The following is a 71,129-nucleotide window of genomic DNA, read 5'->3' on the forward strand; positions in this document are numbered from 1 at the left end:
TGATGATATTATTTTTGGTTCTACTAATGAGTTATTGTGTAAAGATTTTTCATCATGTATGAGTAAAGAGTTTGAGATGAGTATGATGGGAGAGTTGAAGTACTTCCTTGGACTTTAAATCAAACAAAACGAGGAAGAAATTTTCATAAACCAAGCCAAGTACGTGAAAGATCTACTCAAAAGATTTGGCTATGATAATGGAACGGAAAAAAGCACTCCTATGAGTACTACCATCAAGCTGGACAAAGATGAGAAAGGTAAGGAAGTTGATATCAAGACTTATCGAGGTATGATCGGATCCTTACTCTATTTGACTGCTAGTAGGCCTGATATTATGTTTAGTGTATGCTTGTGTGCTAGATTTCAATCTTGTCCTAAAGAGTCTCACATGCTTGCTGTCAAACGCATTTTTCGATATCTAATTGGCACTATTAATCTTGGCCTTTGGTATCCTAGAGGAACTCATATTGATTTAACTTGTTATTCGGATGCTGATTTTGCTGGGTGTAAGGTTGATAGAAAAAGTACTAGTGGAACATGTCACTTCCTAGGTCATTCTCTTGTCTCTTGGTTTAAAGTAAGAAACAAAACTCGGTTGCGCTTTCAACCACTGAGGCAGAATATATTGCCGCAGGTAGTTGTTGTGCACAAATTCTTTGGATGAAACAAACCCTCAGAGACTATGATATTAAGCTTGATCAAATACCTATTTTATGTGACAATACTAGTGCTATTAATCTTTCCAAGAATCCCATTCAACATTCTAGGCCTAAACATATAGAAATTAGACATCATTTCCTTAGAGATCATGTTCAAAAAGGAGATGTTGTGATTAAATTTGTTTCCACTGAAAATCAACTTGCGGATATCTTTACAAAGCCTCTTAGCGAAGAGCATTTTATAAAGATAAGACATGAGCTTGGAATGATGAATGTTGAATCTTAATTCATGTTTTACTATATAGCTTGATATGTTTGTTATTATATGTATTTATGGCTCATAAATTAGATGGCTTGATATGCTTGTAATTTTATGATTTTATGACTTTATGTTGCATGCATTAAATGGCTTATTGAAAGGTTTTAAATCTCAAAATGATTTAAAATTAATCAATTTTTTTAAGGCCGGAAATAAAATGGTGTGTGTAATACAAGTATAAGAGCTAGCAAATATTCCTTTTCCATTCATCCGAAAAAACTTTTTTTTCCTTATTGATTTCTCTCGAGACAAATTTCGGATAACCGAATTTTCTAAGCTTCATTTCTGCCTCAAACCGGACTACCGGTTAGCAAAACCGGAAAGCCGGATTCGCAAGGAAGGCTTGCTGGACCAAAACCGGATTTCCGGTTATGTCAACCCGGAAATCTGAATTCGAAACTTTGGCAAACCGGCATTGCTATCTTCTGGATCCAACCGACAAGCCGATTCGTGTTATCCGAAAAACCGATTTTCGCGTGGAACCTTGCTGGTCACAACCGGAATTCCGGTTCAAGTCAAACCGGCAAGCCGGTTTCGGGTTTCAAGCTTCTGGTCACAACCGGCTATCCGGTTAGTGAAAACTGGAAATCCGGTTTCAGAAGCTATTTCATTTGTTCTTCTTCCCTCTTCAAACGGAAATCCGGTTCTCTCACTCTCTCTAAAAACTGTTTGCTTCTCTCTCTTTTTCACTCGAAAATCCTTCAGTTTCTATCTCTTTCACATCAAATTGAATCAAGAAAATCATTTCTCATCACTTCATTCACTCAAAAGCATATTTAAACTTTATTTTCAACATCCAAAACTCTAGATCCCAAATTCAACCTAGGGTTTATCCAAATTTTTCTCTCTATAGATTTCTCACTCTTAAGCCGTTTTTTATTCAAATTATTTCTCAAAATTACTTTCAATCTTCATCATTTTCATTCTCTTTATCCTTTTTAACCTCAAATCAATCAAATCCAAATGTCTAGTTCACGGCCGGTTCGAAGAAAAGGCAAAGAACCGATTCAACAAACCGACCGGCCACGGGAAGCAAGGGGCATCACCAATCAATCCAATTTCGAGTCCACACATTTTCAGAACAAGAAACATCTAGCCAAACGTTTTCATCAACAGTTCATGACTCGAGAGGTACTCCAAACCTTTTTTGTTTTACCAGATTGTTTGAATCATCTTAGTATTAGCAATAGAACTTTATTGCAATTGTTGAAAGATGTTGGTTGGTTTAATGCACTTGTTGTTGAGGAAAATGTATATCCTGACTTGGTGAAAGTATTTTACTCGAATATGGATTGTTCCGCGGAGAAAGAGAATCGAGTAATCACTACAGTTGGAGGAGTTTTGATTGAGTTTGATGATTCGGACTTGAACACCATCCTAGGATCTTCCGATGATGGCCTAGAAATTTTTTCACCTAGGAAACCTCCTAACATTGATGACTATGTTTATATTGATGCTGTTAAGAATATATGTCGTCGTGTCAACCTTTCCGATGAAGATTGTACTATCCATTTTCGCAACCTATGTCTTTGTCTTCAGTCTCGGATATTACTTCATTTTATTCAGAGTATTGTCCTTCCTAGATCAGGCCATTTGGATTAGGTCTCTCATATGGATGTCGCCTTGATTGATTGTATTCTTAGACATCGTCCAGTTGACTTAGGATATACCATTGTCCGAAACATGCTCAGTATACCTAAGTTGATTACCCGCTCTCTTCCATATGGTCATTTCATTACCCGAATCCTGAAATTTTTTGATGTACCTATTAAAGAACCATCGTGTAGGCCGTCTAAGAGTATTGGGGAAGATGTTATTATTGGGTTAGGCTTTGAGTGGAAGGATGACACTTGGGTCAAATACAGTGAAAACAAGTTTACCTTCCTTGCTCCAAGTGATGATCGGCCACTTAATGATGTGATTCCAGCCGATCAGCTACCCATTTTCTCACTCTCATTTCGGGGGCAGCGTAGACGCCGAGATCCTCCCGTGATAGCTTCAGCTCCAGATGTCTCTGCATCTGTTTCATCACCTCCACGACCTCCTACCTCTGGAGATGTTACTCTTCAGCAGCTTATGGATGAGGTACGAACACTTTCGGTGCGGCAGACTGAGTTTTAGCAGGAGCAGCAGCAATAGCGGCAGCTGCAGCAGCAGCTCATTCATGGACAACGCCTTCTCTTCGAGCACTTCGGCATTCCATATCCGTATCCACCTCTTTCGCCTACATCCTCACCACCTGAGTAGTATCTTATGCTTGTATTTGGACACACCTACATTTCCTTTACTGCATTGTGTGTTCTTTCATTTTCGACTCTATGGATGGTTATTATGATTTTCAGTTTATGGTTTTGTTGTTGGATGATATGGATTTGTTGTGACTATTTATGTTGGATGTTATGGATTTGTTTTGATTGATCATTATGGATTATATGGATTTTCTTATGCTTATGTTGCGATTTTGATGATTGATAGGGGGAGCTTTTATTCTTTTTGATGATGAAGGGGGAGAATGATTTAATATGTGTTATGAAAATAGGGATGTATCTAGGGGGAGCATGTATGCAGGGGGAGTTTTTGTTAAACAATTTTCAAATCATTTTTTTTAACTTGCATTGATTAAGGGGGAGCTTTTTCATAACAAAATTAAAGTTTTTAATGTGTTTTGTCATCATCAAAAAGGGGGAGATTGTTAGCCTATATGGCTATAAATATTGATTTTGATGATAACAAACCACATGTATTTATTAAGCAAAGATTTATGAATTGTGCTTTTATAATAAGAAAATGATGATATGAAATTAAAGTATTTTGGACTAAAATGAAAGTATTTTTAAAATCTTTGATAGTGTTTTTAAATTTCGAATTTGGACCTATTTGAAACTATTTAAATATTTTTGGGCCATACTATAATTTCACAAAGTTTGGGCGAAGTCATAATTTCAGAAAGTTGTGGGATTGACAAAGCATTATTCTAAAATTCTGAAATTGGACCTTTTTGCAAACGTTCATAACGTTTTGGGCCATGCTACAATTTTATAAAGTTTTGGGGTCAAACTGTAAATTTGGGAAAATAATCACTGTAGCAGTTACTCTAGCAAGCGGAAATCCGAATCTTGACAAACGAAAATCCGGTTGTTGGGCAGTAAGCTACTAAGCGTAAGCGGAATTCCGGATGTGACAAAGCGGCAATCCGGATGTTCAGAAATTCAAAATTGTGTTTGTAATGGTAACATTAAGCGGAATTCCGGATGTCCATAACCGGTAATCCGGTTACGACCAAAATGTGCATAACGGCTAGTTTTTGAGCTCAAATTATATAAACTCAAATCCTACTCATTTTGAAGCTCTCCAACAAGCAAAAACAAAAAGCACACGTGATATCTTGAGCCTTCAACTTGCAAAACACAAATTATTGAATCATTAATTGTTCTTCATCTTTGAATATCTACTCATTTAGTGAGTTTCATTGTAACTTTCATTTCTTCAATTCATTTGTAAGAGTTTGAGTGTGTGAGACACTTGAGTGAAGAGATTGGGAGATAATCTCTTTGTTGTAAAGGTTTATTGACACCTCGAAGTCAATTGTAATCGTTGAAGCCTTGGAAAGGCTTGGATAGTGAAATCCTCGAGCTTGGATCGCTTGGAGGCGTGGACGTAGGCGGGGATTGCCGAACCACGTAAAAATTCGTGTGTTTGTTTCTCTTCTCCCTTACTCTTTAATTATTGTGCTATTATTGAACTTATTGTTTTCAATTATTGTTAAGATATTAGATTGCTTGTTGTGTGGATTTGTTAGGATAAATTTTAAAATTCCAATTCACCCCCCTTTTGGGTTGCACACTTATATTTCAGTAACACCCATTAAATTATGAAACCCAAATAAGCATTTCATCCCAAATTCAGAATCTAACACAACCTTGACTTTACTGTCTGGGTTCATAACAGTCAATAAGATTTTACCAACTGTATTTAACCCATGTACAGTAGTTATCTTCAATGCCTCAGTCATTATTCTATCTACAGTCCAATCTTCAGGTTTAATCGTACCGACATGATGTTTTTCTCCTTTGAAAGAAATCACTAGCTTCATTGTTGACATGTCTACTGTAATCCCAAAAATAACACAATGTACTTAAATATGGATCCTTTAAGCTTTTCAAACACAGCGTAGGAAATAAATATCATACAATACTCAACAATTCGCAAGTTGAAAAAATGCCCAATTAGTTTTAACGAAATACATGTAACAGCAAACAGACCTTCAATATGCAAAAACCAGAACCGATATCATTTACCATCTAAATGCACTTCTATAAACCTAAAACATTGATTACATAAGAATATAAATAACCCAAAAAATAACCACGGCTTATTTCTTCGTTTTCTACATACTAGGGTTTGTAAAAAAAATTAAATTCTCATAAATTCGGATAATTTCAAATCATTTCTTACATTTATTGACTAAATAAGAGATAAGAGATATATTGCATGAAAAAAAAAATTGTATATGAACATATCAAACAACTCGATGCTTCGCTCGCTAGATTCGATCGAAATTAGCTTACTCTTCTGTCAAGGTCCAAATCAATCTCCACAGCTATCACTTAAACTTGTTTGATGGTCAAATATTGAGGGTTTTTAGTAAAAAGATGGCAGGCATGCGTACAGTCTTGCACCGGTTGTTCATATGCATGCAAACTTCTCTCGATGTGAATAAAGAATGGGGAGGATGGACCACTTCTGTCTTTTTGTCTTTGAGTTACAGTGAAACGATGTCGTTTCTTTGTAACTTTTTTTTAACCAAAATAAAAAAAAACGAGTCGGATTTTTTTTCTTTTCAGTTACAGTGAAACGGCAGCATTTTCGGGGTATTAAATCGACGTCGTTTTGTCCAACAAACACGACGTCGTCTTTCTTTGCAGCGTCTTCTTTATTAAAAGACTATAGTACCCCTATGACGTCAGCATGTCTTAACGGTAGTAAACGGAAAGGTGGACGCCAGAACTCTTTTGTCAACTTAAGGTATACGAGTGATATAAGCGAAAAGTGTTGTAGCACGTTTGATACCGGTGATATTTAAGGGTATACTGGTGATAATTTCCCTATTTTATATATAGTTTTTAAACCATAATGTAATCATATTGATACCAACTGAAAAATAATATAATTGATCGATAGATTTAAAATCAGAACATCATCATGAATACTACTCACTGACCGCAGCCATTTCATTCAAATTCCAAAGAAATTACGCAGGCCGACTATGGGGCCTAGGCAAAATTTGCTTGTGAGACATCCTTTCATTTAGTGGCTTCAATACTGAAAAAAAAATATAAAAAGAGTACAAAATTTAAGTAACTTTTATTATATCTTGAATATAAACAATAAAAAAGTTATTAAAAATGTTTAAAAAGAAAAATAATTAAGAAGATGTTCTTTTTAATTGCTCTAGAACTATTATTTCAAGAAATTATTTTATTTTTTTACTTCAAAAGTGGGCAAATAAATGTAATAATTTTCGTTGAAATAATTATAAAGTCACAATCAACTTGTACAAATAAGTGTGTACAAACTAAGATGGCATGAGAAGGTTAGTTGTATAAAACTATCATAAGTCCACATAAATGAAAAGAATAATTGCTATCACGTTTCACGTAACCTATTCATTCTACATTAGTTTGTTCAAAACTATTTGTGGTTCAATCATTATTGTTTTCTTTATAGAGAAGGCTGCAAAAAAAATTATATTGTTAAATAATTAAGTTAATTTTTTTAAATAGATAAAAGATTTAATATTTTCATTAGAAAAACTAATAATGAATTAATAACTAAACAATACTATTAATTATAGTATTACTCTTTAATATTAAGGATATCATATATAAAATTTCTATAAAAGTTTAATTGTAGTGTAGTTATTAATTAAAAAGAGGGCTAAAAAATAGGCTTTCTTATTATGAGTAACTTAAAAAAATCTATTAATTTGAGTATATAAAAGAAATAACAAAATAAAAAAAGGACTCTTCTTACTATATGGGGGATCAAAATGAAATCTTCTTAATATACGTGGTCCTAACCGACTGTATAATTTACTTAAGTTCAAAACCACCCTTACAATTAGGGATGGCAAAATCCAGGTCCGGGTCCGGGTTTTGTCTTTCCAGTTCCGGACCCGGACGATAAATTTTAATACCGGACCCGGATGTAAACCCGGACATTTTTCATCCGGGTCTGGACCGGGTTAAACCCGGAAAAATCCGGGTTTCCGGATTCCGAGTTTATAACTCGGATGATTGCTAAAAGATGCAATTTCCCATCTCTTTCTTCAGTGAAGAATTCCTTTCTAATCTTCTATCTATTAACAATAATAATGGAAAATAATTCAAAATCAAATACTTAGAAATAAAATCCACGATAACATATTACACAAATTCAATTATCAAAGATAATCATGATGTCTCAACCATGATGATGACAAATTTGGCAATGAATGATGATGACACATTGGGCTTTGTGGGGTTAGGTCAAGAAAAGGGGAAGGATAAATGGCGGCTCATTTTTTTTTTTTCCTTCCAAAAAGCAAATGAACAAACAACTGGGAAGGTGTAAATGAAGAAACAGAGACAAACGCATTCATAAGTGCCCATCAATTTATCAACAAAGAAGTTGTCGAGGACAAAGCAAAACACCAGGGGGTAGAAGTGTTGGCGGCCAAATCGAGATCCCGATTTGTGAAGGTGGACAAACGGAAACGGCGGCCAAAACTCGTGACCTAGCTGGACAAACGACAGCTGATGATGAAGATGAAGATGAACACGACGAAACGATGATGGGCAACGATGATGATTTGTTGAAAAGAAGGGCTAAAGAGAGAGAGAGGAAATGTCTGGGTTTGGTTTGGCTGCCGTGGCTGTGGAAGGGCATTAGGGTTGATTTTTTCTAATTTTTTTTATTTTAAAATGATTTAAAAATTAATATTAAAATAATTATCCGGGTCCGGGTTCCGGATATACAGGTTTACCCAAATCCGGAACCGGACCCGGAAACATCCGGGTTGAAAATATTAAATCCGGATACCGAATTTTATTCACTCCGGTACGGGTTGAATCTGTCCCGAATTTTCCAGGTTCATCCGGGTCCAGGCCGGATCCGAGTTAAATTGCCATCCCTACTTACAATTATATGACAAACTTTTTCTTTTTTTCTTTTTTCTTTTTTTGCCTGCAATATGACATTACTGTCTCATTAAATTATTTCAAAACCAATTTTACAAAAAGTAAATAATCGATAGAGCATAAATTTGTATTCACATCGCTAGACATTATATTAACTGAATGTTCGGTTTTAAGTGTTGTCATAATTATTGTATTGAGATTGACGACTTTGTAATAACGTCCACTATGACATGCTCAAAATGTAATTTGACAAATTTGAAAACGCATCTGATCCGGTGCGTGACAACACACGACGGGTTCTGATTAGAGAGAACTAATCTATGACTATTAGAGGTGGCAAAAATACCCGCCCGGTCCGGACCCGGACCGTACTCGGGTGTTGCGGGCCGGGTAATACCCGGCTCGGGTATGAAGTCGGGTCGGTCTTGGGCATCACTTGATAAACCCGGAACCCGGATTTTATTAAAAAAAATTATAAAATATATATTATTTTAAATATTTTATATTTATTTGACTTATTTATTATACATATATAAAGTTTTAAACACTTAAAGTTTATATTTTCATGTCAAATTTTATTGAAATAAATTTAAAACTTATAAAATTATCAAAAAATAAAAAATATATACACATAAAATATTAAAAAATATAAAATCCGGGTACCCGGATTAAAACCCGGCCCGGACCCGAACCCGAACCGGTTACATCCGGGCAGGGTCCGGTCATGGCAATACCCGGACCCGGCCCGGGGTTTTGCCATCTCTAATGACTATGAGACCTAGAGCCCACCGATGAAAATATACCATATTACCATGTGCATGATGGGGCACCCTAGATCAATTCTCATTTAAAAAAAATGAAAAGCCAATATTTAAATCCCTAACCGGCTGTCCTGGTAGGGAAGGAAACCCATGCCAACACTTTGTTGGTTGAATAGTCACGTTTAAAAAAAACAAAAATTGAATAGTCACGCTACTTTCTAGTTTTAAAGTATCCTGCCTTATCAAGTGTCCCTTTTTCTGGCAATGAATAATAAGTTGGGTAGTGCTTCGTGAAGTGATAGTACAAGCTCCATCATTAAAAAATATATAGTTTTTAGCTTTTAATTATAAAATTAATACAAAATATATTTAAAAATAAAATATTTATTTTATTATATTTATAAATTAATAATAATTATTAATATTCTCAATTATGTAAATCATAATTTTTTATTAATTTTAATTTTAATTATGTAAATTAAAAATTATTGATAATAACAACACAAATAAATCATTATTATTAATAATATAGTATAAAATTAATATTTTCTTAAAATAAACCATTTAATTATTATTGATTATTAATATTAAATAAATATAATACTATTATTTAAAAAAATAATAATATTATATTTTCAAATAAAGATAGTATATAATAATATTAATAATTCTCTATAAATATAAAATATTATTTTTAAGTAAATTTAAATTAGAATCAATACAAATTATTATTTTTAACTAAATATAATAATATTATATTTAAATAAGTTTACTATTATAATTTTTAATAAATGTAATTTATAAAATAAAATAATATTATTATTTAAATAAATATGATATTATTTATTTTACTTTATTAAATATGATTATATTAAATTTAATTAAATAAGAGTATAAAAGGAAGAAGTGATTGTGGATTCTCACTCTCATTTCCCCTCATGGGAGTGGGAATCTCATTCCCCACTTCAAAAATAAGTGAGGCAAACGGAGTGGAATTCATACTCCTCCCTTATTATGTAAATAAACAATGGAGTATGAGGAATCTACACTCATCATTCCCACTCTAACAAGTAAACATAGTATACAAAGGTGGATGTAGTGTAGGACCAGTAGGGGCTTAAGCCCCCAGTGAAAAAAAAATTACCCCTTTTTGTTTAAAAGAAAAATTAATAAATTTTTAAATAATCCTTGTCAAATTATTAAATAGTCCCGTTCTTCCAGTTTCTACAACTACAGTAGAGAGATTATTTTCAGTAATGAAATTTGTGAAGAATGAACTTCGGAATCGGATGAGAGATGAATGAATGAATAATAATTTGATTGTTTATGTTGAAAAATATGTATTTAATAGTGTTGATAATGAGTTTATTGCACAATATTTTTAGAATATGAAATTACATAGAGAACAATTGTAAATGTATTATCAAAAATTTTATATATTCAAGTTTTAGTTTTTACATTTTGTTGTTATTTAATTTAGCTCTCATTAAATTATTTTTCTAGATTCGCCACTGATGGTATAAATAAACATAACATTATTTTAGTAGTCAAAGGTTGACTAAAGCGTTATTAAACATCCAGAAATTTTCACGATGAAAAAAGATAATGAAAAAAGACCAAAAAGAAATGCAACACATAATAAATTAATACATCATCGAAATGTTTTGGAATCTTTTAAAACATAAATTCATCTATTGATATGTGAAAATAAGAAGTTTGTGTGGTTGGAATTCCTCTCATATTAATGGAGAAATTTTTGAATTTCTATTTGATTATGCTTAAAAAAAAAAAAAAACTAATCGCCCAAAAGATATTTATTTAAGAATATTTTTGAGACAAAATGATTACAACACCTTTAATTTATTACAAGTAATTTCTTTTATATAAATACATTATTTCTCAGGATAGTGGGTGCAAATGAAATAACAACAAAAGATCAACTAATGGTTAGGTTGTTTTAACTTAAAGTTTTGCTTAAATTTGTTTAATTTATCTCATCAAACCTGGTAGTCGAGATTCAAAATCAACAAGTTTTCAACTCTTCCATACTCTTCATCATTGAATTTGATGAGACCGATTCATATAAATTTGTGTTACAATTTTTTTTTTTAAATAAAGTTGGGTAAAACTTAAATTTATTTTTTAGTTCGTACTTTCTGAAGATTCAAATTCACTTGCTAACTGAAAAAATAGAAACAGTTTGTCTGAGCCCGTCGACTTGTGTCAGAATTCTTTAACTCCACAATGTTCTTAGGAAATCAGTTGAGCATATAGTAACTGAGCCAGCAGCGTCTTCTTGCAGTTGCAGCTGCTTACAGTGATATTATTTCTTTTCCCTGATAAACCATTTATTACGAACAATATCCTGCAGATTTACAACTGTCAAAGATCAGAGTTTGTGGGTTAATCTGTGATTGGATTTCATTTTTCACTTCGTGTTTGCTGCAAAAAATGCTGAGTAGAAACTAATTGAGGAAACATTGATGCCTCTGTGTTGCTTACAACAACATTATTTACTTTTTCTGAAAGCAAAAACAATATTATTTACTTTTTCTGACTAAACTTTCAGTATGCATGATACCCAACAGATGTTGAACTATCGACGTCAGAGTTTGTGGAATCTGATTGAGGTTTATTTTTCGGTTTAAATTTGGTGTAATGCGACTGGATTCTTCCTCTGATGACACCAACTTTGCTCTGCTTTCCAAGTTTCTTTGCTCTCCACTCCAATTTTCTCAACCTGTGTCTTATCAATTCAACTCCAAGATACAGAAACAGAAATCCTAGAGTTCCGGCACCTGTAGCCAATAAAGAATCAGTCACCCATCCTGTACCTCGATCATCTGGTACCGTAATTCTTGTGGCTGCAATGTAAGCCGTAGCCATGAATGAAATGGACACCCACATGACCTTGTGTGTGATCACCAATAGCCTCATCAATTTTTTCCTTTCAAAGGGGATGATACTGACTAGAATAATAACAATGCTTAAAGATGTAAACAAAGCAATGTTGTTGCTTATTTCAAAAATCTTAAAAGCTTTTGTTCTCCCAACTAATGATTTTCCTTTCAGAGGCCCTTCCTGATAAACACCTCCTGGAGGACTAATACCACCCGTATATGTAACTGTAGCTATCAAAATCGCAACCAGTATGATTGTGTTCCTTGCATTTTGTAGTGCCTCTCTGTGTACCTCATTTTTCTTCTCTTGGCGACTTTTGTATCGCTGCTTCAATTCTTTCATGTGTCTGCTGCTCAGATCCTTGTATCGCTCAAGACTTTTTGGTGACTCATTTGCTTCCTCCACAGACTCTGGTTCTGATGAATTTGCTTCTTCACCTTTAGGTTTCTGCTTAGTATGATTCCCAAGTAATTCCTTCGTTAACATTGGTTCTATGTTTCGAACAGGCGAGGAACCGCATGATCTACTGAGACGCATATTCATTGAAGGATCCATGCTTGTACTTGAGTTTGTTACCTTGACCAAATCTATGGGACTTTCAAGTGTCAGCTTAACCTCTGCAGCGGATGGTGACAATTCAGGGCTTCCAATATTCCCAGCAGTCTTAAATAATTTCTTCAGACTCTTTGCATCATCATTAGTTCCTGCCTGTTCAAGGATGTCAAGTGCTGTTTGGTTTTTATGGTTCCGACAATAAATGTTCAGTACTGTTTCCTTGATTATGTACTCTACGAACTGGAAATCAAATTGAAATAGAAACCTGAATCAGAGATAAACAGGCAATGCACCATCATAGAGTTGTAATTCTTTCAGTCCACAATTACAAGATTGAATGAAAGCCTTACTTGGTAGTTTTTTCTTAAAACTGCAAGATGCAGCACTGTGTTACCAAACTGGTCTTGCCCGTGAAATAGGCAGGTATTAAAAGATTCTGCTAGGAATTTGAATGCATTATACTTGTCAAATCTCACGGCAAGATGAAAGACTGTTTCTCCATAAGTTGTGAGACGATCGAAGGAAGCGGGAGAGCTGGATAAGAATGCTACTAATATTTTCACCCGGCCATTTATTGCAGCCAGGTGCAATGGTGTGTAGCCATCTTTATTATATTGCAAAGCCAGGTCCTTGTTATGATTCAATAGCAATTTTGTCATATTCACGTTCCCTATGCTAGATGCATAATGCAATGGAGAAAATCCATTCTTGTCTGTTTTTCCAGCAAATCTTGGCCGTACTTCCAGTATCTCTCTTGCAATATCTGCATACAATCATATATAGATGCACAAGCATGTACAAGGATTATTCTTCTTATTATTATTTTTGTCTATAGCAAGTAAATAAATACCAACCATCCATATTAACAAATGACACACGTCAAAATATCTTAAGAAAGCAAGTTAGAGACATGATCAAGATGCCCGTACTAGTTAAAAAGGCTCTTTCATAAAAAATATTCCGTGCTAAAACCATACAGAATTAGCCAAAAACAGAACAGTTTTAATATATAATGCACAAAGTAAAAATGAAAACAGTAGAAAGAGGTCAACAAGATAAGGTTCCAGCATTCTTGCGATCAACAAGAGCTTCAGGGTGTAATATTCATTGATAGTTTAAATATGGAAAATCCACGCATGCTGACTAGAAATAGTTTAAATTAATTAAATTACCTGTATGTCCTCTTGATATGGCCAAATATATTGGGGTTGATTCAACAGAATCTTCTTCAAATTCCATCAACCATGACTGATTGATCAACAACTTGACAACATCGAGATGCCCTTGTCTGCAGGCAAGTGAAAATGCACTCTGGCTTTCATGATTGAGCTTTGTAGCCACAGTAGGATTTGCCTCCATTAGAAAAGCTGAAACCTCATGATTCCCTTGACAACAAGCTTCATGCAATGGAGTTTCTAGCTTCTCATTCTCAGCTGCTACCAATTCCGGGCACAATTTTGTAATCTCAGTCACCAACTCAACATGCCCAAATCTCGCAGCCAAGTGTAAGGCCGTGTTCAGTGAAGCGTCTCTTTGTAAAAGAATTCTCTTGTTACTGCAGCCAACTAAGTTGATTAAAGCTTGTTTATCATTTCTTACAATTGCCTCTGAAAGATTTTGAGCCATTCCTTGGGCCATTTAGTAGCAGGAAGTGCTGAAAGAAATGTAAAAGAATTTGTTAGGAAAGGAAAAAAATAATGATGGAGAAATTAATCTAAGAATTGGGAATTGAGATTAGGAGTCGACTCTGTGTCTTCTTAGTAGAATTCTAAGGTCTTAAAAAGATACCTACATCGACATTATTGTCAACTTCGCATTTTCAGGGAAAGTGACTGACTGCGGTCTAATACTGCATCTACCAGGAAACGCAGACAGAATTATTTTTTTTTTGATACAATGGAGCCTAGTAAAGACTAGGACAAAACAGGGCGGGGAATAGTATTCCTATACATAGCACACAGAATTAATGACTCGACTTGATCTTACCTTAATTTATTCAGTGGTCCCAATTCAAGTAAAGAAATGTGATTGGTGCGAGACCAGATGCGTGGCAACTTTTTATTGGTTGAACTGTCTTCTGGGCCCCACAAATCTTCCAATGATGGCACGCCACACATCCAGTCGTGCACCATAAAATGAGAGAAGACGTGCATTATATTATCTCTCTTACTTATAACTCTTTTTACTTTTTGTCAATGATTCTTCATTTTTATAACCAAAAAGAGACATGGCTAAGGTGCAGAAGCTGCAAGTAACAGCCTCGAACTTTCCCATTTCCATTACCTTGCAATGGGACCTCTTTCTTCCTCCTCTAGCACCCGTGGAAGTTCCCCCTTGGCTGCTGTTACTTACGGAAGCCGTAACATAGACTTCTCCACGAAAAAGATAAAGAAACATAAAGAAGATAGAAAGAAGACAAGAAAATTTCATTCAGGTCACCTAGAAAAATATCAATTTAGAAAATAAATAGTTTTTCTAAAAATTTGATAAAAGCTATGCTAAGTTCAGCAAAATGGTATTAGAACCAAGTTTTGGTTCAAAAGATTTTGAAATGTCAGTTTGCACTGTTGATGTAACAAGCCCTGTATCTAATTATTTCAAAATCAAAGACAAAAATGGATCAAATGTTCACTAATTTGATATTTGATGTAACAAGCCACGTATCTAATTATTTCAAAATCAAAGATAAAAATGGATCAAATGTTCACTAATTTGATATTTGATGCAGGATATAATTTATTTCTAGATTATGATATAATAATGAAAAATATAACAAGACATTGATAATATTATTCATTTGAACAACCTAATTTAGATATTAAATAGTTGATTGAGCTGTATTTATTAAAAGCTCGTGAATTTAGAGTTGAAGAACTCATAAAAACAAAAAGTAGAAATTTAAATATAAATCATATTCTACTAAGTAGAATATGAAGTGAGGTTTCTCAAAATAATTTCTCATGGAAACAATGGAATATCAATTCTGTTGATAATTATATTAATGATTTCATAATAGATTATAATGGATCTGTATTTGTTGATCAAAGAGATTAATATAATTCGAATAACAAAAGGATTAGAAGTAAATACTATCCTACCAAAATCATGTTGATAGGACATGAAAGATTAATCATAAGAAAAATCAGGCTTATACATAAAGGTATGGAGGAAAACAATATTCAAAGGATATAAGAAATACTATATGTCACAAATATATGAAAGAATGTAATGAGACACTATGCAGATGATATTATGAATAAATTACCTAAGCAATTAGTAATCTCACAAAATATAGAAACTAGTAGATTTTTATCTTCTAGTTACAGACATAGAAGATTTACCTATGGAAGATTTCAACCATTTGATTTCATAAATGATTCAGATATATGGGGAAATAATCAGTTAAACTAGAATTCTGAGGGATAGTGTTAGCCTAAAGGGCTACACATATTGTAATTTTGATAATAGCAAACATGTGTCTTAAGTAAATTTAATAAATATTGTATTTCACATTTTCACTAGTTTTTTAAGGATAATATTTATGCAAGTGAAATCAAGTTCAAGACACTCAACGGACATCAACGAAATCAAGAATAAAGTTTAGAGCTCAACGGACTCATTATTGCGATAATTCTTATAAAGCCGGTAAGATTTAATATATGAATGGTCTAGCATTTGAGAAGCTCAAGAAATTAATTTAAATAATTATTTTTCATAAACTAAAAGGTTTTATTTTTATAAGATAGAGTATTTTGTGGATTTGAAAATTTTGGACTTAAATGAAAATTTTTGCAATCTTTGAATTTAATAAGATTATTTTGAATTTCGGAAGTTAGACCTTTTTGCAAACATTTGAAATGTTTTGAGCCATACTATAGTTTATGAACAATTTGGACTAAAATGAAAGGTTTTGAGAACTTTAAATAATATGGGTATTATGTTAAATTTTGAAAAGTACTAATATATTTGTGGCCATATCATAATTTCAAAAAATTTTGGAATGACAACCATTATTTAGAAATTCTAAAATTGGACCTATTTGAAAAGTTTTATGACATTTTATGCCATAGTATAATTATAAAAAATTTTGGGCCAAATTATAATTTTTGTTAACAGTAGTACTGTAGCAAAATTCAAATTTAACGGGAATATCATTGTTACAAGCGGCTAGCCAGATAAATCAAGCGGCTAACCACTTGGTTGCTGGAATTTGGCTATAACGGCTAGTTTTCGGACTTTAACTATAAAAACTCAACTCCAACTTCATTTTAAGAATCAATGCAAGCATAAACAAGACCATATAACATATATTGAGCTTCCATTTCGCAAATCATCATTTATTGAATCATCATTGAGCTATAAATTTGTTTATCCACTCTTAAAGAGTTTTATTATTGTAATTTTCATTTCTTATAAATTTGTGAGTGTACAAGTGTGAGAAACACTTGGGGTGAAGAGATTGGAGAGATAATCTCTTGATTGTAAAGGTCCATTGACACCTTGGAAGTCAATTGTAAACATTTGAAGTCTTGAGAGGCTTAGATAGTGAAATTCTCAAGCCTGATGAGCTTGGAGGCTTGGACGTAGGCGGGGATTGCTAAACCACGTAAAATCCTTGTGTTTGTTTTCTCTTCCCTTACTCTTTTATTATTGTGCTATATTGAATTTATTGTTTTTCAATTCCATTAAGGCATTAGATTAAATTGTTGCATGAATTGGTTAGCATAAAATTTAAAATCATAATTCACCCCCCCTTCTTGGGTTGCGTAACTTGCATTTCAGATAGCACACTGGTTAGTAATTTCAAACTATCTTCTTATATTTTAGCAATGGAAGCATGTTGGGTCTTGTTTATCTTCTAAGATTTTATAAGATAAGAAGTGATAAAAGTAACTCAAATTTATAAAAATGAAAAGGTTAGTTAACAAATTTTTAGATGTAATTGATAATTTAGACTTTAGTCAGGAATTTCAAGTTATTTATACTATTTCTATTGTTAAAACTTGATTAATTACAAACAAACGCCTGTACGAAGAAATGAAAACGACTAACTTTAATAATGATCATAAATTATTTGATTCCTTTGAAGAGAGAATAGGATAGTATTAATGGAATCTATTTTATATAGTCTTGAAATAATTCAGGACAGATGCAAAGCTAATAATAGGATTTAAGATCGTCCTTAAACGATGAATAACAACAATGATAATATGAATTTGTTGATTCAGGTGGCTGAATCTAGATTAATTACAGTTTCTACGTGAAAACCTTTATGATATGATCCTTAGTTGGAAAAATAGATTAGATGCATATATCGACATGTTAGAAGAAAAAGTTTGGTTTGTGATCAAGAGAGATAGATAATCATAAATGCAGGATCTAGTTTAAAATTTATAGATTTATATAAATATGATAATCATTTAGAGATTTATAAAATTATAGTGAAAACTTAAAAAGATAGCTGTGAAAGAGATGGAAGAAGGAACCATCCAACTATTGAAAATCATTAAGATAAGGGCATTAAGATAAATCTAAAAAATTTTGGGTAGCCAAAAGAATTAAAGAAACATAAAATTTGTCATCATTATGTCAAGATTCTCTCCTTCTAGCATTACTCTTTTTATAAACGGTTGGCTGTCGCCGTTAGTGCTGATTCACACTGATAAAACACCACAACTTGTGTACAATAATCTGAGTCACAACTCAATGTGCCCGCAAACTAAATTGCATTAAATCCTGTGCATCATTTTAGAGTCTATAAAGCTTTGGAGCTAGCCATTTCCTTGTGCATAATATTGAGGAACATGAAATAAGATCATAAGGAAATTTGGAAACTCACTCAGTGACGAGCTGTTCGGGATGCATGATCTTAATTAGATGACTTTGTTGACTTTGTATTTTCCGGGAATGCAATTGTCTCCTTCTTTGGACTATTTAGTTGTGACCTCAACATCAGATTTTTCTTTAGTGGCCTTATTTAATCAATCTCGGTTTGATACTGTTATACATCTCGCAATTTGGAAATTAAATTCATTTTATCTCTTCATTCTCAACTTCCTCCAATATTGATTTTGAAATTTTTAACTTATGTTTGTGCCGGGGCAGGGTTTGTATTTTTTTTTCACTTTTATTATTATTATTTTTTTGTCTTAGGGTAATCTTTTTTTTTATAAATTAATTTTTTTTTGAAAAAAGATTTCAATTAATTCAACGATGAGAAAAGATACATCACTTGTAAAGGGTATGAACCCTTCCACACAACAGTCTCGCGTTTCTCTAAAGCTAACTTAGCTAAAGAGTGGGCAATAACATTACAAGATCTAGGCGTATACTTGATACTAACACACTTGAAGTTTTCCTTTAACTTCTGAATTTCTAAAACAACCCAAAAGATCTCGGATCTGCTGCCCTGCTTGTTGTTAACTAAACTGACCACACCTTGAGAATCTGATTCCACGATTACAGCTTTCACTTTAGCTTCTCTCGCCACCAACATACCCCATTCCATAGCTTCTGCCTTAGCATAAGAAACATCTCCATGAAACTTGGAAATCTTGATTGTGGCTGCTGTAACATGCCCCGAATCATCTCTAATCACAGCCCCCAGCCCTGCAAGGTTCTTTTCAGAGTTGATAGCTGCATCAATGTTGACTTTTACAAAGCCATCTTGAGGGGGATTCCATGCCTGAAGAGGTACCCTCTGCTGCTTTTCACTGCAGGCCTCAGCTGAAGAATGCACCCTCTTATAAGCTGCAATCATAGCTTCAGCTTTAGCCACCATAATCTGGGGGTTCTCCTTTTTTCCTTTGAATAACAATTGATTCCTAGCATTCCATTTTACCCAAAAAATCGTTACCAGTAGCTCCAGGTCAGCTTTGCTTCTCATCCTTTTCATGGCATGCAGCAGACTTAAAATAGCTTGACTATGAGCTGTATTAATATCATCATCAAAATAGATGAGCCTCCACACCTTCTTGGCCGATTTGCAGGCCACTAGAGCATGAAATACATTTTCCATCCCCATTTTACACACTTGGCAAGTAGGTTCCTAGATTATCTTTTCCTTCCATAAATTCTCAGCTGAAGGAAGGATGTTTTTGGCTGCCCTCCAGGCAAAACTCCTGATCTTTTGAGGCAAAATAAGAGACCAAATAATATTCCATTCATTCTTTGAAGCCACTGAGCTTGAAGGCATGGCTGGAAACTTTATTTGGAGGGCTGTCTGGTACCCACTTTTAACCGAGAACTGGCCATTCTTTCCATAATGCCAAATAAGCTCATCCTCCCGTGGTCTTCTAGGCAGAGGAATCTTAGTAATTAAATCAGCATCCATCTTGTCGAAATGCTCGTAAATCATCTTCTCATCCCAGCAGTTTGCCTCATTGATTAATTCAGAAACCATAGTATTAGATGGCAAAGTTGGCTTAACCACTAGCTTGAAAGTTAAAGGCTTTGGAATCTAATTGGCCTTGTGAATCAAATTTTCTGACCATTACCAACTCTCCACCTAGAGCCTGAGCAAATAATTTGCCTTCCCCACAGAATGCTTCTCCAAATATGTGAAGGATTTGAGCCGAGCTTCGCATCCAAAAAATTTTTGGACTGGAAATACTTGGCTTGCAGGATCCTTGCCACCAACAAGTCTAGACATTGCTGAATCCTCTAGCTTTGCTTTACTAGAAGGGCTTGGTTGAAGCTTGAAAAATCACGAAATCCCATCCCTCCATTACACTTGGCCTAACTCATCTTCTCCCACTTCACCCAATGAATATTTCTCCCCTCCCTCTTGGAACCCCACCAGAACTTTGCCACCATTCTTTGAATATCATCACAAACTCCCATCGGAATTTTAAATACGCTCATTGCGTAGGCTGGGATGGCTTGCACAACAGCTTTGATTAGGACTTATTTCCCTCCATAAGAAAAGAATTTATGCTGCCAGCTTGAAACCTTGTTGAAAATCTTCAGCTTGATGTCATTGAAGAAGCTGCTTCTCTTTCTCCCGATCATAAACGGCAAGCCTAAATATTTTTCATGTCTCGACACAATATTGAGCTGAAAGATATTCCCAATTGCAGCAGCTTGATCTTGTTGGACATTACCACTAAGAAAAAGAGAAGATTTCTCGAAATTAAAGATTTGTCCGAAAGCTGTGGAGTAGCACTCAAGGATCATCTTCAGATTTCGACAGTCGGCCATGGAAGCTCTGCTGAAGACAAAGCTGTCATCAGCAAATAAAAGGTGTGAAATCTTCAAATCTTTTCCAAATGATAGCCCGTGGATAAGCCGTTGTTGCTCAGCCTGCTGCAGCAAGGAAGAAAAAGCCTCTGCACATGTAATAAACAAATACGGAGAGAAGGGGAAACCTTGTCTTAAGCCCCTTTGAGGTTTAATTAAGCCTTTCACTGAGCCATTTATTAAAACAGAGAAGGAGACCGAACTAATACACCTAATGATCAAGCTAGTCCATTGATACGAGAAGCCTAGGGGTTTCAAAGTTTGCTCAAGGAAATTCCATTTCAATCTATCATAGGCTTTACTAACATCAAGCTTTAATGCAATTAAACCATTTCGCTTTCCTTTACAATGTCTTATCTTGTGCAAGCATTCGTAGCCAACTATGATGTTGTCAGTGATCAACCTATTGGGGATTAAGGCACTTTGCGACGGAGAGATGATTTTGTGCAAAATTTGCTTAAATCTATTGGCTACTAACTTAGCTACAATTCTATAGACAACATTGCACAAACTAATAGGCTGGAAGTCTGTTACTTTCCTAGGCTTCCCGATTTTTGGTATCAAAGCAATGTAAGTGTGATTTAGAGGGGCTATGGTACCTTGTGAATTGAGAATATGCAGACAAGTGGTGAGCACTCCCTCCTTAACCGTATGCCAATGCTTTTAGTTAAACATTGCTGGCAAACCATTCGGCCCCGGAGCCTTCGTTGGACACATTTGACTCAAAGCTTCCAAGACTTCCTCAGCTGTAAACGGTTCCTCCAAACTCTCATTCATGCTGGCAGAAACTCTCGGAGTTATTCCTTTCAATGCTGCTGTAATTTGTTCTTGTCTCGACTGGGTTGATGTAAAGAGGTTGGTGAAATAATTGAAAAATTCATGCTCTACTTCTTTTGGCTTCTCAATCCATCTCCCGAATTTATCTTCAATCCCCCAAATTCTATTTTTTTTCCTTCTAGCCGAAGCATTGCCGTGAAAGAATTTTGTGTTTTTGTCCCATTCCTTGAGTCAATCTGCTCTTGATCACTGCTTCCAGTAGATTTCTTCATCCATGAGGATATTTTGGATTTGCTTCTCCACATTCTGAAAATCCTCACCATTTTCATATTGCACCTTTCTTTGTTTTAACCCCCGCAGTTGATTCTTTAGCTTCTCCAATTTTTTGTCCCGCTTTCTAAACTCCATTTTGCTCCACCCCATCAATCTAACCATCGAATCTTTTGTTGCTTTTCGAAAGGATTGAACTGGATTTTCACTGTTCCAATTGCTATACAAGCTCCATTCCTCATTGATTATCTCTTTGCACACGTCATACGGGCTCCACATATCCTCATAATGGATTCGTGAGGAATGTCTACCACTAAGGTTCATGCCCCCACTTCTCTCTTGAACAACCGTCAGCACGGGACAATGATCTGAAGTCCAGGTGTCAAGGTTGCTTGCTTCACAGTCCACAAATCTATCACTCCAAGCTTTATTGCAAACAAATCTATCCAACCTTTCTTCAACGAATCCCTACCCATATCTTCCATTATTCCAAGTAAAAGCGTATCCCTGATACCCTACATCCTTTAAGCCACAATCTCTCAAAACTTCTCTAAAATCATTGATCAAATTCATGTTCCTGTCGTTGCCACCACTTTTCTCATCCGGATGTAAAATTTCATTAAAATATCCACAACACAACCAAGGGCTAAAAGATAAACCCGCCAGCCGCCTGATGAGCATCCAAGTGTGTTTTTTCTGTCCTGTTTCTGGATGTTCGTACACTCTTGTAACTCACATTCGATTTCCATTTGGCTTTTGAGTTTCGGCATCAATGTGGTGCTGGCTGTATGAATTGATTTGCACCCCAGTATCTGACTTCCAGAGCATTGTTATTCCTCCTCCTCTACCATTACAGTTCACCGCGAAACAATTCTCAAAACTCAGCTTATTTGCAATCACTTTCATTTGCATGGTTGATACCTTATTTCACACAAAAACACCAGCTGAGCACCATGCAATTGGAGGATTTTCCTTAAGGCTTGAATGCTCGGGAATTCCCCAAACCCCGAACATTCACACAAAAACACCAGCTGAGCACCATGCAATTGGAGGATTTTCCTTAAGGCTTGAATGCTCGGGAATTCCCCAAACCCCGAACATTCCAGCTAAGAATATTCATAGCTTCCTGCAGGGCTGACCACCAGCCTCCGCCGATATCTCCATATTGCTTGCTTCCATGACTACCACTTTTCCAGTACCAACGGTTCCCAACCCAGCTGGAGTCTTGCTGTTGAAGAGACATGCACTAGATTTTTAGTCTCGAGCTTATTGGGGCTAGAGAGCTTTGTTTTTTTCCTTGGGCTTTGCCCGAATTTTTTCACCCTTGGCCTTTTTCGAGCTCGTAACTCAATTTTTTCCCCCCTTCACTTAGATCTCTAGTTAATTGCTTCAATTTCATCTTGTTGGGCTGTATTTGAGATACTTATGGTCCATCGTTTATTTCAGCTTCCTCTTCATGACTTATTTGCATTTTTTCCCTCTCTTTTGTAATTTCATTTCCCGCTTGTGCACCCATTTTCCTAGGGACTGTTGCATTGCCAGTTTCCCCAGCTTGCTTGTTGCTGTTAGTTTGCTTCTTTTTCTCTGACTATATCATTCCTCGCATTAATTGTTGCTCAGCTACTCCTCCTATCACATCCTTCTTGGCATGCTCCTTGGTTTGCCCCATTTCTTTCTCAATGGGTTCCGACCCGTTTGCCCCTATCAGGTAATCTTGGTTTTGCCTTTGCCGTTGCAGGGAGCTGTGATTTTCTGAGCTTGCTGATTTTTCATCCGATTTACCAGCCCCATAGTTCCACATTTCCTTGTTCCGATTCCTCTTTGTAAACCCCCCTACCGTAATCGCTTTCATCCAACTCCCATATGGTAGATCTTCTCTTTGTTGGTCTTGATACTTGCCACACTCCTTGTATTGATGTCCAATAATTCCGCAGCAATAACAAACGTCCGGCAGGCATTCATATACCACCGGCATTGGGATATCAGTTTCACCTTCCTGCTTTAGAAATACAATCTTCTCTAGCAGTTGTGTTATGTTAATAGATACTCTTATTATGGCAAATTCCCCAATGCAATCTCCATTATCATCCGTTTGAACCTCCTTTACTGACCCAATCTTCCCACCCAAGTCCTGGAGAAATTCTTTATCCATACACGCCAGTGGGACACTACGAATCTGCACCTAAAAGGATGTATGGGTAAATGATTGTTTTGCGACTTCCCCAATCCCCCTTGGCTCAGTGAGAACAATTAAAGCCCTGTCGAAGTGCCACGGTCCCCCTTTTAGCACTCTTTTTTTGTATGTTTCTTCAGCAAATTTGAACATGAAGATGTTGTTCCCCACGCTTTCGATCTTGACTTCTTTGAAAGTCCTCCACACCTACTGTAACGCAGCCTTAAGTCCATCTTTGTTTACTCCCTTTGCGAGAAGTACTTTGCCCACTAAGCATCCTGCCATCATTTGCTCTTTCTTATTTTTCAAATTCACCTCCAGCGTTATTTTGGCTTTGTCTTCCTCTTTGATAGTTATTGCTTTACACTTGCAGATTAGCTCTTCAGTATCCATGGTAGTTAATGCTTGGACAGGGAGTAAGTTATTTAGGCTCACTAACTTTAATTCGTGCCTCAACGCCCTACACTAACTTTGCTTTCGGAGCTTTCTTAACTAACTAACCAACCCCAAAAGCTGACTTTTTGGATTACATTCCATTCATAAGAAGTGACCACATGAGCCCCTACGACCCCTCAATACTTCCATTCAAGCCTCTCTAAAAGAGAGAGAGCTTTTCGAAAGAAGACGGTTTTTATAAATTAATTAAAGAAACGTAACACTTTAAAATTAGTGCCCTCTTATTACGTTGAAATAATTTTGGGAATCTTCAACTTCGCACCAAATGACCCAAAAATATTTCATGCAGTCTTCACGCCACTTATGGATTCTGATCATTTATATTATGAATCCATAAGAAGTGCATGGTTTCACCAAAATAAACAACAAAGGCATAACCATTTTTATGTACTTATGAAATCTTATTCTATCTTTTGATCTCGGTGATTTTCCAGTTAATTATTCCTCTCCTTATAGTGGCAAAAGCGATAAGATAGGAGTGCATTAGAGTGTCGTGTTCCCTGGGCAACAATTTGTATTGCATGCCATTTATTTAAATTGCTTGCTTTGAGGTTGTGTTGCCTTTTTCCAGTTAATTAACAACTCATTTTCATCAATGTTCGAATCTGTAAACCACAAATAGTCAATTCTGTTATAATTAAGATATTGGAGAACTCCAATATTTATACGTGTGTAGAATATTTTACTGCACTTTGTCTCATACGTTTCCTTTACGTTTTGCATCTTATTGTTTGTGAGGGGTTACAGTGTTTTGTTGATCTGCATAAATGTAGTGGTAAATTTTTTTTGAAGTAAATAAATTATTAGTGATTACATAATAAAACACTGTAGAAGTAGAAGATCGTAGCAGAAGATTAGAAGAGGATAGAACAACAAGGAACAAATTAGAAGTAATATCGTTGTGGTTTTTTAGTTATAAGTAGAGATCATTACTTCTTATAAAATTAGAAGACAATTAATACAGGCAGTCATGAGACAGGAAAAGTACATCATTGTAAGAAGACTTCTGGTATGAGCTCACAACTCAATTTGTTTAGTGTCTTCTAGTCATTAGTGATAGCGTTGTTAATAAAATTACGTTCTTTATTTATTAGAAAATCTTTTTTGTTTCCATCTTTTACAATTTTAATAACTTTATTTTGGAAAACTGAAGAATAATACTTTATTATGATGGTGACATTTACATAATCAAAGCCGAAGAGACTTCATTCTCTTGGGCCGCGAAGGTGCCTAAAATTTTGGTCTCAATTTCAGAATTTAAATTAAGAAACAGTAAATAGATTTCAACTTTAATATAGTAAAATTTTAAGGTAATTTTTTTCATTTATTCAAATTTTAATGGTATGTTTGGTTTGAAGAAATGGAAAAAAAAAAAAAAAGGAAGACAAAGGAAATAAAGAAGGGAAAAGAAATAAGAGAAGATGATAAAATATCATGTTAAATCTATATATCTATATATATATATATATATATATATATATATATAATTAGGACTTAAGAAGGTGATGTGGCATCACCATTTCTCATCTTTGTATATTCTCTATTATCTAATAAATAGAGAAATTTTCTTTTACATTTAGCTTTTCATCTTCTCACAATTAATTTGATTGTTATTACACAATAACAATTATGTAAAGGTTTTAATTAGGCATATTCTTTGTAATGAAGGAGTGTTATAAATTTATTAAAATAAATATAGATGTTCATAACATATATCTCTTAGTCTCGCCACTATCTCTCATTAACAACCTTTAGCTTCCTTATAACTCCCACTATCTCACAAGGAATTATGATCCATAATTTTTTATTAATTTCATGGAGTAATTATGTAACTATAAAAGGAGAGCTCATCTTTTTGTTTTGTACACACACAATTGGAATGAATAAAATCACTCTATAATATATTCTCTCATTTTATTCTTTATTTTGGGTTGCTTCTTTATTTGTATTGCTGGCTAATAGTTTTTTTTTTTTTTTTATAAGGCTGCCTCATCTTAAAAAAAAAATCAATTCATATTTTTTATCAGTTTCATCAAGTGTAAAGTAAGAAAAAATGATAATACTAAATTCTTTTTTCAAAGCCGCGTGAAACGCGGTTCTATTTTCTAGTTAAATAATAAAATTGAGGGTGATATCTTTTTCACTTATTTTCTCTCATACTCTCTCATTTCCGTTCCTCTCCTCTCCTCTTATTTCTTCCAATCAAAAATGCACTTAATGAGTTAATGGTATTTATTGGAAATGTGAATGAAAATCAAGGAATGAGAGTAAATAATGTATTTACTTCTTTAAATGAGAGATTGAATGGGATATGAACCCTCCTAAAATTGAGAATGATTACTAAAGTTCCCATTCCTATGTGGGAAAGTGAGAATGGGAATCTTATTCCCTAAAGTGACCATATTATCCCTGCTTAAATTTTAAAATTCTCATTTATTATTATTATTATTATTATTATCATCATCATCAATTAAGATCAGTTTAGTAACTTGCAAAAATCTATTTCGATTCCAAGATAAAGTGAACAAATTAATGGCAATAAAATTCATTCTGATTTCGATTTCCACAGCTAAAGGAAACAATTTATTCTGATTCTCATTCTCCATTCCAATTCTACTAGATTATGATTCCAGCCTATTTCGATTACTAATTAATAAATACACCATAAAAGTACTTAAAATATTTTAATTTTTATTTATTCTTGTGTGAGATTGAAGTGGGATTAGAATTAATTCTCTATAGTTACTCATATGCAAAATCTAAATCTGGAGAAGCATATAACATGGTTAACAACCGATGCCATAAGTGACGGAGACATGATATTAAAAATATGCATTGAAAGGTACTCATTCAAGATTCATTAGGGTTTAGGTTTTGAGTTGGAATAATTAGTTGATTTCTATTACTGTTATCTGACTTGCTTTTGTAATATTTTATATATAGTTTTTAAACCATAATGTAATCATATTGCTAATGACTAAAAACAATATAATTGATCGATAGATTTAAAGTCAGAAGATCATCATGAATACTACTCACTGACCGCAGCCATTTCATTCAAAGTCCAAAGAAATTATGCAGGGCCAGCCCTGGGGGCCCAAGCAAAATCTGCTCGTGAGACTTTCTTTCATTCAGTGGCTTCAACACTGAAAAAAATATAAAAAGAGCACAAAATTTAATTAACTTTTATTATATCTTGAATATACACAATAAAAAAGTTATTAAAAAATTTTAAACAGAAAATAATTAAGAAGATATTTTTTAATTGCTCTAGAACTATTATTTTTTTATAAAAAAATTACTTCAAAAGTGAGTAAATAAATGTAATAATTTTTTTAGGGTAATGGGAAATTATCATTCATATACCCTATAAATGCTCTATTATCAAAAATAGTACAACACTTTGAGGGTGTATCAATCGTCCACTCTAAATTGACAAAATGTATATGCCGTCCACCAAACCGTTACTTGTCGTTTAAATAGGATAACACCAGAGGGGTAATTTGATCTTTTCATATGATACAAGTGATAATTTAAGAGTATACAAGTGATAATAAAAGAATTTAAGGGTATACAAGTAATCATTTTTAAGGGTAAAATCATCAATTTACTATAATTCCGTTAACTTTCAAACGATAGCTAATGGTTTTGGTGGTCGACAGATAACTTTTGTCAATTTAGGGTGAACGATTGATACATCCTCAAAGTGTTGTAGTATTTTTTATAACAGAACATCTATAGGGTATACGAATGATAATATCCCTGGAGTAATTATAAAGTCACAATCACTTTGTACAAACAAGTGTGTATAAACTAATGTGGCATGAGAAGGTTAGTTATATAAAATTATCATAAGTCCACGTAATTGAAAAGAATAATTGTTATTATGTTTCACCTAACCTATTCATGCTACATTAGCTTATACATGTACATTAGTTTGTTCAAAACTATTTGTGGTTCAATCATTATTGTTTTCTTTATAAAGAAGGCTGTAAAAAAATTTATAATGCTAAATAATTAAGTAATTTTTTTTAAACAGATAAAGGATTTAATATTTTCATTAGAAAAACTAATAATGAATTAATAGTTAGACAATACTATTAATTATAGTTATTTTTCATTAACTAGATACATGTATAAATATTATTATAAAAATGATATTAATTAAAAAATAAAATTAATAATAATAAAAAAATGTTAATAATGATAATATTAATAAAAATAATAATAACATTAATAATAATAATAAAGTTAATAAAATTTAATAATAATCATATTTAAAATAATTAAATTAATTGTGATTTGAACGAGGGTAATTCAAAAAATATAAAAAAATTAGAGAAATATAAAAGTCAATTCAAGGAATGAGAATCTCTATTCCTAACCCAGCATGGGAATGAAAATTTCATTTCTTATTATCAAATTATGTAGGATACACACATTTTATTCTTATTCTCAAATTATATTTTGTCAAATAAATATGAATTTTATTCACGTTCCCTACACCCAATGTCATGATTATTGTATTGACTATTGAGACTGACGAATTTGTAATAACGTCCACCATGACATGCTCAAAATGTAATTTGACAAATCTGAAAACGCATTCGATCTAGCGCGTGACAACAGACGACATGTTCTTATTAGAGAGAACCAATCCATGAGACCTGGCGGCCACTGATGAAAATATACCTGGTGCTGTGCATGATGGGTCACACTGGATCAATTCTCATTTAAAAAAAATGAAAAGCCAATATTTAAATTCCCAAGCTGTAAGACCGGCTGTCCTGGTAGCCAGGAAAGGAAAACCACGCCTCCACAAGTAACAATATCATTCTCCAAAAACAAACAAAAATGGCATTAGGTTGTTGGCACTTCTCCTCCACCAGTTAATTTTTAGTAACACGTGTCGTATTCATATAAAGATATGCTGATCAAAGTTGAAAAAAAAAAGAACATATATATATATATAAAACTGCACCATATTCAAAAGCATCATATTCATGAAGATGGAGAAGAGAAGCCCGGGTTCATACCCGCATAATAATAATAAATTCAAGCCCAACCTCAAAAACCTTCCTCCTATTGATCCATATTCAATCACCTCCACAAAAAGCCACCAGGTAATTCTTTTTTTAAAAAAAAAAAAAAATTTGTCATTTTCTTTTTTACTTATTTATTAATTTGTTTTCAGGTAAATTATGAGATACCCAGCTGGAGAATTGCAAAGCAAATGCCAAAAGAAGAAACGATGAAGAGTGGGGATGATGATGCTTTATTTTGTTTAACAAAGCACATAGATCCCAACAGCACCAGCAGCGTCATCAACAATATTGAAACCAGTGGATATGATTATGAAGATGATAGATTTTATGAAAAAGAATCAAAGAATGAAGGTACCGATCTAAGAATTGAGGGTTTCAATGCAATCGTGTATTATCTGGTTCGAGTTCTCTTTTTTTTTTTCTTTTTTTTTTGTTCTCTCTCCCTTTTTTTGTTAATTTCTTATGATGAAGGGCATTGACAGCTCAGTTTAACGGGACACTTGTCATTTCTAGCAGCTTCCAGCCTTCCACCCTTGCATAGTGCATTGAAAATGGAAATCGATATAGTTTTTAATTAGGGTAAATTATCAAGTAGGTCCATATTTTTTGATGTTTTATCAGAAAAAGAAACAATTTGTCTATTCCTACAAAACAGTCCTTGACTTTCTGGGAAATAACTAAATATTGAATAGACACGCTACTTTCTAGTTTTAAAGTTGAATAATAAGTTGAGTAGTGCTTCGTGAAGTGATAGTACAACCTCCATCATTTAATTTGAGTAGTGTTTGTTGAAAATCTAATTGGCATTGTTAAGTACTTCTCTTCTCTAGAAAAATCTGGTGATAATTGACTTTAACTGCTGATAAGAAAGTTTGATGAAACCGGTTTCCAGAACTGCATTTTAGAGACACCCTGTTCAGTTATAGTTTTTAAGCAGTCATTGGAAGTCAACTTTCCCATCAAGTTGCTTATGATAAAAACTGTGCAAATCTGATGAATTGGCACTCATTAAGTTCTATTTTTCCTTTTCTACTCTTCTAGGTGCTCCAAATAAGGTATCGGCGAAATCAAAATTGCATGAGATATGTGCCGCAAACCATTGGAAGCCCCCTTCGTTTGATTGCTGCCAAGAGGAAGGCCCTTGCTACAGGAAATTGTAAGTACAACATCTGATATTAAAAACTGGCTTTCCAATTTTTCGCTGGTTTGACTTTTCCAGGTAAAATGACTGAAAATTGTACAATAGTATGATGGTTATTTTGTCGAACACATAATAATTGATATCAAACTCTACTAATTTGTGATTGATACATGTTAATGGAAGGAAGTGAACTACTATAATGACAGAATGTGCACAATCTTATTATTTTAGTTCATGGAAATTGCAGGAATATCCTATTGTGTTCGCTTACTAATCCAAATATTTTCACAGGTTCACTTTCAAGGTTACTTTTGAAATAGAGTCCTTGAACACCATTTTGGAATGCTTTGGTGCCCCTCAGTCCAAGAAAAAAACAGCAGCAGAGCATGCAGCAGAAGGGGCATTGTGGTACTTAGAGCATTTGGGTTATTTTCCAATCAGAAAACTAAAAAAATAATCAATTCTTGACAAATTTGTTGCTGGGAAAAAGAACCAAGCAAATACAAAATTGTAAATGTCTACTTGGCTAATTCATGTGTAAACTAAATATGATTGTTTCTTTTACAATAATCACAGTTGTGATATCTAGTTTGCAAGGACTCTGAGTGCCTTGAAATCTTTACTGTAGTTCTTGTAAGCATGAACATAAGAAACACCTAGATACTGTTGAAACTTTACTCTGAAGTTCAGATGAGTAGTGTGGCATGGGCAGTCGTGTTACTATCCAATATCAGTCATTATTCAAAGTTCTATGGTGGATTTCATTATCATCATTCATTTTAGTTGTAGCTTTTCCCTGTTTCAATTTATAAACTACGAACGTGAGTGAAAAATGCTGCTCCTATCCCAGTCCTTGAGTGCTTTATTTTCCCTTGACTGAAATAGGTAGCTAAAGCAAATTATGCAGCTGAATTCGCGTTATAAGCATTGTAACAAAACTGGCAATGAGAGCATGAACAGAAACACTGGAGTTGATTTTTTTTCAATGGGAATCTTGATTGGAAAAGAATGAAACAAGAATACAAGCAGACTAAACATAAGAATAGAAATGTAATTCTAAGAATCACTTTTTCCAGCCCTAGATCATCATCTAAGTCGATCTTCTGCTGGAACATTCTGAACCCTTTCATCCTCTTAGAAAAAACACAGAGAGAAAGAGGAAACAGAAACTGTTTCTAGAAGAACATATATTCTGAATTTTCATTATCGAATTTTTTGGGCCTGTATCTTTCATCGCTTTTTGCCAACAAAACTTTTCCATCTTTTTCACTTAAACAGTGTAGTGTTGTTGAATGGTCTCAATATCGAGTCCCTTGAGTTTCACCACAGACTCAACATGTCCCTTGAGTGTATGAAGCTCCCTTAGCCTGGTAATCACGTAAATGGAAACAGAATTACAACATTTCTAAATTTAAATAGTTAATCACTAAAGATGACATTAGCTTCCCGCGATCATCACCTTGCAACTTCAGCACGCCTCTTTGCCTGTTCAGCAATCTCAGACAATTCCCTGTAATTGTTCTTGTCATTGAGGAGTTCTGAGGTTTCTGGAGGGTGCAGTCCGTGGAGGGTTCTTTGAGCCAATGCCCATTGAGCCTCTCTCTCACCTCTACCATAATCCTTCTTTGTTGTGAAAGCAGTCTTCGTAGTTGAGGCAATACAAAGAACCAGAACCGTGATTAAAAGTTTTAGAGAAGTCAAAATTCATTTTCTTGTAGAAAATTATTCAATTACCTTGTTTTCCAGTAGGTTATCCCAGGCCTTCCCGGTTAAAGCATATCGAACGATGAACTTAAGAACATCCAGTGGAATGTAAAAGACAATGCTGTAGAGCCATATAACTCCCACCCATCCCCACCCAATACCATGGATTCTTGCAAATCCAAAATTAGCGTACACAGCGATGAGGGTAGCCACCTGAGATAAAGTTAATGAGGTCATTTCTGGTAGAAGTGCAAGTGAATAATGACGGCAATGTGACATGAAATTTCTTAAACTCACCAATTGTGCAATTATAAAAGCAGCAATAAGCAGAAGACCAGGGCGTTCAAGAAAAGACCAGCTCCTGGACCGAGTAACAAAGATGAGTGCCTGGCTTACAATGCTCACTTGGAGGTACACAGCAGCTGTAAGCTCATGTGGGCTGTCTCTGATGGATCTTACACCAAACTTTTCCTGCAAACGAAAACAAGATATACTTAACTTGCATTACATCATTGAGGCAAAGAGGAAACTAAAGCAATTGAAAACTGTAGGTCTTCGATGTATATATACAATTAAAGGCACTATTTGCAAGGTTAATGTCAGATTCTTACTGAGAAGAAGGTTGAACTATGTATAGCCCAGAAGAAAAGAACAGTCATGACAGCCAGGTATGTGCCAAGGACTATGCCAGTGGCAAAGATCTCCTTGAGCTTCCATGTGTCAGGGACAGGAGACGGCTTCACCCTGTCTTTGGAAATGGTCATGATTGTTCCATCATTGAGTATAGCGATGATCAGAACCATGAATGGGGAGAAATCAAACTTCCAGATGAGAGCAATGAGCAAAAAACCCAGCACAATACGGATTGTTATAGAAACTGCATAAATTGTGTAGTTCTTCATTCTCTGGAAAATAGCTCTGCTCGTTAAGACAGCACTAACAATCACACTCAATCCTGGCTCTGTCAGAACGATATCAGATGCACCACGTGCTGCATCAGTGGCATCAGCAACTGCAATTCCAATGTCTGCTTTTTTTAACGCTGGAGCATCATTCACACCATCTCCAGTCATCCCACAGATATGCTTCCTTTCCTGCAGCTTCCTCACAATCTCATACTTGTGTTCTGAATAATTAAAACGTTAGATAACTAGGATTGTGACAATATTCAAATTTCATAAAACAAAAATATAATTTTGTTAAGTACAAGGATGAGGTATATCATAGTATTTATGGGAAATAGCAAGCAGAAAATGAAAATTTTAACATACTGCTATTGTCACTTCTCAGATTTACATATCTTACCAATTTGTTACTTTCAAATTGATTCGTGCTACACGTGCTATCTTTCCAAATTTATAAACTATGCTCACACTTAAACAGAAAATAAAGGATTTACTAATTACCTGGGAAAACTCCAGCAAAGCCATCCGCCTTCTCAATGAGCTCATCAACTGGGAGTGCAGAAATGTTCTCATCCTTGATCTGGCCAAGGAGGGCAGAAGAAGGATACATATTGGTTCCCATACCAAGCCTGCGACCAGTCTCCTTGGCAATCGCTAGCTGGTCACCAGTTATCATCTTGACATTGACTCCAAGGTTGAGGGCACGGCGGATGGTCTCTGCACTGTCATGCCTTGGAGGATCAAAGAGAGGCAAGAGACCCACAAATTGCCAAGGTCCTCCAGGGCTCTCCTTGGTTTTCTCTGGAACTGACTGCAAAAGAAAACAATTTTCAGAGTCACGTTTTCTATGTGTAATATGGCATTGCTTGATGATTTTGATAAAGTTATCTTAGGAAAGCATATAAACTAACCTGTTCAGCAACAGCTAGAGACCTTAGTCCCCGATCAGCAAACTTATCAATGATGGTATGAGCTTTATTCCTTACATCTTCCCGCAAGTTGCATAGCTCAATGATCTAGTACATATTTCACCCATAAATTAGGGACAGTAAAGATCGCTGAAAATGCAAAAAGCATTGTGGACATGTGCTGACTAATCCATTACCTGCTCTGGTGCACCTTTGCTGATTCTGTGCCAACTGCCATCAGAGTCGATGTATGTTATGGCCGTACGCTTCTCCACTGGATTAAAGGGCAAGAAATGCAACTCTGTGATACCTGCTCTGGCCTTGAAAATAGAAGGTTATAATAAGAAAACAAGGCTTGATGAACTCCGTAAGAATGGTGGGGGCAAATATAGCTTGGTCCACCATCAACGAACCGTAGAGAATTTTTCTCTAATCAGAGTTCCAGATTTATAAAGAAAGAAGTTTTGAGGAATCAGTTCAAGAAATTTGAAACAAATACAAGTGCATAGCACAATGTCTGTGTTAAATGCAAGTAGAATTATTTCAATGTCTGTGGTAAATGCACTAAGCTCTCATTCACTTACTTTCAGACCCTCGCACACATGTCTAACTTAAAACTCTTTCCATTACCAAAGCTTGTCATCAATAACATCACATCATACTAGTTGCTCATATCTCAATAGTTTGATGTTATTTGCCAAAGCTCAGGTCATAAGGAACAAGCCATAGAAGAAAATGACTTAAATTGAACCACCAGATAAGACAGAGGAAAAATGAAAGCAAAAGACTTGTCTCAAGAATAACATACCTCCTTTGCGTCTCCTAACATTCCAACAATACAAGCATCAATAGCGTCTTGATTTTCAACCCTAGATGCCCTAGCCCCATACAAAATCACAGTGTCCTTGTCCATATCCTTAACAAATACCTGAAAATTCATTGATTGCTTCAATGATCAATAACTGAACAAAATATTACAACTATAGGTTGCGTCAATCTATTTAACCATATTCTTGTTTCTTTCTTCCTTTTACTTGAGCATACAACTTTTGGTTCTGGTGTGAAGGATCCTTCATCTGTTCACCATACCGTACCCCCAACAATGTTTTTATACCCATTTTAGTTTGAGCACTAACCTCAACCAAGTTCTTGTCTACTGTAAGCTTGTTCAGAGTAAGAGTCCCAGTCTTGTCACTGCAGAGGACATCCATCCCTGCCATCTCTTCAATAGCTGTCATCCTCTTGGTAATAGCACCTTGCTGGGAAAGCCGGTGTGACCCAATGGCCATAGTCACGGATAACACTGTTGGCATAGCAATTGGAATCCCACCAATAAGAAGCACTAAAAGATTATCAATTCCATTCCTGTATGCTCGGTGCTGAATTGGATACATGACTATTATTTCTATGACCATCCCTATCGCAATGGAGCATATGCAGAAGTTTCCAATAGCTGTCAGCACCTGATACATCATATTTATTGCAATAAGCAAAAACATGAACAAAAGCTGGCTAACAATCATTCAGCACATTTTGGTAGTGATACAGTGATCTATTAGCATACACTGAAATACAAATCTTTGTTTTCAGAAGTTTATTCTATTACCAAGCATATGTAAACCATATTTCTATTGCAGACTAAAAAAGGACATGGCACCCAAATTTAATGCACAGATCTTGATAAATAGAATCACTTTAATTCACAATTTAACCACGAAAACCTTATTGATTAGCTCCAGATTGTACCTTTTGGAAATGCCCTTCTTGATTGGTGCTGTCAACAAGATGAGCAGCTTTACCAAAAAAGGTGTGCACACCAGTGGCGATCACAACAGCCTCGATCTCACCTTGCTTGCAGGTAGACCCAGAAAAGACCTCATCACCCGGCATTTTTGTTACAGGCAAAGACTCACCAGTGAGTGCAGACTGGTCAATCTTGAGTGGATCCCCATCCAAGAGGCGAGCATCTGCTGGAATAATATCTCCCAACTTGATGCTTATCACATCTCCAGGTACCAAGATTGAAGCCTCTTGCTCTCTCCATGCTCCATCTCTCAAAACCTTCAGTCAATAGTATGCACACAACATAAAAAAATTTACCCAACACACAATATGAATCATAGATTAACACTAGAGCAAATAAATTTAAACCCGGAAAAACCACAAAAGCAGGAAATGTACTACTTGTCCATTTAACTCATTAAACAAGGTTAGACTAACACCCCATTTACTATGAGTATCTACAATAGTTTCTACACTTGGATCTTACCTCTAATAGCAGCAACAACATAGCCATGTATCTATCTAAAAAGTACCTTTGTTTGGGGAGCAAGACCAGCCATAAGTGCAGCTGCAGCATTGCCTGCATTGTTTTCTTCTATGAAGCTTATAGTGGAGTTGATAAGAAGCAACACCACTATACCTACGAAATCTTGCCAGTCTGGCGGCTTGCCCTACATTTTGCAAATTGAAATGCACCAAAATAGAGAATGTTCATTGAAAGGCCTAGTAACGAGAATTATTTAAGCGCTAACTGACATAGACAGAGAGAGGCTTACCCCTCCATTTGCCAAAGCAATGGCCATGATAGCTGCTATCTCCATGACCCACGAGAGCGGATTCCACATAAAACCCAAAAATTTTAGAACCTTGCTTTCCTGATTGAGAATTGATTAAACACATTAGTTCCCTCTTAAGTACTTAACTACAGGAAAATTTTCCCAACAAAATAATTAAAATAAAGAAGTAAATGCCTTTTTCTCTTCAAGCTTGTTTGGACCAAATATCACGAGCCTCTTTTGCCCTTCCTCGTTTGACAAACCTTCTCGTGTGCATTTTAACTGTTCGAATACTTCATTAATCGGAATACGCTCCTGTAAATAAACACGGGTAAAATTATTAAACATCAGAACTGAAATATTTCACAATCAAAATGAATTTTTGCTACCAAATTCAAGCAAGAGCTCTTCTCAACAGTCCCTACTTCCTTCTAATCCCATAAAATTGAATCAGTTGTATTTGGTTTACAAATATTATAACATCAATGCAGCATCAAGAATAGGTTCAAATATCAAGAATACTACAACTACAAGCGCAATAAATACAAGTGCTTCCCCAAAAGCACTTTCTACAACAGTATAGAAGATTAAAGATTTAAAAAACAAAAAACAAAACTTACAAGATCAACATTCTCTTTCTTGATTTCCTCCAAGCTAATCCCATTATTATTATTGTTGTTGTTGTTGTTATTATCAGCCATTATTTCTCTTTACTTCTATCAGTAACACGTTCTCACTTCTTCCCCAAAAGAAAAAAAAATACAGTAAAAAAGAAAATTCTTCACAGAGAGACTCTATATAAAAAGAACACTAGCTCTAGGACTTTTCTTGATACCACGATTCCTTTAAATGCAGTCTTTTTTATTTATGTATTTACTAGTTGTGTTTTTATAAAAATTTAAAAAAAAAGGAATTAAATTTTGATTCGTCTAAAATTTAGGGAGCATGTAACGAACTGGGATTTGTTATAAACCTTTAACTGTGCGAAGGACCGGGGACCCTGTAGCCCCGGTCATTCGCTGCTCTTTTAACTTCACTGCTTACTCTTCGTCAATCGTCACCCACCAATCACATTTCACTTTTGTCCGCTGTGAGGCTGTCACTGCGACTGTGAGTGAGTGATCGATCACCAGGCGGAATGGCTCAAGAGGAGTGCTAGAGTGGCGGGAAGAGTGCGGACACGTGGCCGAAAATTAGACTGAGATTGTAGTTCGTTAATTAATTACGTTCATTATGGAATCACGCACGAGTAAAATGTGACTAAAAAAGTGCAATTTGTCAAAAATGAGAAATTATAGAATACCTCATATGTATTATAACTAATTGATACATGCATGATACATGTAGTTGAATTTAATACAACTACCATTTGTATGATAATTTTTTAAAATAAATGCACACATGTCATGACATTATTTATTTATTGTATTGCTGACATGTTACCTCAGATGTATTTTAGAATTTCTCGTAAAAAATGTAATATCGAGATAGATGATTACCGTTTAATACATGATGCGTTTGTTGAAAGAAATAAAAGGTTAACCTAATACATATTTGTATTTTAAGTGTTATTTATCTTTATTACTAATTAAATTTATTTTCATGTTGAAATGTATGCAATTTCGTTCTCCACAATATTTATAATTAGACTCCGATCATCTAATGCACTTTTGTTTTTTTTTTTCCTCTAGTAGTTGGTTTAGAAATGTAAGTTATGTAATTTATTTTGAGAAAAAATATATTTTTTTCTTGATATAATATGACAACAATTTTTATCGCAAAAGTTGATTTATTTATTAACTCAATTATTAATTTTATAACTTATAAAATTAGTTGTTACTTCATCTACACCTAATACACGAATGTCATCTTAGATGTGGACAAATTTTTAGATTCAGATCAAGCTGATAGAATTTTGAGTTGATGGAGTTTGAGATAAAGTGATATCCAACATCATCCCACTGGATAATTGGTCCAACCCCATCTCTGGAGCTGGACTTGTATTTCCGTGTCACAACAGAGTGAAATGTAAGGACACCATAGGTTTGTTTAGTAAACTCTGGATATACTTTGGATTACTTACTCCATTTTTAGGGCTTCCAAAGCCCAGCCTGCTTTCATGTTCCTTTTGATTTGATTATTTTGTTCAAATGTATATGTTTCGATATTTCGCAATCAATTGAAAATTTTCTCTTCGTGTAAGCCAATTGAAGGGATCAAGTTGAACTAACACAAGTTTTGAAGTTATCTTCAAGGATAAAATTAGTGGCAGTGTATATGACTGATTGATCTGAAGTAATACTAACCAAATTATATCTACAAACATATGCTAGATAGTAATTAATTCTTTTTATTTTATTTTTCAATTGTACTCTTTCCTAGGTAGTTCAAATACCAAATGTATCATTAAGTAGACTTGATTGTAATATAAAATATAAATTGGAAAAAAAAATCAAATGTATCAACAAAACAGTGGATTGATTGAGTGGTGAACACATTTTCGTCTCATTTTTTAAGTTTGAAGTTTAAGTCTCCCTGTATATTATAAGAGTAAATTTTCTTCTACTTTGAAAGTTGATTTAGAGTTAAATTTTCAATTGTGATACATTGAGACAAAACCCCCCAACAAAATCTTTTATGCACGTGCCATATGATGCAAATCAATACATTAGTAATGAATAATGAATTCAACCATCGTTTAGCACATGACATGAACGATGATTCAGATACAAACTATATTTATCTCGATTATGTATGTGAAATATTATCAATAAATAATTTAGAAAATTTTAAAAAGTCAATATTTAAATAATGCTTACATATATACGGTATGTAACTCTAATAAAGATATTAATTAATTCCTTTGAGTCTTTGACCTCGGGTTGTTTATTATTATATTTCGATCATAAACCGAATCACAAATAAACCCGATATTATAGGCATAATATAATGCACAACAATAATGACACTTCAAACATTGATAAAATGGAAACAAAATCATTTGAGTGGAATGTGGGATCGATTTTTATAATTTCTTTATAAAGCCAAGAAAGTAGTCAAAATTTAATCATAATACAATATGGAATCTACTGTACAAACGTGGAAGAAAAACAATCATGAGGCATGATCAGGTTGATAAACACTTAATCATTTTCATCCTCAAAATCATATTTAACTTTAGATCGCTAAATCATTATTGGATTTAGATACTTTGAATTGAGTGTGAGAGCCATGCAAATTAAATTAACATACCCACTAAAATAAAGATCTTTGTTTTTTGGTGCATGCAGGTTGTTGCCAACTCCCTAAAAATGCCAAAACCCACTCTTTTCCATTACTTCAAATATTTTGAACCAAACAAAAGAAAATACAAAATTAAATTAAAAAAAATTAAAATTTAACAATATTTATGTCTTCAACTAAGGGTTCTTCACAAGAAGAGCATCAAACTTGTTTGGGAGAAATACGTCGACGAGACCAGGCATGGTGAGCAGATATCTGATGGCAGAGTTCTGCGAATCGGTGTGTTCCGTAAAAGCCTGGTGCGCGGGGGAACAGGAGCATAAATATCCTGCTCGTCCACGAGCACGTCATCCGCGAGGCAAATTTCCTGTAAGAGGCATAAGGCCATTCCGGCTAGAGGTCGAGAGGCGAGGAGACCCGGTCGACGGCAGTTGGCAAGACATGCTCTCCAGCCCGAGGATCTAGGCACGACAGCCACGCTTTCCCCAGAACCGTGGCGTAACACGCAAGATCCCACGTTTGCCCATAACGCAGCATAACGCAGCAGTCGGAGTCCCATACCGTCCCCCAAAAAAGCGGAAACAAGATCTCACAAAACCACGACAGCCACGCTTTCCCCAGAACCGTGGCGTAACACGCAAGATCCCACGTTTGCCCATAACGCGGCAGTCAGAGTCCCATACCGTCTCGAAAAAAGCGGAAAATTGGGATTCAGAGGAAGCCTATAAAAAGGTAGCCAACGAAGGTAAAGGGGTTAGCATTTTTTAGATTGGAAAAGAAATTCTAAAGAAGAGAAAACCACGAAAAAGCCATAAGATCTGTGGCAAGCGTTCCCCGAACCTTCATATCTGACTTGAGCGTCGGAGGGTTTGCGCCGAGAAAATAACCGGCGTACTCTGACTTGTCTGTGTGCGCAGGAACCTCTGGAGAAGAAGCCTTGCGAGGAGACCCCCTGGTCGTGATGAAGTTGATCGAGCAGAGATCCTGGTCGTAGAACGAGGAGAACCGGAATCTCGCATCAACATTTTGGCGCCGTCTATGGGGATGAGAGCAAAAAGCTTCTGTTGATAGCAAGAAGAGGGGTGAAACAAGTGAAAAGCAATGGAGACAGGAGGAAGTAGTGCACAAGGGGGTGATAGGAGGTTTAACGATTCCGTGACACTGAGGGAGATAGTCAGTGAAGCACGGGAAAAAGTCATGTTCGACCGGATGGAACGGATGGAAAAGCAGATGGAGACCTTGACAACCATCCTGCATGAGCTGCGGAGCGAGCGAAGGGTAACCCAAGAGGGAAGGGTGAGAGGCGGTGGAGTGGCACCAGGTCCCGATAGTGCGGGGAGAAGTCAAACCACTGGGAGATTTGGTGGTGAGAGAGATAACGTACCTCTGCGGGGAGAATTTCATAGAGAAAGAGAGCAGTTCCCGGCAAGACAGACTGGTGACGAGGACGAGGGGGTGGTGAATGCAGAGGAAACAGAGTTGAGGCAACACTTGCATGATGTAGAGCAAGAGTGGGATCAAGTTGCAGCACGTGACCCTGGTCGTGCAGTGCAGCTGGAGGAGGAAGTGTGCAGACTAGCGCAGATAATTGACGACATGCAAGGAAGGAACAGAGCCCCTGGTTGGAGGATAATGCTGGACGGAGAATCACCGCTCGCAGCAGAGATCATGAGGGCAGTTATTCCGAGAGATTTCCGCCTCCCAGACCTCAGATACTCGGGAAGAACTGATCCGCTGGTGCACATAGAGCGCTTCAACGACATAACTGGGGTACAAGGATTATCTCAATCCCAAAGGTGCAGGGTGTTCCCACTATCCCTTGAGGGACGTGCACTAAAATGGTACAAGAAACTTCCTCGGGGCAGCATTAAAACCTTCGAGCAGATGTGCCAGGAATTCGCAGAGCAGTTTAGTGGGGCAATGGCACCGGAAGATGACATGATGGAGCTGAAAAGCATGAAACAGGGGGAGCAAGAAACCCTTCGGGAATTCATCAAGAGGTTTCATCGGACTGTCCTCGACTTGGGAGCCTTCAACCACCCTCAGGCGTTAAGAGGATTGAAAGAAGGGGTGAAGATAGGAAGGCTGTGGTACAATTTGAGAAGCCCAGCTATTCAAACGTATGCAGCCGCATACGAACAGGCTAAGAGAGACATCGAGATTGAAGATGAGAAGGCTGCACGGATTAAGACAGACCAGTTAGAAGGGTTGGGGAGGAAAGAGAAGAAAGCATTACCGGGGAATGGGCCGATCAGGAGGAGGGACCACCAGGCCTCCGGTAGTGGAGCAGGAGGTCGGGTAACCGCTTACCAGCCTCATCAGAGGCCACCACAGTATCAGCGCAGCAGGGCGCAACCTCCTCGTTCCCCAGCTAGGGAGCCTTGGAGAAGGCATGAGTCGGCATCTGGTGGTCTTCATCAACATCCCCACGGTAGCAGAGCGAGCAGACCAGAAATACTTCCACCGCCCCCAACTCAGAGCGGGGCAAACAGAAAAAGAGCAGTGCACCTGATCGACCAGAACCCGGACTATGGGCGGTACACTTCCTTGAAGATGTCCCTGGATGAGGTGTACGAGGCCATAAAGGATCGAGGGCTGCTGCACCTCCCTACACCAATAACAAAGCTACCCAACAGGAGGGATAGAGGACGTTATTGTAAGTTCCATGGCACCCATGGCCATACCACAGCAGAGTGTAGAGATCTCAAGACCCAGGTCGAAGATTTGGTGAGAAATCGGTACCTGAACGAGTTTATGGATGGGATTTTCCCGATGGTGGCCACAACAGGTGAAGGAGAGCAGAGTGGTAGAAACTTGAGGCGCGAGCAGCCCGCAGTAAGGGTGATAGCTGGGGGCCCAACATTGGCCGGAGATTCCAACAGATCGAGAAAAAATTATGATAGGTACGCCATGACCAGTAAAGAGGTACTCTTCAACACCCCAGCAGCCAAACGAGCAAGGGTCAGGCAAGTGCCAATCATGTGGACGGATGAGGATGAGGAAGGGATTCTATACCCCCACGAGGATGCTTTAGTCATCAAGGCTACTGTCGCTAGCAAGAAGTTTGACCGGATACTGATTGATACAGGGAGCTCAGTTGATGTGTTATTTAAGTCAATCCTGGAAGAGATGGGAATAGCCGACCGGAAGTTGGAATACACCAATACCTCCTTGAAGGGGTTCGGAGGAGGGAAGCTGGTCCCTCTGGGCGTGGTCGAGCTGCCTATCACAATTGGGAGCTCCCCGACAGAAAGAACAATGGTACTGGACTTTGTCGTAGTGGATGAGGAAGGTCCTTACCAGATGATCCTAGGTCGGCCATTTTTAAGGATGAGCAAAGCGGTGTTGTCCAACCATTATCTGACTCTGAAGTACCGGGTGAATGGGGTAGTAGGAGTGGTACGAGGAGACCAGAGGATCGCAAGAAGCTGCTACTCCTCGGCAGCAAGGGAAGCAATGCAGATAACATCCCTCGATACCCGAGTGGAAAACAAGAAGGGCAGACAAGAACCTGTAGAGGATCTGGAAACAGTAAGCCTAGGACCAGAGAACCCGGAAAAGACGATCAGAATCGGGTCGAGACTTAAGGGAGAGCAAAAGCAGGAGTTGGTGAAATGCTTAGAGGCTCATGCTGATGTGTTTGCTTGGACACATGAAGACATGCCAGGGATTGACCCTGAGGTAGCATGTCATAAGCTGGCAATAAAGAAAGGTGCTCGGGCAGTAAGGCAGAAGAGGAGGTGCTTCAACCAGGAGAGGTATGAGGCTATAAATGGCGAGGTGGAGAAGCTCTTGAGAGCAGGGTTCATTCGGGAAGTCAGTTACCCTGAGTGGATATCGAATGTGGTGTTGGTAAAGAAGGCAAACGGCAAGTGGAGGATGTGTGTGGATTTCACAGACCTCAATAAGGCGTGCCCAAAAGACAGCTTCCCTTTACCAAAGATCGATCAGCTAGTAGATTCAACGGCTGGACATGGTCTGCTTAGCTTCATGGACGCGTTCTCGGGATACAACCAGATCCCCATGTACGAGCAGGATGAAGAGAGCACGGCTTTCATCACTAACCAAGGTTTGTTCTGTTACAGGGTAATGCCATTCGGTCTCAAAAATGCTGGGGCCACCTATCAAAGGCTGGTAAACAAAGTCTTTAAGCCATTGATTGGGAAAACCATGGAGGTGTACGTGGATGACATGATCACCAAGTCCAAAATCCCGAAGGAACACGTCAGACACCTCGAGGAGACATTCGAGTTTTTGAGGAAGTATAAGATGAAGCTCAACCCAGAGAAGTGTGCTTTTGGGGTGGAGTCAGGGAAATTCCTTGGATTCATGGTGAGCCATAGGGGGATTGAAGCAAATCCCGAGAAAATCCAGGCGATTGTGCAAATGACGTCTCCTCGTAACCTGAAGGAGATGCAGAGCCTCACGGGGAGGTTGGCGGCGTTGAGCAGATTCGTATCCAAGGTTACAGATAAGTGTCAGCCATTCTTTCAAGTGATAAGGAGGGGAAAGAAAACGGAATGGACCCCAGAATGCGAGGAAGCCTTCCGGAACTTGAAGCGATACTTGCAGCAAGCTCCGCTGCTGTCCACACCGAGGGAGGGGGACAAGTTGTATCTGTATTTGGCGATATCGGATCGGGCCGCCAGTTCTGTTCTGGTGAGAGAGGAAGAAGGAGTTCAGTATCCGATATACTACACCAGCAAGTCCCTGCTTGACGCTGAGACCAGATACCCACCGTTGGAGAAATGGGCACTTGCCCTTGTGGTTGCTGCTCGGAAGTTGAGGCCATATTTTCAAGCATTCCCGGTCTCGGTAATAACAAACCAGCCATTGCGTCAAACTCTGCACAAGCCAGATGCCTCTGATCGACTCGTCAAGTGGGCTGTAGAGCTGAGCGAGTTCGACATAGACTATAAATCCCGCGCAGCGATAAAAGCCCAAGCAATGGCCGATTTCGTAGCTGAATTCACAGAGCCCGAAGTATGCTTAGATCAACAAGATGCAGTTATAGGCAATGACGAAACTCAAGTATGGCAGATGTCTGTGGATGGGTCATCAGGGGAGCGGGGTTCAGGAGCAGGGATTGTCTTGGAAGGCCTAGAGGGGGAGAAGATCTCCTATGCTGTAAAGTTAGAATTTGCAGCCACGAATAACCAGGCAGAGTATGAAGCCTTGATAGCAGGTCTGGAATTGGCTAAGGCCGTGAAAGCAGACAGAGTTAAGATCAGAACTGATTCCCAGCTGGTTGCGAATCATGTCAGTGAAAGATTCCAACCAAGAGAGGAGAAGATGGAGCAGTACCTGAAGATAGTCAGGCAGATAATGGGGAAGTTCGAAGCAGTGGAGGTGATACAAATCCCCAGGGAGCAGAATAGTCGAGCAGACATTTTGGCTAGGATGGCAGCAGTAGCCGACCCAAAAATGCCAAAGTCGGTCCCTTTGGAGGTGAAGTCCAGCCCAAGTATCGATCAGAATTTGGGGGTGTTGCGGATAGAACAAAAATGCTCGTGGAGGGACCCGATAGTTTCATACCTTAGAGACGGGGTATTACCACCAGATAAGCTGCGAGCTCGCAAGATTAGAGCCCAGGCCTCGAGATACACGATGATTGATGGGGTACTGTATCGGCGAGGATATACACTACCGTTCCTTCGGTGTTTGGATGAGGACGACGCGGATTACGTACTGAGAGAAGTACATGAAGGAATTTGCGGAAATCATTCTGGCGGGAGGTCCCTGGCCCATAAGGTTCTAAGGCAGGGATATTTATGGCCGACAATGCACCAGGATGCGCAAGGGAAGACCAGGAGTTGTGTAAGCTGCCAGAGTTTTGCAAATTTCTCTAACCAACCACCAGAGAAGCTCACCTCCATGACCTCCCCCTGGCCATTTGCTCAATGGTGAATTGATCTGATCGGCCCATTGCCAAAGGCACGAGGAGCAGCAACACATGCAATAGTTGCTATAGATTACTTCACGAAGTGGATAGAGGTAGAAGCCCTTAGCAGGATCACAGAGAAGAAAACAACAGACTTCGTGTGGAGAAACCTGGTCTGTCGATACGGGATCCCTTATGCCTTGGTAACGGATAATGGCAGGCAGTTCGATAATCACAGCTTCAGGGATTTCTGCCAAAACCTCGGGATAGAGCTGAAGTATTGCTCGCCTGCTCACCCTCAATCGAATGGACAAGTAGAAGCAGCCAACAAGACCATCAAGAGGCTTTTGAAAACCAGGCTTGGAGCAAAAAAGGGTGCATGGGTTGACGAGCTGTCAGGTGTGCTATGGGCATACAGAACAACCCACAAAACCGCAACTGGGGAGACACCGTTCGCTTTGGCTTTCGGACATGAAGCGGTCGTGCCGGCTGAGATAGGAACGACCACACACCGGACAAATCATTTCAATGAGCAGGAGAACAACGAGCAGATATGTTTGAATCTTGATCTGCTAACGGAAAGGAGGGAGCAAGCAGCCGAGCGATCAGTCATTTACCAACAGAGGGTTGCTCGGTATTATAACCAGAAGGTAAACATACGGCAATTCAGGGTCGGAGACTGGGTACTGAGAAGAGTGAATTAGAGCACCAAAGATTCGACTCAAGGAGTGCTGGGTCCGAATTGGGAAGGGCCATATAGAGTCAAGCAGATAGCGGGACCCGGAGCTTACAAGCTGGTTCGCACGGACGGCCACGAGGTGAAACGCCCATGGAACGCAGCACACCTCCGAAAATACTTCCAGTAAGACTTGTTCACATTTGAAAGCTATTTTTGCTCATGTTCATTATCGTTTATCTTTCACGCTTTATGTCCAAACAATTTCATGTAAGTCGAATCCTGCCATTGATGGAACGTCGAGGAATTTCTTTCGCTTGAAACCGAGAAAATTCTCAAAGGCATGCAAAGGCTCAACAAAGTCTCAAAGCCTGTCTTATGGCGAGACAGAAGCCAAGCATGCCAGGATCTGCTCGGCCATGAGAAGGCGAGCAGAATCCCAATCCTCGAAGAATCCAAGGCATGCAAAGGCTCGACAAAGTCTAAAGCCTGTCTTATGGCGAGACAGAAACCAAGCATGCCAGGATCTGCTCGGCCACGAGAAGGCGAGCAGAATCCCAATCCTCGAAGAATCCAAGGCATGCAAAGGCTCCACAAAGTCTCAAAGCCTGTCTTATGGCGAGACAGAAGCCAAGCATGCCAGGATCTGCTCGGCCACGAGAAGGCGAGCAGAATCCCAATCCTCGAAGAATCAAAGACATGCAAAGGCTCCACAAAGTCTTAAAGCCTGTCTTATGGCGAGACAGAAGCCAAGCATGCCAGAATCTGCTCGACCACGAGAAGGCGAGCAGACTCCAAAGCATTCGAAGAAATTCCTGAGGCATGCAAAGGCTCACCAAGTCTCAAAACCTGTTTTATGGCGAGACAGATGCCAAGCGTGCCAAGATCTGCTCGACCGCGCGAAGGCGAGCCGAATCCCAGGCATTGAAGAATCTTCAAAGGCGTGTGGCAAAACCATGAGCAAAGCCGGAACCTGCTCGTCTAGACAAAGACAAGCAGATTCTCAAACGAAAATTAATTCATAATTACAACACAAGAAAGTAATCAAAAAATATTTTTATTAATTTGTTAATAATTAACAGAGAGGATTTGGTTTTCCTAATGAGGACGGACTCTTGGGTTGCCAGCATTTAACAGCGCCGAATCCCGAGGGTCTCATAACCGTCAGTTTGAAATTCAAATGGAAGGGGGGATTTCTGCCACGTCACCTCGTCCGCAATTAAATGCGACGTGATTCTTGGCAGCCTTTTCCAATCCCACGCGAGCGAGTACTAACGAGTTTCTACTGCTGGTCCACTACATTACCCAACACCAGAAACTGGGGGACCGGTGTTTGGGAGAAATACGTCGACGAGACCAGGCATGGTGAGCAGATATCTGATGGCAGAGTTTTGCGAACCGGTGTGTTCCGTAAAAGCCTGGTGCGCGGGGGAACAGGAGCAGAAATATCCTGCTCGTCCACGAGCACGTCATCCGCGAGGTAAATTTCCTGTAAGAGGCATAAGGCCATTCCGGCTAGAGGTCGAGAGGCGAGGAGACCCGGTCGACCGCAGTTGGCAAGACATGCTCTCCAGCCCGAGGATCTAGGCATGACAGCCACGCTTTCCCCAGAACCGTGGCGTAACACGCAAGATCCCACGTTTGCCCATAACGCAGCATAACGTAGCAGTCGGAGTCCCATACCGTCCCCAAAAAAAGCGGAAACAAGATCTCACAAAACCACGACAGCCACGCTTTCCCCAGAACCGTGGCGTAACACGCAAGATCCCACGTTTGCCCATAACGCGGCAGTCAGAGTCCCATACCGTCTCGAAAAAAGAAAAAAACTGGGATTCAGAGGAAGCCTATAAAAAGGTAGCCAACGAAGGTAAAGGGGTTAGCATTTTTGAGATTGGAAAAGAAATTCTAAAGAAGAGAAAACCACGAAAAAGCCATAAGATCTGTGGCAAGCGTTCCCCGAACCTTCATATCTGACTTGAGCGTCGGAGGGTTTGCGCCGGGAAAATAACCGGCGTACTCTGACTTGTCTGTGTGCGCAGGAACCTCTGGAGAAGAAGCCTTGCGAGGAGACCCCCTGGTCGTGATGAAGTTGATCAAGCAGAGATCCTGGTCGTAAAACGAGGAGAACCGGAATCTCGCATCAACAAAACTCTTTCCTTCTTTCTCCTTCTTTCCCCATCCCTTCACATGCATGGCCACATGATTTCCAAAATTACTTGCCCCCATTGGCATGTTAGCAGGCACATGCTTTCATCTACTTCAATATTAATTTCTTCTTATGTTTTCTAGGGTGGGACAAGGGCTATTCTATATTCTCTCTTCATTAAAATCAATTTAGAAAGTCATATATATATATATATATGTATATATATATATAAGATCACATAAATTATTAATAAATTTTGTGTTCTTTCGCTTTCTGACCATGTTTTTCATTTTTTTTTCCTAGGCGGCATACATGCCATATGTGGTTCCATTTCTATTATCTCTCTGTCTTTTCACTTATTCATCACATGGGCAGCCGTGTTTATATTTGAATGGCATGCATGTTTGTATTTTGAATGTTAGCTTAGCATGCACATGGTTTTAGCTGCTTGGTGGTACCATGTGTTATTGCTTTTCTTTTATGACCGCCGTTACCACATATCGCATGTACCTATGACATTGCATCGAAGATTATCTTGGAATAGAGTCTAGGTCTTAATTTGCTAGCTATATGCTTATCCGTTCTATGATTAATCATGATTTCTGTTCACTGCAACATGCCAAATGAGTAATTATATGTTGTCACCCATTTGATACAAGTGAATTGACACGCACACACGTGTCTACAAATTGTCATATAATCAATCATTAAGAAATAAAACCCCAACTTTATTCACGGACCTTATATAATATCTATGGTCCGTGTAGTGGAAGTTTTCAAGTAAATCTTATACTAATAAAATTTTTATAAGTAGAGTAAAATTTTAATATAGAAAATCTTAATTGTTTATCGACTATCAGTCGCCACTTTTAGAAAATAAAATTACAATTATACATAAGTATAAGTAGACAATTCTTCTTTTTTTTTAAGGCTATATTATGAGAAGAATGAAAATATTATGAAAATAAAATTAAGATAATTTAGACAATTTAACTCTATAATATCTACTAATAAAAGCTCCAAAATTTAAGATTCTCCAACAAGTATATGTAAAAGGATTGTTTTAATCATTCAAAAACTCCGCTTTAGTCACAATCAAACGACGAAACAAAATATTGTAAAGAGCTTTTGATATTAAAACTTGTTTTGGCAAATAGAGTAACCACACCGAACAAGCATTACGAATTAATACAAATATTACCCATAAATGAACAAAATATACTGTATCACAACAGTGTTGTAATTATATATGTGGTCAATGGTAACATGCATGAAAAGATTTATGAGACTAGAAAAATTGTTGATGTAGGTAAATCAAATTACGTGATTGACTTGGTGATGATGAGGAGATAACAAAGTCACATGCGGGTGAGCGGGTCTACAAATTCCTGGGACTGCTAGTTTGTAAGGCCATGTTTGTCAGCACGAGTTTTTGAATCCCAAGCAAAAGCTTAGTGCGTGGATATCGCTATCAAAAAAAAAAAAAGAAAAAAGAAGAAGTGCTTTTCCCAAATTGTGGATACAAGTCATGAGCAAACAACTATCTCAAAGGATCATGCTTTGCTTCATCAGCAATTATATATACATGTTTCATTTAAGCATATATACTTAATTACATACTTCAACAATAAATCCATTTTCCTAAAAGTTTTAGATAAAAGATGATGCGTAATATTTTTGAGTAGTGATATTTGAACCTCTTAAATTATCTTACTAAACCTGATTTTTGAATTTATCTTACTACTTTCTAAAATTACTATCTCTATAGCATAACCATCACACCCACCTCTTCACCACAACAAGTTCATCATTGACATCAAACCACCACCACCCATTTTCTTCATCATAAATCTATCACCTCCACCAATATATGATGAGTTTTAATGTTGGGTTTTGTTAAATTTTATGAACAAATGATGTGTTTTTTTTTTATAACATTAGTTTTAATTTTATGTGATAATATAAAATTTGATCTAATTTCAATTTGGAAACTAATTAGGAGCTAATATTTCATTCAAACTATGAATAATTAAAAAGACAAAAGAGATGCGAGAGATGAGAAGTTAATGTATTGAGAGCCTGAAAGAAAAAAAAAATTCAACAGATTTAATAAAGTTTATTGTTTATAATTTTTTTTTTGTGGAGATTTGATAAACTATTTATATGTTGTCTCTTAAGTACTTCAAAATCATTTTGGAACAGGTGATTGGGTGTGAAGAATCAGTAACAAAAAGAAATTATGTTTGATTTTATTTAAATTAATTTTTGTCCTCTCATGTAATTTTAACTAAGAATAGAGCTATAAAGCTGGAAATGAGGCTTCAATTGATTTTCCGGGAGGTGCCAATAGCACCACAATGACAGTCCATCGCAATCGAAGCCCACTAAAGTCCAACATATAATGTTAAATTCCCAAAAAATACTAAGAAAACTTGAACCTCCACTTTAAAATTAAGTGGAACAGTAGCCCATATAGATTTTATGCGTAACGCCAACATGTAAAAAGACTATTTTGGACATGAACGTACAAGAATACCATAGTAGATTCCCATAGAATAGTAACAATAATGAAAATATTTAAAAAAATGTTAGAAATTTGGAGTGAATTTTTTTTTTCAAATAAAACAAAAATGTCCCTAAAAAATTCTTTTTTTTTTCGCTGTTAAAGGTATGTTGTGCTTAGAGTATTATTAAAAGACTCTCCTAATTTAATTTTCAAATATCTATTTGTTTACTTATGTGGCAAATAAAAAAGTATAAAAAGAGCAAAAAAATTAGTCATTTTTCAAAAATTCTTTAAATAAATATATCTTCATATTATTTTAATTAAAATTTTTTCTCCATCGAAGTAATAATAATTATAACACAATTTTTTTCAAGAATGAAAAAATAAAAAATAATATAATATTAAATTAAAAGCTTTAAAAAATTCTTCAAAAAAGATTTTTTAAGAATTTTTTAAATGAGAATGTCTTTCTCTTTCTTCAATGTTAAAAAGAAAGAATGAGAGATTTTTTTTTTTTAATGATACTCGTATCAAATGCTAGATTAGATAATTTAGCATCCAATAAAACTTTGTATTTATTAATTAAATAAATTTAATTTTTTATCACCATATGAGAAATTAAAAGCGACTGATAAGCTACAGATAGGTCAAAAGTGATCCTTTGGAAAGTGATGTTTCTGAAGAAATCAATTGATGATCCCAAAACTTGTCAAGTCTCTTATCAACTTTAATAATAAAGCTAACGAGAATGTTTATCGAAAGAGGCAATGCATCGTCAGTGACTCCCAAATATTTGAATCCCGTTCATATTGGTAAATGAAAAGGATGCATAACAAAATGTTGACACGTACATAATTTAATTTTTTTATTTGATATTTTAAATTTTATAATCCCAAAATTTTAAATAGTGTCTTTGATAACTTTTAAAATTTTATGTTTAGCATTAATTTTGAAGTTACATGTGCCAAGGACTTAATGGAGTAGCTTTCATGCAGTATTATTTTATTTGATATTTGAGTTTGAATCTTTAAAAAATTAATTTTAACTTTATCTATCGCTCTACCTTTTAAAAAATAAATACAATTTTTTTTACAAAATAAGATATTTATAAGAGAATTAGTTTTCACTTCAGAATGACCAAAATGTAGTTGAAAAATACAGCTTGCATGACATTCAATATCAAAGACAACATCATTGAAGAAAATATTTTTTCTATTATTAACATGTCTTCTTGTCATCCTAAAAGTGAAAATGACCATTTAAAAACTAATGACTTTGAAATTATTTTTTTAAATCTGAAAATATATTATCATTATTTTTTATTTTACTCAATAATTTTTCCAGAGAAGTTTATGATTTTTAATATTTCTTTCAATTATTGACCCTACGAACTGATTGATGATTACTAGTTTAGGCTTCATTCATTAAACCTAAAGATCATGATGAAAATTCCAGTTATGATAATAAATCTACATTAGAAGACACCAAATGAAAATTAAAAAAAAAAATCCCTTAAAATTTGCAAGCCAAAAAAATATAAAATAAAATAAAAATCCTCCTAATCCATCTCTCTTTTGCACTTCTAGATTGAGGATTCTTTCCCCCCTTTGAAATTTATGTACATGAAGATATAAAAAGAAACAAAGCATATATGCATACATGTAAAAGCCAAACGCTGATATCATCATATGCCCTTTACACGTTCATCTTTAATGTCAGCCGTATAATATGATCATATACCCCAATTCCCTTTGAGTGATTCACATTTATTCATGCTACTTTTATATCTACATTCATATTGTCACCTAAATGACTTGATAGCTTGAGAGCTACATAATCAAGATTAACCAAAACAAGAAACTTAATTGCAATAGCAATTAGAAAATGGTACATTTTAGAATATATGTTTATTTATAACCTAAGTTGAATTGCCACAACAAAGCTCAATAGAGCCATAATCAAGCAATTCCTCTATCATTTGCTCTATATGATCATCTTCAAGTGCTTTAAACTGTTGACTGTTATTAGTACTTCGAACTTGAGTTTCCTCATTAATCCATTTTGTCTCCGGCCATCCGGCGCTCGCATCGATGCTTTTTCCGGCGAATGGTTTACACTGTGATTGAAGTACTGCCGGCGGTTTCGGTACATTTTTTTTGGTCGCTTGGAGAGATGCCATGTGACATTTGTGTAACTTTGCTGCCAAAGTTGCTGAGAGAAGCTTAGATGAGGATGATTGTGGCTCGTTTGGATTGTACGGGAAATTTGTACGTGCTTTCGGCCCGCACATGAGCCTTGCTGCCTCATCATATGCTCTTGCTGCATCCTCTGCTGTCTCAAATGTGCCTAACCAGATTCTCGTCTTTCTGCACGCCAAAAATTACACTGATTCAGTAAACGTTATTAATAACACCAAATACAGGAAAAGGCCAAAAGGGTATGCGAAGATCATGCGAAGAGTATGAAAAAAAAAGAAACGTTTGGCTCATGTGCACATGAAAAAAATTAGAAACGTTTTTCGATAACTAAGGAGAAAACGTCAAGTAATGAGGCTGGGAATAGAGAATTACAGGAGAGGGTGGCGGATTTCTGAGACCCAAGAGCCCCAGTGCCTTTGACGGACGCCGCGATACCGCTGCTGTGGCCTAGCCATTGTGGAGCGGAAACCAAACGTTTCTGATGGTTCCTGAACTGGAAAAGTGTCTGGGGAAATGTCTGTGAGAACAAGCAGCTGGAGATGTGGGGGGTTTTTTGAGGTTAAGATCACAAGGCTTTATATAAGCACATATTGCGGCCTTCTGGGCAATCAATCAATGTATAGATTGGGACCCACAAGAGTTTTTAGTCGTTCGTCTTGATTTCTTTAATAATAACCTCTTTTGTAAATGGGTGAAATATTTTACATGGGTAATATCACTCCATTAAAGATATTTTTTTTTTTTAGTGGTAAATCATTTCTTTTCTTACTGTATGGGTAGTAATTCGAGTCATCGCGCATTTATATTGGGTGTTGATTTTCTTTGAAATATAGTATTCATAATCGTCATCACATAATTGATATTTAAATGATTTCAGTAAGTTACATCGTTGTAATTTATTAAAAAAAAGTTAATAATGAATTATCCAGTACAGTGACGGCTGAGTTCTGCCCAAATTCAGATCATGATCTATTGCAGCCACAAAGGGACAAGTAGAACGCACCTCGCTTTCTTAACATTTAAGTTAGTTCAGGATTTATATACAAATTCCTTGTTTCTTTTATGAATGAAATTAATGGTTTTAGAGAGTGAGAGGGCTGCTGGTATTTGTTGTATTAGTAGTTAGTGGACACGGGTACGTGGCTCACATCACATTTACTAAACATAGGAAACCTACCCATATGCCACAATGTGAAGCCAAGACAGAAACCCATGTTTGATGTAATTTTCAAGCCCATGCCCCTCACCATCCTCGGCCTCTCATGCACATTCTTATATTTTTTTTGTTCTTGCTTTCGAGGGCTTTTGTCTTTGTACGCTAGTAGCTGCCATATTTGACCACAACTTCCATTTTTGCTCGCATTAGACAGACCAAGTTTACGGAAGAGATAATGACATCAATTGTAACACTCTTCTTTTGTCTCCGTCAATTATTCTTTTGATCATCTCTCAAGGATTCAAGGGTTTCTCACATGCCTTTGCTATTATGGTTAATGGTTCTAGTTGCAATTTGCAGCTGCCATTTATATTTATACAGAGCCTAACCTGTTTGGGTATAGGGTCTTGTAATATTATATAACATATATTTTTAGAACATTCAACGGTATACTCGAAATAGGAAACCATCCAATAACTTGATGGCGAACTATGAGTTTGAGCTCATCATGTGAATAGATGGAGAGGTTGATATTATTTTAAAATATATTTAGAAGTAAATCCAGCTGATTCTATCGACCAAATATCATAACTGCACCATCTTAGAGTTGATCTAAGAGGTTTTTGTAATTTTTTTCTTTTTGGGTACATATCAGTAAATTTGTAATATATTATTTAAAATATAATACATTATACTTGTAATATTAAAAGTCATTCGTTGATGAAATATAACCACATAAGAATAACGTAATTAATAATCACACATTTTGGCAATCATATAAAAAATAAATCCACTCAAAATCGTTTGGCACCTGGCACCTGGAGTTTACCTTTATTAAGAGAGATCAATAATTAGAAGCCTTATTTATTTATTTATTTATTTATGTTTTTCTAAAGCCATTAGATGCCATGTTGAATCAACGAAATTGAAATGAGATATAATCTCACATCATTCTTTGCTCTTTTTACCTCTACAGAGGAACAAACATTACACACCACAAATGTCTAGGAAGTCTAGTGGTGACCTCTAGAAAAGGAATAGTTTGTAACCAAGATTGGTAGCAAGATATTAGTTCATGACGACATTGCATTTATTAACTCATTGTCGTGCACAAAGCTTTATGCATTGTGCATGTATTCTGAATTTTGTTAACAATTTGCGTCATCTTCACAATTTTCACAAATTTGTTTATTACCAAAACAAGACCATGGTATCATTAACCTTTTGCAGGAAAAAAAAATTCAATAATTAGCTGTTTATTATGAACAATAAACCGACGTATTGCACGAGTTGGCTAAATCATTGAATAAGCTATACGCATGGAATAGAGAGAATAGGCACATCTTTGTTAACCCTGTCCTAGGGAGATGTTGCAATTTATGCTTGGCTTCCTGTCTTCTCTTTATTGGTGTATCTGTCAGATTTTGAAGTGAGAAGATGCTGTATCTGTGTTCTGACTTCATATTTCTTTGCTAATTTTGATTACTTGGTGGTCTTTTTCGTCCGGTCTTTTTGGGAGTGGAGATTTCTTCCGATCTTTGCGGGAGTGAACTGAGGAGGGGAAGCAAAAAATGTGTGGTGCACGTGAAGTTTTCAGTTGATGAGATTATAACAAGATGGCAGCAATTGCCGAGAGGGAGTCACTTGATATTTGAGTATGACTTCACAGAAATAGGAATTTGGACATCGAATCACATAAAAATCTTAATGTGTGTTTTATTATAAAGCACTATATTTTTATGCATTAAATTTATTTAATTAACTTTTAATTAAAATTGATAAGCCTGCTAAAATGGGCTAAACCACTGAATGGCTTGAATTTGGATTCATGATTATATAAGAACCCAATTTGCGGTTAATTGATGATGCACATTCAAATAGACACTGAAGAGTAATGAAAATTTGCATACACTGTAAACAACTTGAATTTCTATTATTGTCGCACTTGCACTAAGATCAAGACATATCATAATCATTTTATCGTCGTTGTAGGCCCATTGATTTTCAGCTTTGTTGAGCTTGAGCCAACATATTTTGAATGATTTTTTGAAATATTTTGACAATAGATTTTGGATGATATGGGATTTTTCTTTCTTGTGGAATTATTGGTGATCCCTCAAGAATTGAGAGATCAAATTAGCTATCATTATTGTCTTTTCCACTTTAATAGTGAACAGCCAGCTCTTAAAAAGTATATGGAATGCTTGGGTTAATGGCTAGCTATAATGACAAATCTCTGCCATGGTATTTTGGCTATTATTACCAATCACTCAAATTTTATTTTCCACTAAGATAGTTACATAATAATTATTATGCCTCTAATTATGTTTCTTGGTCTCTCTATAAGAAAATTTAAAATAATTTTAAATTGAACACTAATAGAAAATGACGTTACTTTGATTTACTATTTTTTTTTAATCTATCATGCGAATTGTCTGTCATCAAACAGGAAAAATGCTTACTTGTGTGATGCTTTGTAGCATGTTCGAGGAACAAAATCAGGCAACCCAACAAAAGGAAAGATACTAATAATCTTTGTTTGTATTGGAACTTATTACTGCATATTATTTTAAGGGACAAAAGAGATTTAGTAAGAAGGGCCAAGAAAACCTAAAAGGGTTTTAATTTGCGACTTGGAGGGAAAAAAATAATAAAAAAAGGTAAAATTAAAGGCAACGCGTGCTTTGATAAAATCATACATAAGTCCAAAGACAAAAAGGCAAAATTTTTCTATGAGCAAAACACTTTATTTTGTGGCGTTTTTTGTGTTCTTTTCTTTACATTTACTCAAAGAATTATGACTTCTGTAATGCACTCGAGATTCTATCATCACATCATATCATCCTCCATGCAAACCTTAAAAAGTTGCTTAATTTGGGCGGACGACTTTCATGGAGCCCTTTGATTTTGTGGATTACAGTTAAATAACCTTTTGATTTAACTGAGCTAGAACTTCTTGATCATATTCTTGAACAGGTGTCATTACGATAAGTAAACCGATTTTTACTGCTTATTAGTTCAACGGATAAAATATTTTGAAGTGATATAATAGGTTTGGAGCATAAATTTGAGAGTTCCAATCTACCCACACAAATGTGTAGATGATTATATTTAAACCAATGCAAAACCTTAAAACAAATTAAATGGGAAGAAGAATTAGGCAACATTAGTTTGACTCTTTGAGCCACTCTTTTTCTTTATTCTTCTAATTTAATACAATGTGAGGGCATCTTTGCCCTGGAAAATGAAGAGTTAAAGAAATTCGATTCTAAATTTACAAGTATGAGGGAAGCGAAGAAAGGGAGGCAATTGTTGCTTTCTAGCTTTGTCCTTTTTATTAAAGGGTAAATTTTTCTACGAAAATGGCAAGATTTGTTGAAAGTTGATTCAAGTACAACTGTAAACCATATGTATAAGTTCTGATAGCAAGGAAAATGGAGAAAACGAAGCTTATTTGAAAAGCACTTTCCAAGAAGTTTTTGATCAAGTACACATGAAAAGTCGCCCTCGAAAGGAGCTTTGTCAAAAAATATAACCATAATCATCTTCCTTCGACAGCATTTACATGCAAAATTCCAATCAGCTTTATAGTCCCCATAAACAGAAATATGAAGAAAAATATATTAATCACAACCTAAAGACAGGAAAATAAGATGCATAAGATTTCACATTAGCTATAATCTTGCAAAGGAAGATCAACACAACAGATTCACACGAGAGAAACTGGTGAATCGTTAATTGTTCCAGCAAATACAATCACTGCAATTCATTGTAACTACTTCGTTACTTGAATCATATTACCAACAAAAGGTGAACTCAACCAAAAAGAGATTTTCAAACGGCCTTGTAATTGTCAACAAAATACAGCATTAAAAGGAATATCACGGACACCTACATGATAGATCTAATTTTCACAAATCTTGTCAAGCATTGCGACAGATCACGCCTATGGGCACAATCAGCATTGAAACAACTAAGTCAAAAGATTAAATTTAATGCTCATCTGGAAAAATTTCATCTCTGGCCAGGGATATTAAAAACATTGACCCTCTCAATACCCTCATTCCTAAATCCTAATCTAGACTTCTCTATTGACAACAAGAACCCACATCTCATTCATTTACGAATGCTGGGAAGAAACAGAAAATGCTATCGTGACATGAAGGGGGTAGGGGGTGGTAGGAAATTCTCATCATAAAGCTTCCATATGTAATGCTCTCAGCCCAAAAGCAGCTTTACTTTCTCCCGCTTGTCCCAGCCCGTGGTTTGCCTTTAACCTCAGTCTCCTGCATTGTCAAAATAGTTGCATAATTATCTTCTTATTCCAATGATTCCACAGATATGTTGTTGATGGTAGTGTATGAACAAAAAAGTAAACGAACCTGTGGCAAGTGCAGATAGATGTAAGTCTTTGCTGTTGCAGGGTTGTGATTTTCTGCACCCTTACTCCAGTCATAACACACCTACAGGAAATGTCAAGATAAGATTTAGAATGACACTTTTCTAGTTTAAGTTTAAATGTCCAAGAAATCAATGCACCATGCTATGCCAAGATCAGAACATAGCAGGAAGAACCAGATATTTTAGTTGTTTAATTTTGTGGAAATGCAAATTCAGGTAACATTGAATTACTATGAGCCATGGAAGTTAAGCATCATGCAAATAGACGGAATGAAAGAGGCGTGGATTTCTAAAATCCTGCCATTATCTTGAACTTAAGCATATATCCCAACATGGGTTGGAAGTAGAATGATAAGAGAATCCAAGTCAACTTTAGGAAGATGGATGATATATTTACCGAGTACGCAAATATTGAGCCATCATTATTGAATGTACTGCAAGGTATAGGTTGCCCGCACCTTGACATGGCCTGAAAATCCAGTAAAAATCACATTGTTTTATGTATTTCATCTAGGAAGAACAATAACAATAACAGCAATAATAATTGTTAATAAAGTAATAAATGAAAGTCAAAACACCTTGAGCCGCTGTTTACTATCCTTGTCCCAAAAATTAAATGCACCATCAGATCCAGCGGTTGCAAAAGTGTGATGTATCTGGACAAAAGAACAATTACATGAGATCTGAGAAATAGATATAGGCGCTTCACCTTATAAAATGAAGAATACTTAGGTGCATCTCCTACTCTACAAATCTTAAATGATAACATATGATGTTAATAACAGCAAAAGTATATGCACTGAGCGTTGCAATCCTCACAAAAGAAAGTACATGTCCACTGTTGGATAAAAATTCCTATGATACCAACATCTTAAGGGAACCAAGATCTAATGCTTGAAAGATCTCTAATCTTCAGAGAAATTTCAAATATTGGGAAAAATTGTGTAAGACATGGGTTCATTACAAATGAGATTCACCTGCATCACTAAAGTTACCACAAAATGAGCTATTATATCACTCCAATGTATACTTTTATTTCTAAGTTTCACATCTTGAATTTTTTATGTAACTGAAAACTTGAAATCAGAAAGCACTAAAAGGAAGCTTACAGGGTGGAAGTTCAATGAGTTGACTGAGTATATCTCACTACCATCTCTGTGGCATTTGAAAGTGAAGTTCTTACTTTGCTGTGAATCATCAAGATGATGAACACCAACCCTTCCCTCAATTGAACCAACCTATGGGAATCACAACACCATATTCAACAACCAAAAATAAAAGAAGCACAATAGTCTACACGTAAAGCAAAGATTAGAAGCAAAGACAGTGATCTCAGTTAAAAGAAGGTGGAGTCAATGTTGATGAAATTTAAAGTGGAATAAGTAATTGAGGCTAAACTTAGCCCCTCATAGCTGGCAGAGGAAGCAAATTTAGAAACATGGGAATATGCAGCCCAATTGACAATGTCTCATAGTTTGAGAATAAAGACCATGAAGAACGAGAAAAGTGAGATCAAAATAAATGAATGCATACCAAGAAACCTTGCTGGTCAGGAAAGGCAGCAACACATCTCGTCTGGTACTTCAACGGGGAATTGATTCTCTTGAACTCAGTCTGGTAGCATTAAACAATGATTAGACATATTCCGAAGAAAATACGTATATTAGATATAAATAAGTGAAACAAAAAATAAAAAGAATAACACATGAAGGTAAAATATGGAAATCAATAAATAGCCAGCAAAAAAGTTAAAACAGTCGCATGAATTCATCACCTATTGACCCTTTTTATATTGCAATAAGCATGTGCCATATATGGTAAACTGTAATACAGGTAATGCAGAAACCATTATCTAAACTCTCATGATAGCGTATGAAGATCTATTATAACATCCAACCTTTAGTTTCAATTTCTAAAGTAGCCGGATTTCAAAATTTCTAGGAGCTATTATATCTTATTGATATCATCATCACATAAGAACAGATATAGCATGACTAAAATTATCAAGTAAAACTGAAAGATATAAGGCAATTCAACCCATTCCAGACTGCTATATATTTCAATAAAAAGGGATATTGATGACATGGAAATATATGCTATATATATAATTGCAAATATAAAAACATCAAGCTCCTCTCAGTAGATCAGTTTATTAGAGTATCCATTCCTCCTTGTACACAAACAAAATGAAATCGAGAAATAACTCTTTTCCAGACAATACCAATCAGAAGAAAAATATCTGGCAATAGAAGAAATCATACAATAATTTTATACAGGATGCTCCATGACATTGAGAACCCTTTTAAATACAAGGAAAGGTGGTTCAATACAGAAGGATAGCTTTCAATTCCAAAAACAATCAACAAGTAATTATTGTTTCAATTCCACATTAAAAAAGAGAGCTACAAGTTAAATTTTAAATCAAAGTCAACCAACTACTAATGTCGCAGCAGCTGCTGCCACACAAAACACATGCTTCAGCTGCCTGCACTAAATTTGCCCATTTAACTTACACATAAATCAATGCTCTCATGGAATAAAAAACAATACCTGAGGATTCTGCAAGTTGAAGACAACTAGATTTCTATCTGCAGTGCCAACAACCATAAGTGGATATCTCACTGTAAGTGCATAGCAGCGATCAGGCAGCTGTTGAGTGTGCACAGGATTTGGCTGCCTTGTATCCCAGTACCTAGTTACATATTGCAACATCAAGAGGGTAAGGAACTCCAAATACAAGAACATCAAGAGAGTATAAGTGACTGATCAACTACACAAAAAAATCGTACAAAGTGCTTACAGATAACACATGGCACCACATGGAGACACAGTAAACTGTTGACCACATCGGATACCAAATAAAACGAAAGGATATACTGTAAACCCAAAAGGAGAAAGAAAAGAGCATGACACACACAACTTAGAGAAGAAAGAAACAGAAAAGCCTACAATATTAAAGCACTCATCATGGGCGTTTCTCTTTAAACAACACCTAAATTATATAAGTATGGACAAAGAGTGCTGACAATTTGAGAATCCATAGCCCCTGCCAGCTCATATCCACTTTGAGCATCAGTAATTGTCAGTACAAGTTACTGTGGCAGAGCAAAACACGCACAACAGTTCCATTTGTTCATCTGAACACAGCATGGTCACTCTTCTGTTTGAGGTCGTGTGAACTGACCACTTAACTATCCACATGCACATATTGTCCCACTTGGCAAGGTCATTACACTCAACTGCACAACAAAGGCTTCTAACAGATGAACTTCTAATTATAAAACCAATTTATTGCCCCAACCAAAATGCCACATAGACTGCAATTTTAAATAAAAAGAAGCAAAAAAAATCTTACTTCAATGTCTTGTCCCAGCTTCCTGTAGCAAGTAGATTCATCTCTGGAATCCAAGCAACCTCCTTAATTGGCGCATCATGCATAGCCACAGTCACTGGCTGACCACCAGAGAGTAAAGGCCACATCTTGACCTGCTTGTCACATCCTCCAGAGAAGACAGTAGTTCCATCATCCTTCCATGTTGAGCATAGGACCTTCAAATTTCAAAGACAAGAAAAAGGTTAAATTATCCACAAATTCAACAGTATGGTATTCTAACTACCACAAATCTTGCTTTAGATTACCGGATGGTCATGCGAAATTGATGCCTTGGGCACACTGGCCACACCAGTTCCACCGCGTGAAATTTCCCAACACCTTACCTGTGAAAGCATTCAAACAAGACGAATGAGAATATCAAGGATGTTAACCAACAAACAGAAAGGCATAACTAAAGGTATTAAAAAAGAACAGAACCCGATTGGACAAACCTGATTATCCCATGAGGTTGCAACCAAGATATTGGCCTTGGGACTGAAACAAAGGCTTGAAACAGAATCACTGGGAGGTTGAGACACCTGCCGTTGAAAAATTTCACATAAATACTTCTTTTCTAACAGCATCTTTATATTAAAAGATAAACCAAGCTTACTCAAGAATTCACCAATAAAACAGAAGTCACGAAGCTTCAATGACAGAACTACACTTCACATACAACTACATGACGAATATCAACATCTAGTGTATAAATTTGGAATCTATGACCAGAAACAATTTATCTCATTCGAAAATTTGGTGCATCAAACTTTTACATGACCAATTGTAGAAAACTTATCTTCATTAACCTAATATAAACTTAACATTCCGACCGAGTCTTCTGTATGAAAATCACACTATAAACTTCCAAGCACTACTAGCAAGGCTGATGATTCACTTACTAACTACTGTTCTTTTACACTGAAACTCCAACATATTCACAAGCTTAGCGATTGGTTCGCTTTCAACAATCCGTTCAGCTAGAAAGCAAGCAAACAAATGATCATAGCTTAGCATACATATTTAGCATTAAAACAAAAAATAATTCTTTATCCGAAAATGTACAATTAATTTTTACATTAACACAAACAATTAAGCTTAAACCTGACAAAAATATATAATAAATAATTTCTATATCTTTCTACTTAATCCTTACAACATCATCATAAGCACTAATTCAACAGTCGCCAAGTTCATCATACACAAGAAACCGACAAGAAAATTTAAAGGTAAATAATTTTTAAAGATTATCGGAAAGAAAAAAGAATAAAGAAAATAATAAATAAAGTATACCTCGATGGACTTGTTAGGGTTTTGATTGGTGGCAACGGCAGCAGCACCGAAAGTAGCCATTATTGCTTGAAGCAGTTCAGTTAACTTGCTATTAACTTGCTAATTTTTTTATCGTTTCGTGATATTTAGTTAGTGAGTGACAGAGCGAAAGATTATTTGTTGATTCGGTGATGATTTTGAAAGAAGAGGGAAACCAAATGTAAAAGAGAAAAGCTATTTATAGAGAGGACAGAGGAGAGATGTAGTGGGTGTAGGTTAAGACTCTGCGCATACCCCGCGTTGCGTTGTATCAACGCCTTATAACTGAACTGCGCAATAACTACGACCAGGGCTTGAGTCGAGTCGCCGCTAGGAATGGCAGAAAAGTGAGCGCCCCCTCCAGCTGGCCTTTGGCCGGACTACTATGCTTCGGGTCGGGTTAGGATCTAATGTGTTCGAACTTCAGCCAGATCGGGCTCGGGGTAGGGAGTCCGATCCTTCAGCCCGACAATTAAATATTTAAAAAAAAAATCTAGTCCTTAGGTTCCATTTTTAAATTGAGCACACTCAAAGTAAAGTTTTTTATTAGTTGAGTTTTTATTTAAAAATTTTAATTGTTTGGTTGTCAATGAAAGGTTTAATTAAAAGTTAAAAATTATTTTAATATGTAAGTTGTTTAAAGTTATGTTATGAAAATATTAAAATAAGAATGTCAAATAAGTAAATAATATTTTAAACATTTTAATATTTTAAAAAAACTTTTCAACTTTTACTTTCAAAAACCCAAAATTTGAGCTTTTAATAATAGGGATAAAATATCTTATTTAATAATCAAAAGTTCTATTAAAAAAATAATTAGACAATAATAAAAATTTTGATAGAAACTTATGAGATTAAATAAGACTTATAACTACTAGATAAGTCATACTAAACAAATACTTATTAGTTGCATTGTGATAATTGATAATGTATTTGTTTATATTCAATTGCATTTTAATTTCATGTAATTTTATTATATTAATTCTATTACTAATTGTCAATTACTGTTATTAACTATTAATTACTCCCCCCCCCCTTTCATCTTCTAATCTTTCTTTCCGTGTGAAGGTTGCTTTTTCCTTCTTTATAAAGGTTAGTCCTTCCTTCCATGTGAAGGCGAACTTTTCTTTCCTTGCAAAGATTGGTTTCCAATCCATTCATATTATTTAAAATTTCTACAATAAGTAAAAACATATTATTAAAATAAATATAATGATTTATATATTGAAATTTATTAAAATATTTTAATATTGCTAGTCTACTGTATAGATTACATTATTTATATAATATTTGCATTTATTAAAAATTTTAAAGTCTATTTTTTGGGATAATAGAGGTAAAAAGTATAATAATCAAAAGGTATCTTGGTGTTTTTTTTATGAAAACTTAGGGGTATTAGTGACTATTTTCCAAATATTAAAAGTGTAGATGTGCTTTTCCCCTTACTAATATGTATTATACAATTAGGAGTCTACTGATCGACCATCTATATCAACTCTATTATAAAAAGCCTAGATTTCTACCTCACGAATATTGGAAGGCTATTTGTTCTACCTACAAAATCAATAGAGAAAATTCATATCTTTACATAATTTTTAATTAGGAGAGAAAAGTTTAAGTCTACTTGGGAGAGTTGTAGCTGACCATTCTGCTAACTGCTGAGATGTAAGTTGGCAAGAAAATATTGTTAAAGTTAGATAAATTATATTCAATACAAAAATTGCACAACATTAATAACTCAAAATAATTGACAGTAAAAACGTTATTGGGGCACTTACATAAAAGTTTTTATTTGTTTATTTGAGAGTTTTTCTTTTTCATTTATTAAAAAAGTAGAGTGGTGGAAAAATTTTAAATCAATTTTTTTAGAAATTTTTAATTCTAATTTTTTCAATATTTGAACCCCATGTTACAATTGAATAAAAACTGTTTGAAAACTATTCAACTAAGGTGTGGTTTGGGAATTTAGAGATTGAGAGTAGAAATAGATTGTTTACTTATATTGGAAGAAGAGTCAAAATCCCATTTATATATTTACTCTGATTTGGATTGTGAGTAAATTATTTTAAAATACACTTTTACCTTTATGTAAAAGATTGTAGTTTATAATTATAAGTGAATAAAAAATATATTTATAAAATAAACTATTTAATTTATTATTAATTTTAATTATATAAATTACTAATAATTATTAATATTCGTAATTATGGAAATCATAATTTTTTTATTACTTTATTTAATTATGTAAATTAAAAATTAATATAAGAGCAAAACAAATGAAGCATTATTATTAATAATATAGTACAAAATTAATATTTTCTTACGATAAACTATTCATTATTATTAATTATCAATATTAAATAAATATAATAATTTTATTTTTCAAATAAAGATAGTATATTGTAATATTGTTAATTCTCTATGAATATAATAATATTACTTTTAAGTAATTTTAGCTTCGATTACATAAATTATTATTTTTAATTAAATATAATATATTATTTTAAAAATATAATGTTATTATTTTAAATAATGTAACATTATTTTCTTTTTAATAAATATAAATTTTGTTATATTTGATAAAGAAAGGATAAAAAAAGAAGAGGTGGGATTGTCCTCTATAAAAGTGAGAATCTCACTCCTTACTCTAAAAATAAGTGAGATTCACGAAATGAGACTTTTACTCCCCTCCTTAAATAAACAATAAGCCAAAAAAAAAAAAAAAACTGAAGTATAAAGAATCCATACTCTCTACTTTCATTCCAACAATTAAACACAACATAACCTAATATTTTAAAAAAACTACTCGATCAGGCCATGAGGGCCCAAAACCTTTTTGGGCTCATAACTCACGCCTTTCTTAAAAAGTTATCTTCTAAATTTTTCTTTCTACTCTTAAACTTTCAAGTGAACAAATGGAATATGATCATGAATCGCTATGTATCTAGCCTGGAGTTGGAATCGCAAACAGTCTTGCACATATTAATTTAGTATGGACTCATACATGGAGTCAATTTTGAGATAAAGATTGTCTCAGCAACAGTTATAGATAGGCCCTTATTTCAAATTATTGTCAACTTTGTTAACTTCATCAAACAGAGAAGAAAAGAAATCTCAAATATCGATGACATAAGAGAAACGCAAAAGCTAGCTTACATGATTATTCAAAAGGAGAGATATAAATCACTTCACACACGGAATCGCCGATATATAAATTTGGAGATAAGATCATTATACCGTTTGTTTACCTGCACGGAAAACATTAGAGGTGAAACAACTGCTCCGAAGCCGACCGCAAATCCAATTGACATGGCTATGAAGAACCAATCAATTTCATCGCTTGAAGCTGGTGGCGGTGAAGGTGGTAACTCAGAAGGACGTGTTTGGCTTTCATTCGTCAAAGGAGGTCCGTACAATCCTTTATTTCCTTCATAAGAAGTCGGTGAAAATGATTGGAGTTGAGTACTTGTCGGAATCTTTCCCACTAAGTTATTGTATGAGAGATTTAGCACCGATAGGAAATTTAGGCTTGCAAGCTGTGCGGGAATTTTCCCACTGAGGTTCTTCGTTGAGAGGTCCAAGGACTCAATAAGTTTCAAGTTCCCAAACGATGATGGGATTGAGCCTGTGAGAGCATTATGTGACAGGTTCAGAGCATAAAGTGATACGAATTGTCCCATTTCTTCTGGTATTTGCTCTTCAAAATTGTTGCTTGACAAGTCAATGGAGGTGAATATATTTGTGATCTTCTGAAGCATGATCTCCAAACCTTTGATTGTAAGTGATACTGTAACCTCATAGAATCGGCTGCTTCTGGTGGCATATCGAAGGTGTTTGAACTCAAATCCGGATTCGGTTTTAGCATCCATCATCTCCTCCAAGGTAAGTAACCATTTTTGTGATAGCCTTCCACTGAAGTTATTGGAAGCTAAGTCGACAATTTGAAGCTTGGTCCAGGAGACATTATTTCTCGGACAACTAATATTTCCTGAGAATTTGTTGGATCGCAAAACCAGAACTTGTAAACCAGAGGCATTCTTTAACCAGCATGGGAATTTATCACTGATCTGGTTATTCCCTATGTTTAAAACTTACAACATGTTGCAATTGACCAGAGATTTTGGAACCATTCCTTCTAGTTGATTTCCATTGATATCTAGAATTTGCAATCCACAATTTCCTGGAATTGTATCAGAAAGTGTGCCATTGAGGTGGTTTCTCGCTAAATTTAAAACGCCAAGGGTCCTGCTACTCTTGGTGATTAAACACGTAGGAATTGTGCCACTCAAGTCGTTGTTTGATAAGTCAAGAACTTGAAAATAGTTGGCCTTGCACACAGATTCTGCGATGATTCCAGTGAGACTATTGTTTGCAGCAGACAAGAAGGCGGTTTCAGACATGAAATTACCAATGTCAGCTGGGATTGAAGTAAAATTATTGTTGGAGTAATCCACGTAGGAAGTATTTGGTGACATGTAAGGGATACTTCCTCGGAGCTGGTTGGAGTGCAGGTCAAGCAATCCGATTCTAGAAATAGAGTAAGGTTCTTGCAAGCTCTCTAGAAGATTGTGTGAAAGATTTAGGGCGTAAAATTGGCCAGCACCAACTTCCCAAATCCAATTTGGTACTGTTGATGCGAGATTCTGGTTGTCCTCGTTCTACGACTAGGGTCTCTGCTCGATCAACTTCACCACGACCAGGATCTCTCCTTGTAAAGCTTCTTCTCCAGAGGTTCCTGCGCACACAGACAGGTCAGAGTACGCCGGTTGTTTTCCCGGCGCAAACCCTCCGACGCTCAAGTCAGATATGAAGGTTCGGGGAACGCTTGCCACAAATCTTATGGCTGTTAGGTTGTTTTCTCTCTTTTCTTAGTTCAAATAGCAAAAAGTCTAACCCTTTTACCTTTGTTGGCTACCTTTTTATAGGCTTCCTCTGAGTCCCGACCTTCTGCAGTTTACGCCCATTATTCTCCCCACCTTCGGATGTAGATTCCCCATTCCCGTAGTCGTGGGTGGTTGCGTGGCCTTCGTGCCTAGATTCTCGGGCTGGAGAGCGTGCCTCGCCAACTGTCGTTGACCGGGTCTCCTCGAATAAACCCTTAGCAAGAATACAGCAGGAATGGATTTATGCTTCTTACAGGAGATTGGACTCGCGGCTGACGTGCTCGTGGATGAGCAGGGTATTTCTGCTCCTGCTCCCCAGGATACCAGGCTCTTGCGGGACACACCGGTTCGCAGAACTCCGCCATCAGATATCTGCTCATCATGCCTGGTCTCGTCGACGTATTTCTCCCAAACAAGTACTTCCCCAGATATTTGGTTATTTGAAAGGTCCAAGTTCGTCAGTTTAGGAATGACCCTCGGTTTACTTGAAGCCAATCTCAATCTGCTAAACTTGTTGGAAGAAAGATCGAGGGTCTCAAGGTTTCTCAATTCAAAGAATATTGAAATGGGGACAGGCCCTTCTAACCTGTTGCCATTTAGATCAAGATCAGACAGTACAGAAGAGGACACATTTGAAAGTTCAGGAAGTTGGTTCTCAAATTGGTTGTTGGAGAGCAGAAGTGTCTCCAGAGTTGGATGTAGAAACAGAGATCTGGGGATACTTCCATTAAGTAAATTGTACGACAATACGACATATCTAAGATTTGAAAGCTGTTCCCAGCCGGTTGATGAGATCCCCCTAGTTAAATCATTAGACGAAAGGTTTAGGTAGCTGAGATTTCTTGACATGTAAAGCCGAAGAGTTGGGATGGGACCTGAGAAATGGTTAGATGAGAAGTCCAAGTGAAATAATTGGGTGAGATTAGCCATTGAAGTGGGAATTGGCCCAGTGAAATTGCAACTGCTAACATCTACACTTGCCAAATTTTCAAGGTTCCCAATGGAATCTGGTAGTGTGCCCGAGAAGCTCGTGTTCTTCAGGTTCAGGTTCTGAAGAGAAGAATTCTTAGGAAAGTGAGGTAGAGAACCCTGAAGCAATGGGTTATATGACAAGTCAAGAGTCTCAAGTGTAGGTACCTGCAATACCTTTTCTGGAAACTTCCCGTGCAAATCACACTGGCTGAGATCCAAGGTGGTCAAATTTAACAAATTGGCCACAAACTCTGGCACTTGACATGACACAGCATGATTGTCACGCAAACGAATAACTGAGAGTGACCGTAAATTTACCAGGTGATGATTTATAGGACCTGAAAGAAGACTCCTAGACAAGTCTAAAACTTGTAGATTAGGCAGAAAAGACAGAGCTTTGCACCATTCAGTCCCGAGGCCTGACAAATCTACATTATCAAGGTACAGTTCTCTGAGCTCTGTTAAGTTCTGAAAAAAGTTGAAATTTGGGATCTCAAGTCTCCAGGAAAATCCGCTTATGGGCTCACGACCTGACAAATCAAGAGTAACCAACCTTGACAGGCTTGAAATTTCAGTAGGAATCTCTCCTGTGAAGCCACAATGAGAAAGATTCAGGTAAGTCAAATTTGTGAGGTTGGCCAACCTAGATGGCATAGGGAATCCGTAGAAGAGAGTGAAACCCAAATTTAGACTCTGTAGATATTGGAGACTGAAAAGGCCAGATGCGTTCTCAAGACTGCCGATGAGTATTGGTTCCGCGCTCAAGTCGAGACCAATAACATGACCAGCCTCATCGCAATCTACTCCGTTCCAATCACAACAATCGGTGCTTTCACTCCACTGACTCATTTTTGCAGGTGGAGTAGAATCAACGTCAAATATGAAGCTGTTCTTCATCTGGATTGACAGCGATTTTTGATCGCTCTGACACTGGCCAGACACCAAAACCATATGCATCCCAAAATAATTGGCTACAAAGGGTATCAAGAAAAGCCATGATAAGAGTAAAATTGATCTCATGGTTGGGTTTAATAGTACTTGAAATGAAACTTAGAGAAGGGATGGAACTTGCAAGTTGCAATGTATATGTAATATAGACTGATATAATATAGCAGAGGTGGCCCAAGTTAACTAATTACTAATTAGAAAGCAGCCGAGGAGGACTTCAGGTCAGCATGATAGACTTGTAAGCACTATGCGCTGATTATTCACGCAGATTTGAAAGAAAAGAAGAGTCGTACCATGTTGGCGGACATGAACAGGTTAAGATTGAAAAATTGAAGAGTAGGAGTCTTATATTTCCCTGGTAGAAAGTGAGTGAAAATTATTAGATCACATGAGTTACTACGACAACCTGACTTAACGGTATCTATTAACTTACTGAATCTTCTGCTGCAGAAAATTCCTTGAAATGAAATCCGCGAAGAGGAGTGGATACACATTATTTTGGTTGATCTATTTTTCAGATTAGATGGTGGTTATGAACCATGTCTTTGTACTTTATTTTTGTTGGTTTATTAACTTTATTGTGATCCTAAATTCTATTTGGACAGAAAATAATATCCTAAATTCGTGTATACGAATTATGGGCAATATTTTATTACAAGTTGTGGGATTGTTAATGGTGAGTTATACCAATTAATAGATTCGTAATAATTGGTATCAAAGCAGGAACGGCGTTGAGTATGAGAACTCACTGTGCTGAGTCTTGGATTAATATTGGTGCAGCTTCATTAGTCTTTGTTGCTTTGAATGGCACTATAATTGACTTAAAAACTTTCTAAAATTTATAAGAAAATGGACCATAAAATAAAACTTATGAAAGTTTATTCTGTGTG

The 71,129-nt window shown here is 36.1% G+C and overlaps 6 protein-coding genes across 9 annotated transcripts; 1 reads left to right on the forward strand and 5 right to left on the reverse strand.

Annotated features, from left to right (window-relative positions):
• Positions 1 to 11,323: 11,323 nt before the first annotated feature.
• Positions 11,324 to 14,258, reverse strand: LOC18036005 (ankyrin repeat-containing protein ITN1). 3 transcript variants are annotated; one of them, XM_024180090.1, is made up of 4 exons: positions 14,166 to 14,258; positions 13,546 to 14,027; positions 12,724 to 13,136; positions 11,324 to 12,613 (listed from the first exon to the last, which is right to left on the reverse strand). In XM_024180090.1, the coding sequence occupies exons 2-4, from the start codon at positions 14,009 to 14,011 to the stop codon at positions 11,483 to 11,485; spliced, it is 2,010 nt and encodes a 669-aa protein (XP_024035858.1). In that variant the 5' UTR covers positions 14,012 to 14,027; positions 14,166 to 14,258; the 3' UTR covers positions 11,324 to 11,482. The 3 variants fall into 3 exon arrangements, with proteins under 3 accessions (XP_024035858.1, XP_024035859.1, XP_006427544.1); XM_024180091.1 differs by having other exon boundaries at positions 14,162 to 14,258; XM_006427481.2 differs by lacking the exon at positions 14,166 to 14,258 and having other exon boundaries at positions 13,546 to 14,153.
• Positions 14,259 to 29,187: 14,929 nt separating this feature from the next.
• Positions 29,188 to 31,223, forward strand: LOC18035986 (ribonuclease 3-like protein 1). 2 transcript variants are annotated; one of them, XM_024180651.1, is made up of 4 exons: positions 29,188 to 29,410; positions 29,482 to 29,730; positions 30,374 to 30,488; positions 30,765 to 30,893. In XM_024180651.1, the coding sequence occupies exons 1-4, from the start codon at positions 29,291 to 29,293 to the stop codon at positions 30,791 to 30,793; spliced, it is 513 nt and encodes a 170-aa protein (XP_024036419.1). In that variant the 5' UTR covers positions 29,188 to 29,290; the 3' UTR covers positions 30,794 to 30,893. The 2 variants fall into 2 exon arrangements, with proteins under 2 accessions (XP_024036419.1, XP_006427546.1); XM_006427483.2 differs by having other exon boundaries at positions 29,194 to 29,410; positions 29,482 to 29,683; positions 30,765 to 31,223.
• A 336-nt stretch (positions 31,224 to 31,559) lies between these two features.
• LOC18035980 (ATPase 9, plasma membrane-type) lies at positions 31,560 to 36,647 on the reverse strand. Its single transcript, XM_024181382.1, has 13 exons — positions 36,549 to 36,647; positions 36,306 to 36,443; positions 35,737 to 36,051; positions 35,127 to 35,453; positions 34,799 to 34,918; positions 34,188 to 34,310; positions 33,994 to 34,098; positions 33,584 to 33,893; positions 32,789 to 33,303; positions 32,475 to 32,648; positions 32,208 to 32,390; positions 31,933 to 32,114; positions 31,560 to 31,840 (listed from the first exon to the last, which is right to left on the reverse strand). Exons 1-13 carry the CDS (start codon positions 36,615 to 36,617, stop codon positions 31,744 to 31,746), a joined length of 2,658 nt encoding a protein of 885 aa, XP_024037150.1. The 5' UTR covers positions 36,618 to 36,647; the 3' UTR covers positions 31,560 to 31,743.
• A 16,024-nt stretch (positions 36,648 to 52,671) lies between these two features.
• On the reverse strand, positions 52,672 to 53,747 carry LOC18035979 (ethylene-responsive transcription factor ERF003). The gene is made up of 2 exons (XM_006427485.2): positions 53,571 to 53,747; positions 52,672 to 53,366 (listed from the first exon to the last, which is right to left on the reverse strand). The coding sequence occupies exons 1-2, from the start codon at positions 53,651 to 53,653 to the stop codon at positions 52,919 to 52,921; spliced, it is 531 nt and encodes a 176-aa protein (XP_006427548.1). The 5' UTR covers positions 53,654 to 53,747; the 3' UTR covers positions 52,672 to 52,918.
• A 4,246-nt stretch (positions 53,748 to 57,993) lies between these two features.
• On the reverse strand, positions 57,994 to 63,887 carry LOC18035974 (protein RAE1). The gene is made up of 11 exons (XM_006427486.2): positions 63,419 to 63,887; positions 62,581 to 62,667; positions 62,395 to 62,472; positions 62,111 to 62,304; positions 61,306 to 61,447; positions 60,289 to 60,369; positions 59,865 to 59,993; positions 59,334 to 59,411; positions 59,153 to 59,224; positions 58,737 to 58,817; positions 57,994 to 58,640 (listed from the first exon to the last, which is right to left on the reverse strand). The coding sequence occupies exons 1-11, from the start codon at positions 63,476 to 63,478 to the stop codon at positions 58,590 to 58,592; spliced, it is 1,053 nt and encodes a 350-aa protein (XP_006427549.1). The 5' UTR covers positions 63,479 to 63,887; the 3' UTR covers positions 57,994 to 58,589.
• Positions 63,888 to 66,624: 2,737 nt separating this feature from the next.
• Positions 66,625 to 70,242, reverse strand: LOC18035971 (receptor-like protein Cf-9 homolog). The gene is made up of 3 exons (XM_024181202.1): positions 68,805 to 70,242; positions 67,564 to 67,994; positions 66,625 to 67,473 (listed from the first exon to the last, which is right to left on the reverse strand). Exons 1-3 carry the CDS (start codon positions 70,240 to 70,242, stop codon positions 66,625 to 66,627), a joined length of 2,718 nt encoding a protein of 905 aa, XP_024036970.1.
• Positions 70,243 to 71,129: the final 887 nt, after the last annotated feature.

Source organism: Citrus clementina, unplaced genomic scaffold, assembly GCF_000493195.1.
Source record: "Citrus clementina cultivar Clemenules unplaced genomic scaffold, Citrus_clementina_v1.0 scaffold_7, whole genome shotgun sequence".
NCBI lineage: Eukaryota > Viridiplantae > Streptophyta > Magnoliopsida > Sapindales > Rutaceae > Citrus > Citrus x clementina.

Excerpts from the sequence above, each read along its gene's own strand:
- LOC18036005 (XM_024180090.1), bottom strand. The coding sequence starts at position 14,011 with ATGGCCCAAGGAATGGCTCAAAATCTTTCAGAGGCAATTGTAAGAAAT. Across the intron at positions 13,137-13,545 it reads CATATCAAGAGGACATACAG|ATATTGCAAGAGAGATACTG; the intron begins GTAATTTAATTA and ends GATTGTATGCAG. Across the intron at positions 12,614-12,723 it reads TTTTAAGAAAAAACTACCAA|TTCGTAGAGTACATAATCAA; the intron begins GTAAGGCTTTCA and ends TTTGATTTCCAG.
- LOC18035986 (XM_006427483.2), top strand. The coding sequence starts at position 29,291 with ATGAAGATGGAGAAGAGAAGCCCGGGTTCATACCCGCATAATAATAAT. Across the intron at positions 29,411-29,481 it reads CCTCCACAAAAAGCCACCAG|GTAAATTATGAGATACCCAG; the intron begins GTAATTCTTTTT and ends ATTTGTTTTCAG. Across the intron at positions 30,489-30,764 it reads GGCCCTTGCTACAGGAAATT|GTTCACTTTCAAGGTTACTT; the intron begins GTAAGTACAACA and ends ATATTTTCACAG.
- LOC18035980 (XM_024181382.1), bottom strand. The coding sequence starts at position 36,617 with ATGTGGAATCCGCTCTCGTGGGTCATGGAGATAGCAGCTATCATGGCC. Across the intron at positions 36,444-36,548 it reads TTGCTTTGGCAAATGGAGGG|GGCAAGCCGCCAGACTGGCA; the intron begins GTAAGCCTCTCT and ends TGCAAAATGTAG. Across the intron at positions 32,391-32,474 it reads CTTTTATAATTGCACAATTG|GTGGCTACCCTCATCGCTGT; the intron begins GTGAGTTTAAGA and ends ACTTTATCTCAG.
- LOC18035979 (XM_006427485.2), bottom strand. The coding sequence starts at position 53,653 with ATGGCTAGGCCACAGCAGCGGTATCGCGGCGTCCGTCAAAGGCACTGG. Across the intron at positions 53,367-53,570 it reads GAAATCCGCCACCCTCTCCT|AAAGACGAGAATCTGGTTAG; the intron begins GTAATTCTCTAT and ends TTTGGCGTGCAG.
- LOC18035974 (XM_006427486.2), bottom strand. The coding sequence starts at position 63,478 with ATGGCTACTTTCGGTGCTGCTGCCGTTGCCACCAATCAAAACCCTAAC. Across the intron at positions 62,305-62,394 it reads CAATTTCGCATGACCATCCG|GTCCTATGCTCAACATGGAA; the intron begins GTAATCTAAAGC and ends TGAAATTTGAAG. Across the intron at positions 58,641-58,736 it reads TCTATCTGCACTTGCCACAG|GAGACTGAGGTTAAAGGCAA; the intron begins GTTCGTTTACTT and ends TTGACAATGCAG.
- LOC18035971 (XM_024181202.1), bottom strand. The coding sequence starts at position 70,242 with ATGGTTTTGGTGTCTGGCCAGTGTCAGAGCGATCAAAAATCGCTGTCA. Across the intron at positions 67,995-68,804 it reads CAGATTGAGATTGGCTTCAA|AGAGCTTGCAAGAACCTTAC; the intron begins GTAAACCGAGGG and ends ACAATCTTCTAG. Across the intron at positions 67,474-67,563 it reads GAAATCAACTAGAAGGAATG|AATGCCTCTGGTTTACAAGT; the intron begins GTTCCAAAATCT and ends TGCTGGTTAAAG.